We start from the raw sequence: 72,089 nt of genomic DNA on the forward strand, positions 1-72,089 counted from the left end.
AAGGGAACCTATGTTTACGGGAGCTGCCTGGCCTTCAAACTCCTTACAGAAAAGTTACCATTCAGAATATAATCACTATTGTGTATTTGCTCTGTATCAGTAATGGAAACACAATGGGTTTAGAACAAACATTGCACAGTGGTCCTGATCTGGTAACACTGGTAATGATACAGGTAGCAGTTAGCATAGCTATAGTGCTGCTGATTTGCCATTGATAACCATTTTTTTCTAAAGGAAACTAATCTTCCTGATTTCCACAACTAAAGTAAAGTTCTGTCTTCAAGGCAATGATTGTCACTTAGAGAAAGTTGTCACAGGTTTTACAAAAGTAAGTGGTCAAGTGGAATGGAATTAGTAATCCAGGACCAAAGGTTATGCTTCATCCCCCTGTTCATATTGTTTGTTTATTTTTTACTTAAACGATTTCCTATCTGGACATTCATCTCATAATTGACAAAAGCCGTTTGAGAAAGTAATATAAAAAAAGAACAGGTTTACTGGTGAAAAGGTGTAATGGTGTGCAAACATCTATATAGATTGGAGTATAGATAAAACATCAAATCCTAATTTACAAAACAAGACCTAAAGCTGTTTTGTTGGGTAAGTTCTTAGTTGTCTCAGCAACATGGTGTACAGGAAAACATGGTCATTTGGTGGTCTTAGATTAAATTGTGCAGTGAAATTGTGAAGGTAGACTAGTGTTTTTTTTTTTTTTTTAACCTCACTGGATTTTTAAAAGCCTATATCTAAATATAGCTTTAGGAGTTCCAATGACTTTTATAACAACTTAAATTGAATGAACTTCCAGACATTTTCCCAGCCTGGTGTTTCTTTTAAAATGATTTATTTGCCTTTTTGAGTTAGGAGGGGGTGGGGGAGGAAAGGGATTCCGTTTTGTTATTAAATATCAGAACAGTCCTACTGTATAAGCTCTCCAACATATTTATCCAGTAATCATATACATGAGAAGAATACAGTAACAGTATGATAGGTCATTTATACATAATAACCCTCATATAACTTGGTTACCATGGTTTGCCATGTTTTTAATGCTATTTACCATACTTCTCTAGGTTTTACAATATTACCTATGCTTTGCGATGCTTTCTCTATGCATTAGACTGCTTTTACTATGGTTTTATGAGGGGAAGCATTGCTTGGGATAAAACCCATCAAAAGCTTATATATGCAATAAATAGTTTTAATAAATATAATGTTTGGGTCTTGCATAAGAGGGGAATTGAATTCACATACAAAATAATTTATGTGCACTTACTGCATGTAGGTAATCAGAAAACTGCATTTGGCTAGAAGCATTTCAACTGTGCTTAGTAAATACCTGACGGTTGACTTGTGCTAAAAACACTTTGCGCTTCCTATGAGTTCAGGTAACAGGACCCTAAAGCAGGCAAGCATTTCATTAGCTGTTTATTCACAATTCTCAATTAGGCTCATGTCAGTCAGAGCAGAGCCTGCAGCACCTCTGGCTGGAGGCTCGAGGTAAGATTAATTTTCAAACCATTCCAGCCTCTCTCTATTGGGCTTTGTTACTCTTCTTCAGAGTCATGTTTAACTAATTAGCCATAAGGAGCCATGCTATATAAACAGTATTAGTTATCTGATAATGCATACTGTTTGATTAGGTGAAATAAAATGGTTAGGAATTAGTCTGTAAGTAATTAAGTTGTGTGATTGAAATTTATTGGACAAATTGTTCCTCTGGGTAACACTATCAACTTGCTATATGCCTTTTAACACCTTTATCTCATTGTATATCCAAATATAGAAGCACATTTTCAAAGCTTTTACTCCAGTCTTAGAAATGAGAAAAACTAGAACAAGATATCTGAACTGTCTTATTAAAATGAGTAGCCTCAGAACATTTAGGTAGAATGTCTAAATTAGAGATTTCGAAATGTTTAAAATAACAAAAAAAGCCACTCTTTGCCAGTTTGATTGTAATAAACCCCTGATTAATAGGCATTACCTTACAGTGCAGTTGCCTCTCTGACATGGTCAACAGTAAGTCTCTGTAAGTAGGTTTGTAACATTAATATGGTCTTTTTAATAAAGACTAGATTAAAAGTTCTGGAAATGTTCTCCATAATCCTCTCTTTCAGTTTCTACAATACAATTACCTCTATCCGGCTCTCGGATCTGGCACTTTTAGTCTTGGGAGCAACATAAGTCAGCCATTATTTGTCATTGCCTGTAAAGCTGTGGTCAGCAAACGGTGCCAGGGTTTCTTAAAGGTATTAGAATGGTATCTCAATGGTATTTTTTCCCTGTAAGGCAAAGCCTGTCTGGCTTTGGGAAAAGGGTTGTCCATTAGTAAGCAGTAGACCAGTTTGTGTTTATAAACACTAGGTACATGTGTTTTGAGGCTCCAGCATAAGCACTGAACACACATACACAAATCAATGTAGCAACCAGTCATGCTTAGAATCACGGAATTTAAAATGTTGCTGAGACAAGTCAAAACTTACCCAAATGTTGTTTATTGACTGAGGAGATAGAGGGTTATGCCATGAATGAAGAGCCGCCTTGACATCAATATACACGTTTTTGGTGGTGGAGTTTGCACTGGCCTTGGATTAAATCTAGTTTAGATCACTGGGACTGTGTTAAAAGTGATTTTAAATCAGACTCGTTCATTTCCATCAGCAGCAGATCGAGATCAAATTAGGATGGCAATACAATAAAATCCACAGGCTGAACATGAACACCGACTATATTGTAGTCAGGGAAATATTGGAAGGTGAATTCATTTGTAAATGTTTATTATTATTATTATTATTTATTTCTTAGCAGACGCCCTTATCCAGGGCAACTTACAATTGTTACAAGATTTCACATTATACAGATATCACATTATTTTTACATACAATTACCCATTTATACAGTTGGGTTTTTACTGGAGCAATCTAGGTAAAGTACCTTGCTCAAGGGTACAACAGCAGTGTCCCCCACTGGGGATTGAACCCACAACCCTCCGGTCAAGAGTCCAGAGCCCTAACCACTACTCCACACTACTTATAGAAAAACATGATATGTCTGGTTGAAGATTGGATTGTAGACTGCAGATGGAGATGTTTGCAGTCCAAGTTTGATATTAGGACAAGATGGAAGTGAGTTTCATAGACTGGTTTCATGGTGCAGATGGAAATGTGGCATTAGTGGATATAGTACTGTAACAGCACAAAAAATCCATGTAAAGCACAGTAGGTGACTGATATTCCAGTGTGATACCTGTCTTGGCAGTCACCATGAAAAATGAATATCCCATCATTCTGCATTGGTAGTAAATGGATAACAGCATATTAAAAAAAAAAAAAAGAATCTGCCTATTATTGAAGAGGGAGAAATTATGAATTACCAAGAAGATTGATAAAGATAAGCATGTACATCTGAATGTGATAAAACTGCAAATAAGGAGTGGTTAGAAACAGTAATGTTATCCATGTAGAAATACAAGAATTCGATTATTTTTGTGTCTGAAGCTCACGCCTTAAAACCGATTTGAAAGCACATCCGCTTTGTGCTGTCCACCTTTCTTGTGATTGTGTTGTTGTCATCTGGCTTTTTGTTGAAACTATTTTGATTGAAAGAAATATGACACCTTTGATCTGAATTTGTAACCCTTCAGATTTCCCCAAGGGTTACCTATTTTTTGCTAAAATTACAGTGTTTGGGTTGTTATTACAAAGTGACCATGTCTATGTTCATCCCCTAGGAACAAGAGATTAGTTAAACCTATCTTTAGTTGGTTGGATAGATCTAACCAATGTACTAGGATACAATAATTCTCTTCAGACCACTAACTAGTAAACTTCCCTCCATAGTTCATACAAAGCCATTGCCTAATTGTAGATTACATTCAGTACTTTCACATCCTTATTAGTTACTGCCCTGCTAATGTATATTGAAACATCACAAGACCCTTATATTTTCTTTAGTTATTCATCTCTTTGCTAGGTCGTGCTTTAAGGTGACAGTGTCCCACAATCCTAAAGAGCTGTTGTCAAAGGCTTGCCTAAATGTATTACTACCACAAAGAGATTTCTATAAAAGGCTTTATAACATCTACATTTACTTACTACAGTATATCATTTCTTCTGTGTGTTCTCCAATATCCTCTATTGCAGACTCTGTTGAGTTCCGTATTGAACAGGCTTACTATTTGGATTGAATAATGACCACTAGACATGCACCTGCAATTTCCCCCTCTTTGTCCCCTCTGAAATCAATAGCGTTGTATATTAATATCCCAAATTAAAGTTTAAAAAACAAGCAAAACGGTAAAGATGTTAAGAAAATGCATTATCTTTGGTTCTCCTTTGATGTGCTAATTGAACCATTACAGGGTATTGCAGTTTAGAAAACCACAAAGTGATTTAGTTAGTTTAGGAATTTGAAAAGGTAAAATTGCACAGTAGTTTGCAGTTAACTCTGCCTTTTTGTTTCTTGTGTTATATTCATGAGATGTTCTCGTAGCTTTCAGCACACATTCAGCAGCAGTAAAACTCTAAAAGAAACTATTTGCCAGCCTTAATTTTAGTGTTCCTTTGCTGTAAAACCACATTAAGGCTACTTTGTCCCATTGTGGGGTATTTGTTTGTTGCCCACTCCTTGCTCAAAGCAATACCATTCAAGTTTGCTGAAATTGGTTTTCAGCTTGTTGGAAAGGTGTTGATTTAAATGACGTCTAAAAGGTTCATTAACATGCCTCAACAGAGTAACACTACAAATATGTGCCACCATATGCTTTTACTTACAACAAACAGGCATTCTCTGGAAAAAAGTTCATATTTATTACTGTCATTTGCAAACTTTCAGACATGAAGCCATTTGAAACTTGTATAAAGATGAATAAAAACATGCTGGGTGTACAAATTGCATAAGTGCTCACCCTGGGTTTAGACTTTAGACATTTTTTGCTACATTGCTTTTAATTACCTTTATATGGAAATCATTCATTTGCATTCACTTAACAATCTAACAGATATTTCCTTTCAAAACCTGGGAAGCTCTAACTGTTTAAAAGTTTAATTTGATAACGGTTATTAACTTAATTTATAAATTAATTTAGGGAGAAAAGTATATAAAGACCATTATCTTACAGTGCTTTGATTCCTACCTTACCATGGAATAGGAAAGGAAATACAATACAATAAAATAAACGAGCAATACAGCTGGAACATTAATATGTCATGCAATTCATTCTGAATTGAAAAGAAAGTCAGTAACCACATTTGAGTACCCCCCCCCCCCAAAGCTTGACCTGAGATATCTCATCTTATTAGCAATGTAAAACTTAATATTGAAAATAACTTTTTTGGACTTAAAGGGATAATGGTATGGTCATTTTCTATTAGGCCTACTTCACTCAGATTTGTCATTTGCCACGCTTACAAAAATTCCAGAAAGAACTATATGTTAGTGTGACCCAGCCTTGTGCGTATTGTTTGTTTATATGTTGCATGTAGTGTGTTAAATATTGGTGTATAGTCATTGGTACACGGGATATAAATGGGTCTGAGTAGCACGAGTGATAAAATGTATATTTGTATTTAGCCACGAGGGTTGGACATCACTTCACGTGCTGATTATAATGTAATACTATGTAAGCACGGGGAAGGACACGTTAATTAATCCATGTGCAGTTGTACCGAGATTCTAATTGAATGATTGATTAGCAATCGACTCTCGGTACAACTGCATAAAAGACGCACATTGTCACTCAGTCGGGGTTGGGTGTACAGAGGAGGTACGGGGAGATAGATAGGAGAAGCGAAACATAACAATTGCTATTGGTTCAGCACGATACTTGTTTGTCCGTTTCGTCCCGTTTGTGTTTGTTTACTGTTTTGTTTGGCCCTTGTGCCCGTTTGTTTTGTTTAACTCTTTTATTTTCATTATTATTTAATAAAGAAACCGAGCGCTTTCGCATCTCGGTTTTAACCCGCAGCTGCTGTGTGTCTGTGTTTCTGGTCTGTGACGTCACCACAACTCACCACTGCAAGCCATCCTGCCACAAACTGCTTCTGAAAAGACTCCCCCAGACTGATTAGCATTTCACTGTGGACTGAATGCCATCGGCAGAGCCTCTGCCACACTCCTCCCTCCCCCACTGTCAGCCTTGAGAAGTCTTTTCATAAGCAATTGCTGCTGGTTTAAGTTAGTAAGCATAGCAAACAATGACAAATGCAGAAACAACTCACAAGCACTCCTATATGAGAATAAAGAAAACAGATATCAAGTATTCTTTCAAAAGGAAGTGAAATAAAAAAAACAAGCTTTTATAACTGTGACTGATCAGTTATACCAGAGCAGATGTCAGCTTTACCAACTGGAAACAATTTTTAAGAGATTACAGATCAAACCTTTTTTACAGACACTAGTACTTATATTCTTGTAGTCTGTCATTTCCTGAGAAGGACTTTTCTTGGCTATTATGAAGTGCAACTCATTCATTAAAAGAGATTTACAGCTGTAGCCATTTTTAAGCCAGTAGCAAGAAAAAAGTACAGATGACAAGAAGCCATGAATACACTTTATATTGCATGTCTGCCTTTTTGTGTATTGAATTAATTGCAAAGAAACAAAAGGAAAAATAATAATAATTAAATAAACATTTATATACCTGCAACTTGTATATTATGCTGTGAATTTACTGCTACTTAAATTACATATAATAATTTTGTAACACTTTATATTGTGTGGCATACATTAATATTAAATAGATATGTAATTGCATATTAAATTAATATTTAATAGATATGCAATTGATATTATATTTACGTTCAATTATTTCTTGTTACTTTCCACTAACATTTAAGTCAGATTAACTGTATTTTCAATTAAAAACATGTAAACAATGGGAAATGATTACATATTTTCAAGAGTAACAAAACGTAATATAAAATTTGGACGTGATATGGTGACATTTGGTTAACATTTAGCAAGAAACCAGCTATTGTATATTTATTAAATATTAATTTAACATTAATTTAATAGGCAATTGCATATCTATTTAATATTAATTTATGCCATGCAATATGAAGCGCTACCTTTAATGTATATATATATATATATATATATATATATATATATATATATATATATATATATATTAGATGTTACAGTTTTTTTTTTTATTCCTGTATGTTAGAAGCTATTTCCTGGTTTGGTGTCATTCTTAAATGGACTCAGTTACTCCCCTATTTTTATTCTGATGGTTTTTATTTGTATTGTAAGGGTCTCGATCAGGCTAAAATGTTTGAAGTTAATGATACAGCACTTGATACACAACTACAGAACCTCTTAAACTGAATACAGTACAATTAGAGCCAGCTAAGGAGCAAAACGTACTTCTATTGTGACAAACCCACCGATGGGCAAAACACATGTTATTTTGTGCTATGACGTGCATAACAGGTTATTTTTTGCTAAGCACAAATAACATGGTTTATCTATATATAGCTATATATAATCAGTTTCCACCAAACTACAATACGTTATTTGTTTTTGTATTCCTATTATTTTATATTTCAATCACTATTTTGCCACTTCCATTACCTACATGCACATTTGCCCTAGTTTAGAGTTGTACACTCCATGAATTGCATGATTTTACTACTCTGACTTTGATTTAATATTTGCTGAATATTACCAACTTGAGGTTTTCTGTTGCTTGTCCACTAACATGTATGCGCGTTTGGGATGATGGAAACAGGGTATCGTTGCACCCTGAGGGTCACCCGAAGGTGATTACAGCTTTTCACTTGAATCAGTCAGTGGAACTAGAGGCTTTCCATCCCCCTCCCTTCGCGGAAGAGTCGGATAGGAGATTAAATTCCCTCTGCCCGGTTCGGGCATTAAGATGCTATGTGAATAGAATGAGAGCGCTGCGTCAGTCTGACCAGCTCTTCATTTGTCATGGTGAACGGACCCGAGGACAAGCCCTCTCTAAGCAGTAACTGTCCCATTATATTGTGGACACGGTTTCGACAGCGTATACAAATGCCAGCCTACCCCCACCTGGGAGGGTGGCTGCGCACTCAACCAGAGGTGTGGTTACATCATGGGCGCTCTTCAGAGGTGCCTCGTTGACCGATATATGTACTGTGGCTAGCTGGGCTACCCCGCATACCAGGTTCTACCGACTTAATGTTGTATTTCCCTCTATGCCTTTAATAGGCACTAGGGTCCTTGAGGTTGCACGCTCACACCACCAACACTAGATGGCGGTAGCGAGATGTCCCTCAGATGCTCAGTCCTCAGTCCTCAGTTCACCGCACACCAGCAACTCCTGTGGCCGATAGAGTGCCTGCGGGTCTGCTGTAGAAGCCACTCAGATCTGTGTTGTCCTCCGGCACTATGGGTCAGGTGGCTTCGCTGTAGACCTGAAGTGCGAAAAAAGACGGCTTGGCAGGACACATTTCGGAGGACACGTGTGTCTGCCGCCATTTCCTGAGTCGGCGCAGGAGTTGCAGCAGTGAACCGGGATAAAAAAAAAATTGGGCATTCCAAATTGGGGAGAAAACCAAGGTAATAAAATAAAAAAAATACATAACTGTGGGCCGTGCTCTAAACAGTGGGTATAATACTCCTATTATTACAATTTGAGCCTCTGGCCTTTGACTAATCAAGCTTAGGTACAGCTTGAAATGGTTTTATTATGTAATGCCAGTATTACCTGTTACAGTGCTAAAACTGTAGTTATATGTTTTAGAGATAATTAGATCACTGCAAAAACCCATCCCATTTCAATATAATTTCTCTCTCTCTCTCTCTCTCTCTCTCTCTCTCTCTTTATATATATATATATATATATATATATATATATATATATATATATATATATATATACAGTACCTTGCATAAGTATTCACCCCCTTGGACCTTTCCACATTTTGTAGTGTTACAACCTGGAATTAAAATGGATTTAATTGGGATTTTTACCATTTGATTTACACAACATACTTAACACTTTGAAGGTGCAAAATATTTGTTATTGTGACACAAAAGTTGCATAAGTATTAACACCCCTGAGTCAATACTTGGTAGAAGCACCTTTGGCAGCAATTACAGCTATGAGTCTTTTTGGGTAAGTCTCTACCAGCTTTGCACATCTGGATCCTGCAATTTTTGCCCGTTGGATGGGAACCGTTGGTGAACAGCAATTTTCAACTCTTGCCACAGATTCTCAATCGGATTGAGGTCTGGGCTTTGACTGGGCCATTCTAAGACATTCAGGTTCTTGTATTTAAGCCACTCCAATGTAGCTTTGACTGTGTGTTTAGGGTCATTGTCCTGCCGGAAGTTGAACCTCCGCCCCAGTCCCTGTATTTGGCTCCATCCATCTTGCCCTCAATCCTGACCAGTTTCCCAGTCCCTGCCGATGAAAAGCATCCCCATAACATGATGCTGCCACCACCATGCTTCACCGTGGGGATGGTGTTCTCAGGGTGATGAGCAGTGTTGGCTTTGTGCCACACATAGCGTTTTGCGCTAAGGCCAAAAAGTTCAATTTTGGTCTCATCAGACGGTTGTGCAATATTCTTTCCATTTTTTAATAATGGATTTAACAGTGCTCTGGGGGATGTTCAAAGTTTGGGATATTTCTTTATAACCCAACCCTGATTGGTGCTTCTCCAGAACTTTATCCCGGACTTGTTTTGATAGCTCCTTGGTCTTCATGATGCTGTTTGTTTAAATATGCTCTCTAACAAACTCTGGGGCCTTCCAGAAACAGGTGTATTTAATCTGAGATCATGTGACACTTTAATTGCACACAGGTGGACTCCATTCAACTAATTATGTGACTTCTGAAGGCAATTAGTTGGACCAGAGCTTATTTAGGGGTGTCACAGCAAAGGGGGTGAATACTTATGCAATCAAGACTTTTCAGTTCTTTATTTGTAAATAATTTTGAAAAATATGTAGATTTTTTCCCCCACTTCGACATTATGGACTATTTTGTGTAGATCAGTGACAAAAAATCCTAATTAAATCCATTTTAATTCCAGGTTGTAACACTACAAAATGTGGAAAAGTCCAAGGGGGGTGAATACTTATGCAAGGCACTGTATATATATATATATATATATATATATATATATATATATATATATATATATATACATGTGTGTGTGTGTGTGAGTGTGTAGATCTTAAAATAAGAGTGTTTACAGTTGTGCTTGATTTCTCCACAATTGCTGGTTAAATAATGAAATGTTCTTCCTTGTTTGAAGTTGTTCTACATTACTGGGGCTTTTCACAGTCATTTGATTGACTGAGCAATTGAATTATTATCTTCTGTACTGTTGTAGTAATCTGTAAATATCTAACGCTGGTTAAACCATCAGGAAATACGATCAGCTTAAATTTTTGAAGTGGGTCTTGACTTAACAAGCCATAGCCTGCTAAACCCTACAAGTGCCAAACGTGTGGTGATTAAAGAACATAAGAACATAAGAAAGTTTACAAACGAGAGGAGGCCATTCAGCCTATCTTGCTCGTTTGGTTGTTAGTAGCTTATTGATCCCAGAATCTCATCAAGCAGCTTCTTGAAGGATCCCAGGGTGTCAGCTTCAACAATATTACTGGGGAGTTGGTTCCAGACCCTCACAATTCTCTGTGTAAAAGTGCCTCCTATTTTCTCTTCTGAATGCCCCTTTATCTAATCTCCATTTGTGACCCCTGGTCCTTGTTTCTTTTTTCAGGTCAAAAAAGTCCCCTGGGTCGACACTGTCTATACCTTTTAGGATTTTGAATGTTTGAATCAGATCGCCGCTTAGTCTTCTTTGTTCAAGACTGAATAGATTCAATTCTCTTAGCCTGTCTGCATACGACATGCCTTTTAAACCCGGGATAATTCTGGTTGCTCTTCTTTGCACTCTTTCTAGAGCAGCAATATCCTTTTTGTAACAAGGTGACCAGAACTGAACACAATATTCTAGGTGAGGTCTTACTAATGCATTGTAAAGTTTTAACATTACTTCCCTTGATTTAAATTCAACACTTCTCACAATATATCCGAGCATCTTGTTGGCCTTTTTTATAGCTTCCCCATATTGTCTAGATGAAGACATTTCTGAATCAACATAAACTCCTAGGTCTTTTTCATAGTTCCCTTCTTCAATTTCAGTATCTCCCATATGATATTTATAATGCACATTTTTATTGCTTGCATGCAATACTTTACACTTTTCTCGATTAAATGTCATTTGCCATGTGTCTGCCCAGTTCTGAATGCTGTCTAGATCATTTTGAATGACCTTTGCTGCTGCAACAGTGTTTGCCACTCCTCCTATTTTTGTGTCGTCTACAAATTGAACAAGTTTGCTTACTATACCAGAATCTAAATCATTAATATAGATTAGGAATAGCAGAGGACCTAATACTGATCCCTGTGGTACACCACTGGTTACCTCGCTCCATTTTGAGGTTTCTCCTCTAACAAGTACTTTCTGTTTTCTACATGTTAACCACACCCTAATCCATGTGCATGCATTTCCTTGAATCCTCAAAAAAGTCAAGCAGGTTAGTTAGACACGATCTCCCTTTCCTAAAACCATGCTGACTGTCTCCCAGGATATTGTTACCATATAGGTAATTTTCCATTTTAGATCTTATTATAGTTTCCATAAGTTTACATATAATAGAAGTCAGGCTTATTGGTCTGTAGTTACCTGGTTCGGTTTTGTCTCCCTTTTTGTGGATCGTATTACGTTTGCTATTTTCCAGTCTGTCGGTACAACCCCTGTGTCAAGAGACTGTTGCATGATCTTGGTTAGGGGTTTGTAAATAACTTTTTTCATTTCTTTGAGTACTATTGGGAGGATCTCATCCGGCCCAGGGGATTTGTTTATTTTAAGAGCTCCTAGTCCCTTTAACACTTTTGCCTAAAAGGTTATTGGATTGTATCTCACCACAAGAGTTTACACACATTAACCACTGGAAATACATATTTACTTTGCCTTAACATGACAGAATTTCCTAAACCCATTACGACTGGCGCGCAGGCTTAATTCAAAACATAATGCACCCTTCACGTCCTCTGAATCACTGCTTAAGGACACAAATAGTAAACTACAATTTAAAATAACATTTACGACGATATACAAGTCTCACAAATTCGTCCAAGTCCCAGACACAAAATCGCGATCATGCAGATAACAGCATGTGTCATTTAAATGCAATAGTAAAATCCGTGGGATCTGGCACTGACAAAGATTACATAATGTGCAGTGCAGATTCTTCAGTGAACGCTTCGGAACAAACTGATCCCCCTCAGAATCCAATGGAATTATGTTGTTACGTATTGCTTCTCTACTGCTGCTACAGTAACTAAACTGTGTATCCTAAAAATAACACAGCACCCACTTAGCGATATGTAAATTCTCAGCACGGACATACACCAGTCACACCGGAAAAGAAGTATTTGGAAAGCAAAGCAGAGCCTGCGCAATACTGCTGTTCCCTTTGACCCCCACTGAAAATATTCCAAGTATTTGATGAGCTGCAAAGCGAGAGAGAGAGAGAGTGCAAATGAGCACGCTGAAAGAAAGCTGCAGAGACGCAGAGACACAGAGTTGGAGAATGGAGAGGTGCGTGGAGCGTCAGGGAGCTTTGGTCTGGATACAAGTCATCCAAACTGTTTTTAACTCGCCAGAGAGCACCCACTAAAACTGGAGAATCACAGGGTCGAAACGGAATGGCTGATCCTCTGCGGAGGACATTACTAGCAAAACTTCGGGGGAAGAAATCCAAGAAAGGGACGCCAGCCGGGGGTTTCAGCGTTGCTGCTGCTTCTGCTGCAAATGGTGGTAATCGTGAAGGTAAAGAAAAATTTTTGCAGCTGCAGCAGGGAGACGAGCAACACGAACAGGCTATGGTGGTCAGCAGTGCTGGAGGTGTGAGTGTTCTGCAAAACACGATGTGGGTTCAAGATAGCTGCATAAATGGTGATTTTGATGTTAAGAGGGAGGTCAGTTTGCTACGTGAAAGCGTGGTTGTTGGGACTGCATCTTCTCATAGCGAGACCCTGATGCACCCGATAAACAGACGGGGGATTGTACAGAGCAGCGAGGAGTTTCACTTTAGAACTCGAGTTAATGAACAGCTCTTTGCGGTCTCCTTAAGAGATGCCAATGCAAAAGGTAGCAAAGCAGGCAGATTGAGAAGTTGTAATGAGCAAGATTCCAGTTTCATGAGACTAGCGGTACCAGTGTCATTGGGTGAACCAGAGGGACAGAAGCAAATTACCCGAGACTCGTATTCCAGAGACTCGATCGGATTTGGGATTTGTGAAAATCACGGTTTACCAGAAAGGGCTTCTTCAGATGCGGTGACAACTGCTAGTACGAATTTGACAGGTGGCCAATATTTTGTTTCTGAGAGTAAAAATATGGGTAAAGAAAAATATCCTGTGACCCTCGGGGACGAGACGGATTTTTTCCAGCAATCTGATTACGATTTTGGATTTATAGGGAATTTTGTTAAGAGAACAGAGCCAAACTTCACTGCTGATTTTAATAGAAACCACGAAACAGATGTGCAAGTGAATGAGACAGAAATGTACACCTTTGCTGCGCCAGCAGAGTGCTTGCGACATGCCACCGGTACGTTGGAAGAGAGCTCGTTGATCAAACACACAGAACGTTATGTCAGTGGCTTGACATATTCCAGAGAATACAGTGCAGTTAATTTGCAAAATCCAGCATTTTTCCCAATTGATTTGGAGAATTTAGTCCCCAGCCTTGCTTGCCAGAATTACGCAAGTTTAGAACCAAGGGAGGGAATCCAACGACACAATTCAATAGACAGTGAAGATGATGATTATTATGATAACGAAACACTATTGTGCTATGAGCCTGAAATTAAAAACTATCAAATACATAATAATACTAATAATAATACCTCGAAGGATACCCCCATTTCCAGTTTAGTCACTTGTGAAACTGGAGACGGTTTCGGTAAAGGTGCAAATTACAATGCAGAGGAGACTGACAGGCTCAGGACTCAGCTAAACGAAGCATATTTTTTGCTTATAAACGCAATGCACGACATCAGCATCAACAGTCAGCCAGGTAGCAATGGGTTTTGTGATGACTTGAACACGTCGAGTTGTCATTCACAAGATAGTGTTTGCACACACTCTTCTGCCAGGGCTTTAGATAGTGATGCATGGTCTTTTGGAGACAGTCCTCCACATGTATCCGATACCGATTCTTTGTTTGTGAATCACACAGAAATCTGCAATGCCTCTGCTAAATGGAAAGTAGTCAGCAAAAGCGTTGAAAACTTATCGGTTGTTGCAACAAGACCACCGTTACTGCAGAGGTCAGTTAGTGCTGGAGATATCAAATACGCCACAGAGCATGCTTTAGGCAGTACGCATGATTTAAAAAACAATACTTGCCCTGTTTCCAATGATACACGAGATGGTGAAACTGAAATACACTACCTGGTTGCAGAAAACAGCTACGCTAAGCGCCTGTCCTCTTATGATGGCGTAAGTAGCGACGATTTATTGCAAGAATACGGGGACAACGCGCTGCTGATTGTGAGCAGTGGTTCTGTGACAAGTTCCACAGGCTCAAGGGATACCGTTGAAGTCATGGACAGTAAAATAGACGATTGCAACGAGGGTCAGGTGAATTCTGCAAAGCCACTCGGGGTGACGGTCAACAAGATGCAGCAGTGGATACACAAAGGACGCTTGTTGTCCTCAGAAATGAAACAGCGCATCACCGGCTCTTCTCTCAGGGGTAGAGGGTCTTCGAGGTCGCCCCGAGGTCAGGCTGTCAAGAAAGAAAAAGGTGCAACGAAGACGTCACCGGGAGGGCAAGGAAGCAACTCTGGTTCTAACAGCCAGACAATCCTGCAGACAGGTAGGCACGTTGCCGTGGCAACTGGATCCATTCTTCCTTGGGCCTTCTTCTCACTGAACTATTTTCAGCAAAGCATCCTGCTGGCGACTGACTCCTTCTGGACCCGAAACAAAGAGATGGAATAACTCGCCTCTTTGCCTTTCTCGTGGGTCACTGGTGGAGGGTCTTGCTGTTATTAACTGGTCGAGAGGGTTATTTAAATGAACTTGGTGTAGCAGTAAAAAGGTGGCGGGAGTCTTATTTAACAGTATTAGCATGTGTTAGGTACTAATGTCCTTTTCTGTGCATGTTTGCAATTATATGAGTTCAACGTAAATGCATATACTATATACCAATGAATTATTTGCATGTCTATTTTCCCACATGTAGTGGTAAGTATATGACTGCAGTATGAATCCAGTGGGTTGTTTTGCTTAGACGAGTTTCAAAGATGTTGACTTATTTAATGGTATTTGGGCATAGGTGTGCAGCCACGCTGTTTACCTGGTACACAAAAACGGGCAAATGTAAAACTGGACTGCATTGTTTCTAACACCTTAATTAAGATTTGGTTTATAAATCTTAAACCAGTATTCGAATTCTATGAGCTGGCCCGTCTTTCTGCACCTATGCATGCATTTGATCAGTTTCTGAAGGCTCGGTAACAAGTGTAAATAGTTACAAAGTAGCAGCCTTTATAACCGCACAAACACATTCCAAGGATGCCTAACTGATCATTTGAGCAATCTCAAGCTTTTCGTGCAGGTAAACCTTTTGTTCAGAAGTTGTTATGATATATATATATATATATATATATATATATATATATACACATAACATATATATACACATAACATATATATAACATTTTACATACTAATGTTTTTTTTTCATTTTTAAAAATATATTAAGAAATCGACCTTGCAATGAGATTATACAGGTTAAGAAGTTTATGAGCAACACGTGTTATTTACAGTTTCAGCAGATTCCAAAATAATACCCAGCCAACTTTGGAATGGTTATGTAATAGTTTGCTGTAAGGGTTTTTGTTTAAAGGTTGTTTATCTTTCTTGAATACAACCTGAATACCCCAGTTTTAAAATCAGATTTTTCCCCTTTAGGCCTAATTTTAGCTTCTTTAAACATTACACATTATAGCTTTACCTTCTGCACACACACACATATATATATATATATATATATATATATATATATATATATAATATATATATATATATATATATATATATACACATTTTCAGTAATTTAAAATATATCTTTTTTTACTTTGTTATACAGTGCAAACTTAAAAGTATACGACTCAAATAAATGAAAAATAACACTACATTTATATTTTAATAAATATTCTAAAATGTATTTGACCAAACAGAACGCTTACTGTAGATCTGATAGTGTCAATGTTAAATGTGTGTGTTGATTTTGTGGTGGTGTTGATGGTGATAAATGTATAGTGTTCTGGAACTTAAAACCTTCAAAACAACCTGTCAGGAAGTGTGCTGTCTGTGTTTCCCTGGGTCGCTAGTGCACGGTACTTTTTGTTTTTGCTTTTGCTCCAGTGCAAAGTTTATATGTAAAATAATAATAAATATGAAGGTGTATGTATGTACGTTCTGTGTTGTAAAATGGCTAGGTTTGCTTAATAATTCTGTTAAGATTTCTCTTAAGCTGTGCAATTCATTCATGGGAACACATTTGAATCATTTTGCTTGTGTTTCCCTAGAACCTCTGGGTTAGGAGTGGTGTGGAAATATTTCAGATCTATCGTAACAATATTGCAACAACTGCAATTGCTCATATTTGGGTCGGCTGACTCGCAGGTTGTCAGTTGTAACAATTCAAATGACAATTTTGGTTCCAGACAACAATTGTTTGAATTTTTTTTCTAACTGGGTCACTCTAGGTTCATTCAAGGCTGTTTATTAGTCCAGAGTGAACAACTGCTGACAACCCTGGCAGATTTGCGGCTGGGTTTTATTTTGTTTGCACGTCGATCAGTGCAGCTATGGTTTCCCATAACTCTTCTATGCTAAGCTACTCTGCGAGGAAGCACCCTACCGGTTCATTCTGCCGACCTCCACTCTCATAATAATGATTTGCTCCAGGGGCATTTGAAATCCACAGACATCAGTAGGGGCTAAGGGGGGATGAAACTTAAGCAAAACAAGAACTAATAACTAGTGTGTAATGAAACGCCTTATTTTCCAGGGGAATGTTTTTAAATAGCACCTATTGCTTAACTTGTGTGTGCCATGGTACTACACTCTTTATAATGAATGCAGGATTTTGCTAATTTATATACTGAGCCAACTGCCAGATTCTCACATCACAGCTTTTGCTAGTTATAATGTATAATTAAATCATTTGCCATATGCTTGATGTTGGTTTTCCGAGCACTGTGCACACCTATTTTATAATCTAGTGTAGAGCCGCTGTTTAGATTGCACAGTAAAGTATTATCTTTCATCTGCTAATGGCAGACTACGTCATGTTGCAGTTCTGTGTATGTTTTATTGAGTTGGATTTTCCTGAGCAAATATCTGGAGGTTGTTCTGCGGTAAACTGTTTCAATTGGAAAACAAAAAATATAATTTTTAGCTAAAGTTAAGTTCTTGTGTACTGCACAGTTGCCTGTAGGCTTTCTATGCAGTGTTGACACAAAAATGGTCCTATACTGTACAAACCAAATGGTGGAAAGACTTGCTAGATTAAAGCTAGAGAAAATATTTCCATATTATTTGAGTAGCTTCCATTTGCCTATAAAATGCAGCATTATTTCTTTTAAAACACATACAAAATTGTTCTAGTTAAGTTTAGCCCTGTCTTTTCTTTTTCTACCATGTATTATGAAGAATAACAATTCAGGCTCCTGTGACAGTGAGAAATGCTTTTGTGGTTTATCATGCTCAATTGAATTACAGTCTCTGTGAATTATTTATTACTGTATATAATTGTGAACACTAATAATTATAAATAATGGGTGTGACACTATTTTTATTTATAACTGCATGAAGTTGTTTGCACTTTTTTGTGTTGTTTTAGAAAACTATTACTATAAAGTAAAATATGATGCTTTATTATTTGGTTTTTTTTATAGAAACTTAAATACTTTCAAAGTTTACAAGATACATTTCTCTTGAATGAATGAAGCAGGATTTTGAGTATTTTATTTAACATATTTTGTGATTTACATATCTGATTTGCTTTTATGTTTGCAAGTTGTTTTGCTCAGTTTAGTTACCTATTTCAGGAAAGATGCACATAGATCAGACTATAGCTGAAGTCTGACTGTTGCATTGCTTTTTTCATATACTTTGAGGCTTGAAGAGCCAGAAACCTGACATGAAGAGTGCATGACAGATATCATACGTGGTGTTTTCTTGTAATTTTTGGGTTTGCTGGTAAATGGAATGAAAATGCTGCAGTGACAAGCTGTCAAGTCAACTTCGTCGTCAGGGTTGCATTGAGAGGAATTGATAGCTTTAGGCTCGGATTCCAGACATAAAAAATGTCTCTTCAGTTTTTGGAAGAGGGTTATTTGAGAGCCAAGCTTTTTGTGTGTTGTACCTGGGGGTCAATAAAACTCGCAGGAGATTTTGGTTTAAATTAAATTTATGGAAGTCAGCAGTGGGCCAGCATCCTGGAAGGTTTTAAACACTTTCATTTAAAGACTTTTTTGTAATATAAAATTTGTTGATAGCAGGGAAGGTGATCGAATACAAAAAAAAGATTAATGCATGACAGACAATTTCAATTGGTTTTCTTTTAATTCTAAAGAACAATGGGGTAGGGCTTAAAAAAGCATATTTGCTTTGCATGTTCTTTGTAATGGTTGCAATAGTTGGCTTGGGAGGCAAAATATTTTTTTGTTTTAATTGAGTTTGGCATTCTACAGTTTTGTAGAGAAATCGTATTATTCAGTGTAAACACAAGCGGTTTGCTCAAGGTTAAATATAATAATGCAAACACTGTTACCCTGTTGGAATGAACTTGGCTTTGAGTGGGAATACAGAATTAAATACCAAATAACTGTACTCCCCTTGAACATTAACTTTGTTTCAAAGCTGACACAATTTATTTTAACAGCATAGGTGCCATGGGCGATCTGTTGATTTGTAGGGTACAGGAAATTCACAATTGATTCCCTGTCTTGTGTAGTGAATTTGACTGGGTGATGAGTCAAGTCAAGACACATGTCTGCCTGTGTTTACTGAATGCAGCCTCTTGCTATGCAACACTGTTTTTTTTTAGTAAACCTACAAGACCTAAGGAAGTCATGAAGCAGCCACTTCTTGGGTGTTTATGTGATAGATTAATGAATGCTGCTGTTTAACAAAAAAAAAAAAGAGTAACTCAGTATTTACCAGTGTAGCTCATGATATACTGCAGTATATAATCGACTCCATTGGTCTGGGGCAGGTAAATTTCACATACTTGGCACACCAATTTCAATGTATTTATTTTATTTTGCTGCCTAAGGATGCGGGAAGTGGAAGTGCTGTCGGTGCATCCAAACACAACTGTACTCTTGTTAACTTATGAGCAGTAGGGTGCTGTCCTTACAAAGGTAACACGAAATTCTCCTGTCAGGACACTGCACTCTGATTGGCTATCATATTATTGTTAATAAAACAATGAATAATCCTCTCCCTACACCGAAAACTTAAGGTCAGTATCCTATACTGCAGTCATTACACATCTAAAGTAGTTCATGTTTGGCAGTGAATAAGCGTTTTTGTTACTTTAATAAAAAGTGACCGGAAAGGCTGACTTCCTCACTTGTCCTCACAGGAACATTTCATGATACCTTTGAAAGAACTGTGTCTATGGTTGACCTGTACTGCCTGTAATATTGCCATGAATCGGCTGTGTGAGGGCTGGCATTTAGTGTTTCAACCTATCAGCACCAAGCATTGCAATGTGAGGACAGGTACTTCTTGTTTCAACCTATCAGCACCAAGCATTGCTGTGCTATAGAGAGAGTTTACTTTCCGAAAGTCTCATAGCAGCTGCTTTTGCTGTGATAACTAAGCTCAGCAATGTCTGATGACAAAACGTGAAAAACATCCTCTAGCATCCAGCACTACATTTAAAACAAAGCAGAGCAGGGAATATTTGAACTGTTAACATACATATGTAAATATATCTATCAATAAACAAGCCATATTATAACATGTTGTACATGCTTGTTTAGCACTTTTAAGCTGCATGTTGGAATTATAGGTACTGTCACTGTACAGATATGCCACTGGAACTGGTTCTGCCATTTGGTGCTACTTGTGTTTGTACTTAATAAATGCTGAGTTAGTAAGTATTCTATATTTTATGTTGAAACAGCTGTACAATTTTGTGGATTTACTATTTCAAAAACGGTAACTTGAAAAAGATTGAACAGCTTCTTAGCAAAAAAAAAAAAAAAAAAGCCGTTTCGCTATGCTCGTCAGTTCTTCTTTACCATTGCCCCACCCCATTATTGAACAAAGTTAGGTGCCCCTGCCCCTGCATTTTATTCTAATGAGCCTGGACAAACATTTCCAAAGACTGCTATGGCTTTGGGTGTTAAGAAGAGGTTCTGTGGGGCCAACTTGGATGCCTTTTAAATAAATCCTTGTGGTTTCAGATTTCAGATTTGAATTTGTTACTTGCCCCCGACAGCACAACCCAACTTCCTAGCCCCGCTTCAGACAGATATATCACTGCACACCCTTGAGCTCAAGACGCTGCTGCTGCTGCTGTATATCTTAGGGCTGAATATAATTTATTGTGGTGTCACACTGATAAGATTACATGCAGGATAGATTGCAGTTTTCTCCTGTTCAGATGGCTGTTTACCAGGTTCAGACATGTGCTGGTGAATTTGTGACACTGAACATTGGCTGCTTTGACAAAGATATATATATATATATATATAATATATATATATATATATATATATATATATATATATATATAATATATATATAAAACAATTAGATCTGGATTACTGTGTTTAGACATCATATATGAATAGTAGACTAAGCTGGTGTTTGTATCTCAATGTATGTATCCCAATGTGTGGTCTAAAATCACTTTTCAAAAGACACCTTGTGACATTTCCTTTTATTAGTTATTAGTTGCAGCCTGTGTCTACTTATTGGATCATTAAAGTTTGTATTTAAACTATCCGGGTATAATAATAACATTGTTTGCAGTGTGCTTAATTAATGGGGTAGATACTGTGAGTAAATCCAAAAATCCTCTTGTTTTTGGAAAGGAAACATGGCACGTCATATCGTAAAATGTCATCAAAAACAATTGCTCATGCTGTCCTGTACATTTTTGTTTACAGGAGTGCTGGTACTGAACATTCAGTGATGCATCTTATCGGCGCCATCACATTGTGAAAATGGAGAACTAGCCAGTTAATATGTGGTGCAGTCCTGGAATGTAGAGCGTGTGTGAGCATGCAGCCATGTGTATTATGAAAGACCCTTTTAAAGGCATGTGCTTCTCAGAGGAAGATACCGTGCTGTTAATGTGCTGTGTAAGGCTCCATAAGTCAATACAGAGATGTATTTATTTTAATGCTGCTAGAATGGAGTCACACTGGTTAAGCAAGAGGTTCATAAATGATCTTTGTCTTCAATATTTGTTTTTTTCTGAAAGTCCCATAATGATAAAATAAACTGGGCATAGAAAATATATTGAGCATAATTAGTGGGCACAATATCAGCAGATCAATCTTATATTTTTGTATAACTTGTCATTCTGTAATTTACAGTAGTTTGTTATTTTGGTGCAGACAGAATTGTATAATTGCATTAGTAATTAATTTATATGTAATGTATAAATTGGTGACCGAAATGAAAATGTTCCAAAAAAAAACAACAAATTCTGTGATGGTCCTGAATTTGAATGAATAAAGGAACCAATGCCTTTTTTTTTTTTTTTTTTAATTTAGTCGTTACCAATGTTTTTTTTACCCAGGTTATTTCCTCAATTTGGAATGCCCAATTATTACTTTTATTCCGGTTCACCACTGTAACCCCCCGGCGACTCAGGAAACACGTGTCCTCCGAAACGTGTTCCTGCCAATCCGTAATTTTCCATGCTGCGGATCCACAGTGAAGCGACCACACCTATAGTGCCGGAGGACAACACAGATCTGAATGGCTCCACTGCAGACACGCAGGTGTCATATCAGCCACAGGGGTCGCTGATGCACGGTGAACCATGGATTGCCCTGCCGACCTAATCCCTCCCTACCCTGGCGGCGCTCAGCCAATTGTGCGCCGCCCCCTAGGAACCCTCGGTCACGCCGGCAATGACATAGCCTGGATTCGAACCTGCGATCTCCAGGCTACAGGGTGCATCCTGCACTCCATGCGGAACACCTTTACTGGATGCGCCACTCAGGAGCCAGTGCAGGCATCAAATGATTTTTGCTTTGAAGCAACGCTGTAGTAAAGGGAAAAGGGTTCAGTTGTAATGAGAAATAGCTGGGTATGCTATTCTGAAACACACGTGAGCATACTAACACAGCATATACGCCTTGGTTGTTCCAGCTTCTGTTTGTTTAGATCCCTTCATTTTTTATGCTTTGTGCACTTGAGCAGAGTTCTACTGCACGCAAATGTTCTCATAGTTTTCAAGCATTTACAACATCTACAGGTAATACTATGACTAGTTGTGCCAAGTTATTACAGCTAGTAATTAACGTTTGTGTTGGGATGAGAAATTGCTTGTAGAGTAAGTTGCATTTTTGTGTATGTTCTAGTTGTAAGTTACCTGGTGGTGTCTTATCTTGTCCTTTTAATTGTCTGCTAGTAGTACCGGACTAAAGTGTGGCTAGTGGTGTGGAAATTCCCTAAGTAATACAGAAAATATTGCTTTAGACTGTGTTTTCATTTCAGACATTGTGGTGGAAAAACCTCCCCAGTATGTTTTCAGACATCTGTCTTGGTGTGGCGGAGTGTCCCGCCCCTATTTATTATTATTTGTATTATTGTTTGTGGCGCAGATAACAGCGCCGCGTATTTCTTATTTTTTATAATTTAAAACCCGTGAGGATGCATGACTGATCAGCTACTGATTAATTAACTAGCTGACAGTCACGCATCCTTACCAAACGCGAGCAGACTGTGGCCAAGGGGTAATAAGATAATTAACAGCTAGTTAACCCCTCGGCCAGAGTATAAGTACCTGCAGCTGTCCGTGCTGCAGGGTGGTGTGTAGAGAGGAGAGTACGGGGAGATAGAGAGGAGACAGAATTTAAAGTAACAATTGCTAAGACGTGCTGGATTAGCCAGCACGACACTTACTTGTTTGTCTGTCTGGTTTGTTTGGCCCTTGTGCCTTTTTGTTTAGTGTTTTGTCATTGTTTAAATCTTTTGTTTATTTGATTTATTAAACACGCTGAGTGCCGTAGCATTCAGCTTCACCCACCCACTGTTTTGGTTCAGTTACTTCCTGGTCCGTGATGTCACCACTGCAAGCCATCCTGCCACACTTGGACATTAGTATTTTTGGTTCAGAATGCCTTCTGACTGAATGGAATGAATCCTAAGCAAATTCAACATTAAAATCCAAGTCAGATTAGCTTAAACTAAAGCTTTCATGTTTTGTGTAGTTTATCAGTATACAAGTTGAGTCCTATCTGCTCAACTTATTTTCGAATGTTGTACCTGAAGTAACAATATATTTGGGTTGTGCATTAGCAGAGTGCAGTTATTGTATGTGTGCAGCCTGTAGATGTGTCTGTAGCTGATTGTTCAGGCTTTTCATAGTGTTGGGTACCTTTTAGTGTTCAAAGTGGCATGACTAAAATCCAGTCAGAAGATACTGCAGCTGTGTGATCACATTCTTGGGATAACCTGTCATTGCTTTTATATAAAAAGTGTCATTCTTGACTTTAAGAATACATGTCTTGCTTCAATTTGTCAGTTTTGTTGTTTTAATTTAAATTGGTTTTATAGTGTTTTTGTATAGTATAACAGTCTTTAATGCGTGGTCTATAAAATGTTTTATTATTTATTTTTAATAGAATTTAGATATCTGTATTTATTTATTTGCCATTTATTGCATTTGGAGAATCTTTTCTGCATCCTTAGGGATTTATAAAGGTTTTATGCTTTATTTAAATAATTATGAAAAAAATATTTACTGGGTATTACATGCTACAAGTACGGCATGTAAGGATTTACTTTTTTTAAATAAGTAAAAGATAATTAGACAGTGCACACTGTCTTGTAGCTTTTGACACTGGTACCATTTGAAGTGAAACTCTTTTGTTGAGACTCACCCCTCCGTTTCTCCTTTCCAGACCTAATTGAGAATGTGCGCAACTCGAGCATGGGTCGCAGGGATCGAAGAGTGATCATGTGTAAAGAGGTCAACGAGCCCAAGCCCCCTGTCAACAGTATCACCGTGTCGAAGAAGCGCAACTGGCTGGAGCAGAGCTCCTATAAACCCCAGTCTCACGAGGAGTGTGCCGCTGCCACGGAGGACGATTGTGGTCACGTGGCCAATCCATCTAGCTCTGAAAACCCACGGCAGAGTGGGACCTGTGCCACACTGCCAGCAGGACAGGGGGATAGGACTGTGCACATCACTGTGAGCCCCACTCTCACCTGTCCACGCACTGTAGACCCTGCTGAGGAAAATGACGCAGACGATGAAGGAGACATTTGGTACAACCCCATCCCAGAGGATGAGGAGCCTGAGCTGCTCCAGGGGCTTTGCCCTGCTGCAAAGCGTAAGAACTCGCAAGCTCTCCATTCCCTGGTCCCAGTCTGTAGCCAGAGGAAACTGAGCAATGGGGACTCGGTTAAGGGGCTGGAGTCCACCACGGCTGGGAGCTCCCCATACTCCTCTCAGATTCCGGGGGACTGTCAGGCTGTTCCAACCAGCGAGATAAATCTTGCAAATTCCGTACATTCCACTGAGCGTTTGCAGCTGCACAGGCAGTTGTTTGCATGCAAACTAGGGAGTGGGGCGGCTATAGAAGAGAATCCAGCTCCCAAGCCCAGCACTGCAAGTAAGTAATTTGTTACTTTAAAAGAGAAATTGAAAAAATAAATAAATATATGCTAATATTTAATCATTATAACCTTGTTGGATAATAAATGAAGCCTCAAAAAAAGACATTCACACTTAAAAAAAATAAATAAATAAATAAATACTTTTGATGTGGCCAGGTACTAAACAATCATTTTGACAGATCTACAGATCAGCCTTTAATTAGGACTTTTGATTGCCCAACACAGTGGTAAGCAGAAGTCTGCGGGATGTTATGCAACTTTACTAGGAAATGATTGAGTTTTCAGGGATGGGTGGGTGGCTGGCAGGTTCTTGTTTATTGCGGACAGTGGAACAGCAATGCAGGGAGGATATACAGCTGGAGCAGCAGAGAGGATCATCTGCATGCATTTACATATCTTGTTCTAGGAACCAGGCAGCCACATCTGTACGTATTCTCTCTTCATGCAGTGGCACTCTAGGGATGTAATATCACAGAAGCAGAAACCTTTAATCCTTGAAAAAACTTAGTGGGACTAGTCTTTATTGGTTGTATTTCTTTCCTTAATTTCAGAATAATTTACACTGGCAGTAGTACTTTTCTTATATAGTAACAAGGACATGGCATAGCCCATAGTTTTTTTTTGTATCACAGTTGAAATAGTAAACTATGTGAGAGACAAATGCTGCTTTAACTATGTTTAAAAAGGTGTAAAACACAGCATTAAAGATAGTGTATTATGGTGCAATGACTTGGTGTTTCCAGTGTTGCCATAGTTACCAGTTGGTTTGGTGTGTAGTTTAGTGATAAGGGCACCAGACAGCTTGGGCAGATGCAAGTAGACTGAATGCCCATCTCCGACACTCTCTGGTTGTCCATTCTTTGTCTCTTGCCTGTGAATGGGAGATCTGATGACTGTCTTGTGTGAACTAACAAATGCTGTCAGCTTTGCTAAGCAGCCAGCAGTTCATGGGTGCTTGAAGATTAAAGATGGATCATTAATTGTGTTGATGTTCTCCATGCTGCACACGATGCTCTGTTTTTATTTAATCAGGATTGCTGGGCATGCAAAACTGGATTGTGTGCATTGAGCATTTAAACGCTAAAGTAAGTTCAGACATTACATTAACTAAGGACATCAAGATTTATCAGAAGTATATAGCTTCGGTCTGTGTTACTGATTGTAACCCTATCCCTTTTTTTAAAAGGCTAATCTATTAGAACCCAAGATACAAATCAACTATTTTAAATAACCCTTCTGCTGTTTGTTTTGATAACAACTCTTTAAGCATGATACAATATAAAATATTTTTATTAGTTTAAATGTTAATTTGAGGGAAATCATCCTTAAGAATTACTGAGCCTTGCTCAGGTGGATTCAGTTGCCCTATTGGAGAAATATCCCAACAACTTCACACACAAAGACAATCATAAACCCAGTATAGAGAGGTGTGGCCCGGAAACTATTTTCACACTCTAGACCAGGGTTGGGGTCAGTTTCTGTTTTTCAACTCCAATTCCTTTTAAAAATTGATTCCCAATTCCCAATCCCTTTTAATCAGATGGAAGCAGTGATCACAACAATTATTATATCTCTAATATATTTGGAATTGGAATTGGGAATTGTTTTTTGAAAAGGAACTGGAAATCCCACTGCATGCTTTAAAAAAAGATTTCAAACAGTAATGCATAGTATTAACTTATTGTTTACATTTTCCCTTTGTCTTTGTTCTATGAGTTGAGTTGAGCGTGTGCAATTTGAAACCACTTGTGGTTGCTAGTGTTGCTTGAATACATGTAAGGTATTTGTTGTGTATTCTGTGTTTTACAATCTAATTTGTCAAAACCTGTCTCTTCTGCTTAATCAGAGTGTGGCCTGCTTGGGAGATACAGCAGGGCCTGCTTGGGAGATACAGCAGACCCTGCTGTTTAGTAATTAGTCTTCTGTCACAGTGATGAAACTAGATTGACTCACTCCAGCTTATATAAACAAGTTAAAATATTGACAATTACTCTGGATCTAATTTGAACTGACATCCCATTGAAATGAGACTGCAGCACTTACAGAAGAGTTGCTGGTTTCCCTTTCATCTGATTGGAGGATAAGTGGTGGCCCCCTCTTTCTGTTCCTATTGAGCTAAGCTAAAGAACCTCTGATAGGTCCTTTAGTAGGCCCTGTGCTCTTAACTCCATCACCTTTACTGCTCCCTACTGCATTGATGCCCAGTAAAGTCACCTTTTGTTTAATAACACGGCTGTCATGTTTTAGATATTTTTGTAAATATGTACACTAAAGAGTAAAATGCATGTGCACTGACTGGCCAAACAATTACAGAATGGCTTTAATGGTGGATAGGACTATGTAGCTCCAAACAAGTGTTGCCCACTTGGTCTCCAGAAAAATTCTGGAATTTGCGCTTTTGTTTAACACCACAAAATATTTAAGATATCTGTCTTTAACTGTTGTGGTGAAAGGCAGACTCTGTAATACCCATAGACAATATACAGCTATGGCCAATAGTTTTATATGACCAAGAATTTTAAGATTGAGACATAATTAAAGATGTTTTATTAACAATTTAGCGATTTGTCTTGTTTGTGGTTAGACATTACCTTGTTTTTTAGTTGAGAGGGGGGCCCTAATCAAAGGAAGTTTGTGACCCTTTGTACTAGGCAAAGTTTCTCTAGTTTTACACAGATTTTAAGAAAGTACAGTAGAGAGTAGAGTTTCATGAGAGAAAACCTTTCACTGAAAGCGAACATAAATTGGCCAACTACCCAAGTAGAAAGCAGATAATAGAAAAAAAAACAACAAAGATTAAATATATATATATATATATATATATATATATATATATATATATATATATATATATATATATAATATATATATATTTTATTACCAACAATATATATTATTACCAACATCCCTTAAAGAATGGGAAATATACAATAAGAACAACAGAATCAGAAAATCCTTTTAAAATAAAAACAATTTTGGGGATGCAGTGTAAGCATACGATTTTACGTTTAATATACAGCAGTGTCATGTGATAGATAGTTTTGGAATTGACAACAAATGAATCAGCCTGGCTACAGGAATCTGGTACAAATGGCTGGGTTCACAAAATGAGTCATTGTGTTTTTAAATGTTTGCAAAGAAAGAGGTGGTGAACTTGTAATCTTCTTGGATAAATGCCTACTGCAGTGCTGGAGATTTTTAAGATTGAGATATGTATATGGGATTTTGCTGAACAAAACAGACTGAGAAACATACGTTGCACCGCTGTGTTAGTTGAGAAAAGAATGTGGCCAGTGCAATGCATGATTTTTAATCTCTACATTGTTAACAACAAAACAGCAGCTCTACCATGCAAGTGAGGGGCACACATGTGGAAACAAATGATGTATTATGTATGCTGGTCAGGTAACCTACACTTTAAAAGTGTACACCTAGTACAGCTGGCAATTGGAGGAGACACTGAATTATGAATGATGACACAGCTGATCCAGTTTCATGGCTTTTAGGCTAAACCAATAAGTCACAGTTGTAGACGATAACCTGATTTAGACTGACTGCTGGAATGAAGCGACATGCAAAGGTACTTTGGCAGTTATACAAAGTTCTGGCACTGGCCTGCTACTGGAAAACCAACATCTTTTTCATACATTAGTCTGTCACATTTTGGGCCCGATAGAGCACAAATTCTGCTGGATATGTATGGCTTGGATTCGGAGATTCCTTACGGTTTGCAGTGACTTGGGTTGGCTTACCATCAAAAATGAGGAACTTCTTCAAATGTATACACAACAGTGTCCCTCCCTACAATATACACTATACATCAACAGTAGCTATTTTATTTGAGTTCTCCAGGTCTAAAAGACATGGCAAGACATGTCTGTGCTGTTTTTGTTATTTGAACAAAGACATGCTGCTTTTTGCTGGATTGACTTGCTTCTCTTGAACATTTCTTAGACGTACTCTCTAAAGCCCCTTTCACACTGGCACTTCTGGCTAACCGGGTCACAATCCCGCATAGTGTGAAGCCACGTACCTGAGTCGGACCCGCTTTGACCCGGGTTGAGCGAGACAAAATGCTTGATGGCTGTTCATGAGCCGATGCAATAACAAACAGCCATGCCTGTGAAAATTTCACTTCCGCAAGGAACGTTTCTGTTTAGCCATATTTTTGTTGATTGAGACACAGTATGAGTCAGATTGCAGCAGGGATGTAGAAACATTTGCTGTAATTAAAAATGTGGTCGACGGTTCAATCCAGAGAAGCTTGGATGGAAACGTCTGTAACAAGCTGTTTTCATGGCATTGATACGCGCATTGCGTACTTGTGTCTGTCATCTAGATCAACCCTGCTTTATCAAAAGCAGTGTGAAATTGTGTACCTGACCCGTATGACACCAGGTCCTGCCCGGGTAGGTTCTGACCTTGGTAGATCATGCCAGTGTGAAAAGGCGCTTAAGAAGGGAGTATTTTCATAATTCTGTGTTATGGGTTAAGGCTATGTAACCTTTTCAAGGGAATTGCTGCCTCGTCCACATGAAGCCACTGAAAACATGATTCTAATCCTTTTGAATCTGAAGAAAAATCAGTGCACTTAAATACAGATTTATTTATTTTTATTTAGGTTTGCAGGCCCAACTCTTAAAAGCAAATGGGATGATTCTCTGCAGAAATTCCAGGGGGTTACAGCAGCGTGACAGCAAATGAAGTGGCATCAGCAGCTGTCTGTGGGCTGCCTTAATAGGAGCAATCAGCTGTAAATGCCAGTTGGTGAATTATTAGAAGTGTCATGGTCAGGTTGCTGCCTGGGGGAAGTCAGAGGCTTCACAGTGGGTGAGGGGGAGGGGGTTCAGGATTGATGCTGCTTAACTTGAAGGCGTTCACTAGCTGTTTTAGACAAGGGAATGTTTCACCCTTGGATTCCTGTGAAATAATTCTGAAGTGCTTGTTTTAAATGTATTCTAAGTAAGGAGGATATTATTAATAACATAACGTTTGGTCACAGCGGAGCTATACCTTCTAAAGATAAAGATCCTACACAAATTAAAAAATGGTCTCAAATAAACTGTAGAACACACAGCATATAAAAGTGTATTACACAGACTTACAGCATAAATTTACAAGTTAAAAATAATATGCACAGAACAAAACATATAGATTAACAGAACTAACTTGCACTTATTATTTGGAGTTTGAGATTCCCCGTCACCTGCTTCAACACAGCTGGACTGAGTCACTGGAAGGTAAGGCAGAGACTTCAGCCGTCGGTCAGGGTATTGTGCACGATATTCATTGTGTTTTCCTCTTACGCCCCATTTTCAAATCAAACTAGTAACTGTCACCATATACCTGTACAACAGCTTACCTGCACCGTAACCCTCTAATTGCAAAGTAGGCACTTTGAATGACAGGAAAATGAAAGTGCATAGTCGGTGCAGGTCTTGATGATTGACAGTCATTTAAACGAATGAGAGCATTCTAGTGCTGCTTCAGTCAACGAGATCTGTCAGAACAGGGTGAAATGACAGTGACAGTGAAACTAAAGTACTAACACACCACTGAGATGACTGACAGTGACCCCTAGCCATTCAAAGCAGAATGGAGACGGGACAGACAGTAAGTATAAAAACTACACAAACTTGAAATTATTATTTTTGGTAAGAAAATAAAAAATAGCAAGTGGTTTTACCGATGTTTATCCCATATCATTTTATTTCAGTCGAATTTTCGACTGATTAAAATCCGACATTTAACAAACTTTACTGATTAATATCGAAAAGTAGCAAGCCTAAATATATACCATGTAAATTCCTTTCCTGTGAAAAGGGATTTTGTTTGTGGAGGTTCTTGATGGATCCATCCTCATAATTTCCTCCAAGCCTATATTTTTTATGGCATTTTATGGCATTGTCACAGGGATGGCTGTAGTGGTGAAGTCAGACCCGGAACAGAAACACACAGAGTGAATATGGGGTGAAGCTGAGTCACAATGGCTGCACTCGGTATTTATTAAAGACTAAACAGACAGTGAAACAAATAAACAGACTTTTAACAAACACAAACAAAAGGGCACAAGACAAAGACAAATAGGCAGACAAACAAACACGGGACGAACCAAAACAAGTATCGTGCTGAACTGTTTCAGCACGAATAGCAATTGTTTTCAATTTTTTTCTTTCTCTCCTCTCTTTCTCTCTCATGTCCTTTTTGCCCTGAACACCCAACCCCGTGTACGTGAAAACTGACTCTGTATATGCAGCTGTGCTGGGATTCAATTACTAATTAATTATTCACTTGAACCCCAGCACGTGAACTAATTTGTGCACTCCTCGTGCTCACATACTATTACATACTTTATCTGCACGTGAAGTGATTGTGCAATCCCTGTGCCGAAATACAACTATATATTTTAAATCACCCAAGCTACATAGCCCCATTATATCACATGCACCAATACATATACACCAACATTAACACACCACACGCAACGTAAAACACAAAATATGCACAGGGGCGGGGCACCACTGAAAAGGGTGTAAACATGGCTCTGATTATTATGGAATGATGCAGGACAGCCCACTAACAGGACTGTGTAGTGATTTGCAGTACAAGGGGTCTTTGTCCGCTTTTATCAGATGCCGCATTTCTAACAAGTTTCATGCCAGAAAAGCACAGCAGGCATTCTGAAAATAGTGCTTCCCCTGTTATGAAACTGTGCCACTGCTTTTCTGCAAATAGTAAATAGAAGTGCTCTTTGTTTTAGTAGGGCTGCGCAAGAGTGACACAAACTAAAACTGTATGCTTGCAATATAGAATCACTTGTTTTTGTTTCCTTTTCATTTGCTGTGGTAACAATATAATCGGCAGTATACTTTCCTCAAACCCGACTTTGATTCTGCATTGGAAACTATACTACATTTTTGGTTATACAAGAGAAACGGCAACAAGAAACTGTTGTTTAATTTGTCACACCTGAACTTATATTAGGCAAACTACAAAGAGAAAAAGCTCGTAGGGGGCTGCCGAGTGGCGCATCCGGTAAAGGCTCTCCATGTGGAGTGCAGGATGCGCTCTATAGCCTGGACGTCGCCGGTTCGAGTCCACAGCCGACCGTGGACGGGAGCTCCCTGGGTGCGGCACACAATTGGCCGAGCGTCGCCTGGGGGGAGGGAGGGTTAGGTCGGCCAGAGTGTCCTTGGCTCACCACGCACCAGCGACCCCTGTAGTCTGTCCGGGCGCCTGCGGGCTTGCCTGTAAGCTGCCCGAGAGCTGTGTTGTCCTCCGACGCTGTAGCTCTTGGGTGGCTGCATGGTGAGTCTGCAGTGTGAAAAAAAGCAGTCGGCTGACAGCACACGCTTCGGAGGACAGCGTGTGTTCGTCTTCGCCCTCCCGAGTCAGCGCAGGGGTGGTAGCGGTGAGCTGAGCTTAAAAAGTAATTGGCCATTCTAAATTGGGAGAAAATAATAAAAATAATTGGCAACGACTAAATTTATAAAGAAAAAAAAAAGAAAAAGCTTGCTGCAAAACCTGCTTCACTGTAAGCATTAGTTTTTTATTCTCAATAAACTTAGTTTGAATTTTGTCTCTGTAGAAAGTAACATATGGGTATTATTTGTGTTATAGCACCCCTACAGGATGGCAGCTGCTGTTTTTGTTTTCTTAACCGTAACACAAGTGCTTGCCACTTGAATCCTAACCCCCAGCCCCTCCAAATATCAACACAGGTATTGGATTTGTACTAAGAGGGATCCTTTGACTAAACACAAAGCCCCAACAGAAGCCACATCAGACACTGAACATTTCCTGTACCTGTGCATGTAACCACACTCTTGTTACCATTGGTGCCTTTAATTAAAAGGAACGGTGTTTCCCTTTCAGTTCCAGCGCAGGAAAGACAAGTGTAACTGTAGTGGTTTAAGAATGTGGTATAAAGGTTACTTTCCCGAATTACATAGAAATTTACATTCATGTTGATCAAATTTATGCTAACTTGGTTGAATTAGGAAGTATGTCATGAGAGAGCAGTATCCTGCTACAGTGGCTGGGTGATTTTCAGTACCCTGCATTCTTATTTACCCTCATGCCTCAGAAAATGCACATTCTTTTTTTTCTGTCATTCATTGGCTGTTAAGCTTTTTCTTTGAACCTAGCCCTTCTTTAAGGGTAAGTGTGTGAACCCAAATCTGGTAAGTAGCAGCAAGGGCCAAATGTACAGTAATAGTTGGTGTCAGTTTACCAGTAGAGTAGGTGCTTTCTGCTTGATTGCACAGTGGGTGAGGTCTGTGCAAATGTTGTTCCTAGCCACATGTCCCTTTTCTTTTAGCCTTTTAAGTCTTTGGTTTTTACAGTTGAATAAATATCCCTCCCTCTCCTAGTGGAAGTTTTCTATTTTATGCTTGTACCTAAAAACAATTCTTTGTGTTTCTCCAGTTACTGGCCCTACAGACTGTACCTACACGTCAGACCCGGGGTTTTCACCCCCTTCCAGCCCAAACCCCTTGAAGAAGGGAGGCTCCATCAACTGGTCCTTTCCAGAGAAGATTAAATCCCCCAGAACTGTTAGGAAACTATCAATAAAAATGAAGAAACTGCCGGAGCTCAGTAGGAAGCTGAGTGTGAAAGGGACCTCCAATAGCAGCCACCCTGAGCCCCAACCAGCCTCTCCCAAAAGCAGTGGGAGCAGCAGCGGGACAGAGTACACTCAGGATCCGCCACTGTCTCCAGGGAGCAGCACGGCAGCCAGCAGGAATGTCATCTCTCGCTACCACCTGGACAGTAGTGTATCCACCCAGCACAGCTACAAGAAGAAGAATGACACAGGAAGCTCCAAGTCGGCCAGTAAGGGGGGCTACCTGAGCGATGGTGACTCCCCGGAACTGGTGACAAAATCGGGCAAGCACAAATCCGAAAGCAAATCTGGTAAAAGCAAAGAGCCCCCTACCAACAATCACAAAGTCCATGTCACAGAAATTGACATTGATGCCTTCCGGCATTATAGCTTTGCCGACAAGCCTAAATGCTCACAGTATATATCTGGACTTGTGAGCGTGCACTTCTACGGAGCCGAGGACCTGAAGTCCCCAAGAATCGACTCCAAAGAAGTCTACTGTGCCATTCAGGTGGACTCAGTCAACAAAGCCCGGACTGCTTTGCTGACTTGCAAGACTACTTTTTTGGACATGGACCACACATTTAACATTGAACTAGAGAACGCCCAGCACTTGAAGCTGGTAGTCTTTAGCTGGGAGCCCATGCCCAAGAGGAACAGGGTCTGCTGCCATGGGACAGTAGTACTACCCACGCTCTTCAGGGTCACCAGGACCCATCAGCTGGCTGTGAAACTGGAGCCGAGGGGGAAGATCTACGTGAAGCTGAACCTGATGGAGCAGTGGCAGAACTCCCTGGACTGCCTTGGCAGGGAGCGGGAGCCAACAGTGTTTGGTGTGGAGGCCTGGAAGCTGGTGGAGAAGGAGAATGCTGGGATCATGGTGCCCCTGCTGATTGAGAAGTGCATCACGGAGATCGAGAATAGAGGCTGTCAGGTAAGCCTTTTCCAGAAGCTGTGCTTGAGGAGAAAACTGGGTTTTATCTTAGCTATCCCAAAGAAATGCAAGATCTTGGGTGTCTCCTGTTTTTTTGTGAAGCCTTCTCACCATATCTTTTTAATGTAATGCTCAAGATTAATTCTGATGTGAAGTTGCGTCATTGCTTCTCATAATACAGGACCTTGTTTGTTTTTTATATATAGATGCTCAACAGCATACTTTTTGATTTAACTTCCAGCCTGGAGAGTGATGTACTGATTTAGAGTCTGAATATCTGTCATTGCTAAGATGCCAAAACGCTAAGCTGTATATTTAAAATAATAACATCCACAGTGTTATTGGAATATTGTTTCAACTAACAAATGTAGTCTATCAACTACCACTCCAAACCGAATGCAAACATTTGAACTTATTCCAGCTGTATTTCTTAGCTTGCTGACCTGGCCAGGTCATACTGTATGCCGGGACCCCTCATGCCTCACAGGGTACATTGTTGCCTTTATGAAGTGCCCCTCTTACTGTACTCCACCCTTCTGAGTGCTGTTTGCTCAGACTTAGTTCGCCAGTCACCTCAATGATTGACAGGACAGCTTTCCTGACAATTTTCTTGGTCATACTGATTTAGTAGCCTGTAAAATGCTTGCTTCCCTATAGTATTGTTAAACAAGTTGTACCTTTTTAATATGATTTACACACAGCAGTATCCAGTTTCCATAATTTGATTTATGATGATTTTTAAAAAATGTGTTTTTAGACTGGCACATACATTCATGTACAGTAAGACACCGAATGGCACAGCATGTCATCTGTCAAAAAACTGGATATCAAGCAGAAGAGGTATCACTTGAATTGAACTGTGTCCCATTGTTCCAGTCCCAGTTGGTTTCTTCACCTCACTGTCTACAGCAGCTGTTTACCCTGCCAGCCTTCTCCTTATTAATGCCTTTTAGCAACGTGACCTTGGGTAGAACTTGGACACTCCAGTCTGTACCTGTGACACCGAGATGTAGTGTGAGCTACAGTACAGTACCTAATTATCTAGGTGTTCTCTGACACTTTTCTGTGTACATTTCTCTTTCAGTACTTACACTCTCTATGAAATAACTCCCTATTAATGATGATGTCTGTGTTGCTGGAGTCACTTTGCCACCAGCATGAGACTCCAGCCCTCACTTATCCTAATTAGAATCAGGATGCTGGTAATTAAACTGTCTGGCCAGTTTGCATGTGCTCTGTTGCCATGGGCTCCATTTAGTCTATAAAGTACATTTATCAACCACAAGCTGAGGGCCAAACTTTTAATCCTGCCTGCTGTCTGTGCTAATTAGAAATACATGGAACCTGAAATTGAAGACAAATTTGAGTGGTGCAGACACAGGATATTATTAAACCAGTATGAGGTCTGTCTTGCAGTGCAAAGCTTGCAGGTCCCAGATTCCATACTCTTGTGTCAAACATTAATCCCCACGTCTGCCTTAGGCAATTATGTTGGTTCATGTCTGAAAACCTGGATATGACAGATGTATAATATAGCATGTCCTGCATATCCATCAGTCTTTTATTTCAAAGTTGTAACTATAATGTCCCTCCATTAAGTGCATGTTCCTGGAGTTTATCCAAATATCTCTTGGCTTTCTGATTTCCAGTTTGCTCAGCACATACAATTTTTAAGTACGTCTCTTGCATTGTTATCGCTTCACAATTTTGTATTGCCATCTATAAAGCATATTGTTTAATAATGATAATTAATTTTTTTAAATGCATTGGAATAGACAGTAGTAAAATACAGGTGTTTACTTGTTAAACCTTCAACATGTGTGACTGCTTTTTGGTGGCAGTTTGTCAGCAGTCCATCATTTCCATGTTAATATTGAAAAACCCTCCGGTCAGTGATTTAGATCATCAAGGTAGTGTGCGGGCAGGATTTCCTGTTTTTCACTGGAGCATTGCACATTGATATCTGGGTTTTTCAATACTAAATGCACGGCTGAAGCAACACATCCTCCAGCCCATAGATCTTCTGCCAGCTACGCAGCTTCAGGAACTAGGATTTCTGTCAGCACAGGAAATCCTCCTTTCTTTTAAATAAACACTGGAATCGCCAATTGCTTCCTGTGGATGGTACATATTTCCATAAAACAGATGGATTGTGCAGCACTGCGGATCATGTAACGGAAGAGAGATAGCTTTTAGCAAGACTGACTGTGCCTTGGCTGGCTGCTTTACAGCTCTGGGTTGTGCATAGTTCAGCAGATTTTTGACAGGTCCCGTTGCATCACTTGCAGTGGGGTGTTAGGTGGGTGTTATCAGTGTGAATTCAGTGATAACGTCTAGCTGAAAATAAACAATGCATTAAAAGTGCAGTTAGCTCAATCATGCTGTGTTTTTATCCAGTTGAAGTGAATAGACCCCAGGACTCGGCTGCAGTTGAACTGGCCCATTTGGAAATATTTATTGGAACTCAAGGTCTGGTTAAGGTCTGCTGAAATACACACACATGGACCCATGAATCATAGTCCCGGATTTTCAAGATGTAGATCTGTTTTAAGATCCTGTGAAAATATGTGTTATATGTATTGTTCATTGCTATAACTTATAATGACTGTTTTAAAGAGATTGTAGAAATATATGTGGAGCTCCCATCTCAAGTAGGATTTGTGTAAAAATCCAGGATTCTCTTCCCTGAACATAAATCTAAATCATATACTGTTTAGTAAAAGAGTATGAATCACAGAAAATGAAAGACCGATAAAACATGAAATATACAGTATGTTTGCAAAGACAAAGCCCCCGGGGAATAAAACAATGTAATCATGCAAAGTTGCAGGAGCAGCTACATTATTTATAGGTCAGTGTATTTAATGTTTTTTCAAAGTTATGCTTCAAAATAGGGTCCATAGTTTCACAAAGAATGTGTGCTGGTTCAATGTCTCCCTAACAGTGGGGACCCTATACTCCCTATACTGTAGTAGTTCTTTTTATCCAGGAAGCATTCACTCTTTCATAATAGGTGAATTCATTTTCAATATGGTTTACTTAATAGAGAAAAGCATGTCTTGCATGTAGTACATTTGCACTTCCTTTGCCCTTTGTTTTCCTTAAATGACCAAGCTATTTCAAGCCTACTGTGATCCTATCACAGTCCAGAAAACATTGCTTTCATGCGTTCTGCCATTTGATGGATTCTATAAACCCTTGCTCTATAAAGATGTTACTGGCCACAGCCGTGTGGTGTACAGTGTAGAAGGCCTCTTGTCCTCAAGGGTACCTTCAAAAACAAGACATCGAACAGATAACACCCCAAGATAAACAAAGGCCTTTCTTGATTGCAGAGTTTCCTGTTGATGTAGTAAGTGCTGTGCGCTTTAAGAACTTGGCGTGACTAGTGTAGGGCGATACAGTAAACAAATCAGCATTGTTTTATTTTAATGTTCTGGTAAATTGTATGCCCCCTTCAAGTCAGGGTTGTGTTCAAGGAGAACAGGCATGTAGAAAGGTATTTCTGAAAGATAAACTGGCCTTGCTTTCGCAATCTTTTCTAGGATTTGCTCAAAATATTCTGCCAAATGTATTTTTTATTGTGAGTAAAAAAATGTCCTAGGTTATTTAACAAAGAGACTACTTTCTGCATTATTAATTATTTGAAGCACTACAGTATAGCTGGACATTTGCATTGATAATCGGAGGACCGCAGAGGTTTTGTGAATGACCAGAACACATATTTATATATCATATCATATAATTTATAGGTGTCAAACTCCATTTTTAACAAGAACCCATATTCCATTTGACTGGTAATACTGTATCTGATTCATTTTTACTGTTTTTAGTTGTATGGTTTTTGAGGATGATCTTTCACAGCTAGCCAGTAGAAGAAAAACCTTTCCTAAGAGTCAGTAGCAATATTGAATGTGTTTAATTCCCTAATTGTAATGTATGTGATGTGATATAGTGGTGGGGGAGGGTGCAAGCAGCCCAGGAATTAGAAAACAGAAACTCATCAACCCTCTAGGATGCCCCGGAGCCCAAGTGGTCTCCTCAGTCTTGGGCCAGATAAAACTACACTGGGCCTTTTTGCTACACCTAATTTTGCTTAAATGTTTAACTGTTGCCAAAATATGCATGCCAACTATTTCAGTATAGTTCTATGTGACCAGTGTAAGGCTAATATTATTTTTCTTTGTAGATTAGTCATTCACAAGAGTTTCATGGCATTGGGCCAGGGGAGTAATACAAATTAGAAGCAATATGTACAGTATATCAGCATCACAGTAGGCCTAGTGTTGTTTTCTGTGTAGAGTAACTGTACAAAATGTTGTTTGTATTGTGACCATATTTTTACATGCAACACTGTACCTGAAAAATGATTGTCTTTACAGCTAATGGTTTACATTATTTAATTACAGTATATGCCTTTGTATTAGAAAACATGTTCAGTGTGCACAATAGAGCAGAGCCTGCCAGAAATGCTAGAAATCCCCCGGGCTGGGATGCTATATCACTGATAAGCCAGGTAGAAAGCTGAGAATAAGTAGGTCAATCACTGAAGCTTTTTCATGAAGGTAAAAGGGGCCGATTGCTTTCACTAGCTGTGATGCACAGATGTGAATTGACTTGCATCTCTGTGTCTCTTTTGGGCTTTGTTGGCAGGTTGTTGGATTGTATCGCCTCTGTGGTTCAGCGGCAGTGAAGAAGGAGCTCCGTGAGGCCTTCGAGAGGGACAGCAAGTCTGTGGAGCTCTCTGAAAACCAGTATCCCGACATCAACGTCATCACAGGTATGGCAAGGCTTCCTTTGGACACCTGGGCTTTTTGTGAAACCTTTCCACAAAGACAATTGGGTGTAAACCGGATCCAAAATCAGTTACAATTCTTGGTAGCATTGAAAGTTGACACACTAAGTATTATTGCTTGTTGATGATAGTCTACTAAGTCATTTAGACCAAAGCCTTCATCAGTGTGCTTATCAGATGACGATTAAGGCTCTAACCCAAAATATTTATGTGCTTTTTTTACCTTATGTCTTATGAGTGTTTATAATAATAATAATAATAATAATAATAATAATAATAATAATAATAATAATAATGTAATTTAGAATTTTTTTAGACAAAAATGCCTTTTTCATTGTTCCAACTAATCAAGAAATTGAAAAAGCTTTAATAATTTAACAAGGAACCAAGCAAAGTTATGTTGCAGCAAAATCACCTGTCGCCTAGCAATATCTGATATTCCTACATTTCCATAACTGTGTTGAGTAGTATCCTTTTGTACATGCGGTTGTACTGTAAGGTCATCTCTGTGTGAGTTGAATCACTCTGCTATTTGTATTTAAGCCTTTTCCCAAGTACTGAGAGATAGTGGAACTCAGTGTTTGTATCAGCTATAAATAAGTGTACATGTGTATCGTGATATCCTAACCCAGCCTTTGTAATTTATAAATGATTGCAACAGACTGGCAAACCAAAACGTAGTTAAAGCTATTCTCAAATATAAAAGAACTACAGTAGTTCAAAATAACAACAGGGACTGTCCTTATAGCACAACTATTCTGACTTTTTACAAGTGCCAGTGATAGCGCGGGTCAGGTGTTCAGCTGTTTATTTTCTACCCCTGCATTGCTGTTTGACTGCAAATGGATCACACTTTTAAATCATGTAAGGCATTCCAGTTGGGTCCTAAAATTAGAAGCCAAGAGGATCGAAAGGATCACAACACTGTTGGATAGTTGTGATTTCCCAGACAGATAGGAAGACCTGTATTTAACATGGTTAATCCTGACCTGAAAAAAACGAAAGACTGGCAACGATGGGCCATGTTGCCGGCCTGCTTGTTGGTTTTGGAAAGAGGCCCACTGTGATGATCTTGCATCACGTCTGCTTTAATCCGCATGAATTTGCACGTCAGAGAAAAGCACACATTTAACAGTTGAGTGGGCTGGAAAAATGAGCGAGCTTGCTGTCTAAAATTTGTTCTGTAAGGCAAGTTGCTTGTAGCAAGGGAGGGAGGGGGCTGTGACAGGGACACAGCAGTACTCTGGCAGGCAGAATAGAGAAGATAAAAGCAGGGAAAATAACTACAGCATGTTACATGGCTAATTTAATAGTTGAAGGAGCCAAAGGGATTAGCATGGGTCAAAGTTCAGTCCACAGCTTCCAAAGCATGTGCAGGAGTTTTATTTATGTTCCATAGAAAATGTGAAGTAAAGCAATGCCATTTCTTCTGTAAACATAGCTGTTCCAATGGTGTTCTAATAAAAGTCAAAACAAAACACAGTTTTACTCTCGAAGACCTGTTGTATCTGTTGAAGAGCTTCAGTTTTAATTGGAGCAGGGAGATGTACAACTAAGGAGGTTAACCATAACCTGAGCTGGCCTGTGTTAATCAGCTCATGACCTGTTTGTGATGGGCCTGGGTTCATTTAATTGACTTTTTTCCCCTTGCATGCATTCCATCAGAAGTCAGTGTAAAGGTCACAGTTTGGATTGGCTGTTTTGTAGGCATTATATTTTGGAAGTCCGTGCTCAACTGTTGAGCTTAAAGGTGAACATTTTAGAACACAACAATGTGCTAATGGTAACAGGAGTAAGGATAATTTCATTGATTTTAAAGTGGAATTTATAATCACGCATGCAGTTTTTGTAATTTCTTCAGCTTGCACTTATTTAAACTATTTGTATTTAGAATCAGGATGACATTTATATTTGAATATTTAAGGCCCATGTGACTACTGTAAGTCTAAATTGGAATATTTCATATTTGGTTGACAATTTCTGTATGGTAGGCTAATTAAATGTATAGTATCTTGATATAGCACTGGACTTTGTGTGTGGTAATGTAACTAAAATGAATGCATGCATGCATTGTAAAATATGTATACCAGGCAACAGGGTACTTTTTTAGTGAACATGAGTTTAAATACCAAATGACTGTTAGGCAAAAGGTTAATTTAAACATGCATTGACAGCCGTAACCAGGGTGTAAATGACAGCTTTGAAGCAGGGGTAAGACTTGCTTTAACCCCGCCATACTTACCTGCCTCTATAGATCTGCATAATGACTGTAACCTATATCAACAGTTTACAGCTTTACAACGGGACAGTGCAAAGAGGACCAGCTGTTATAACTTGCTTCTTACCTTTTTTTAGACCTCTGGGGGTTTATTTTGGAGGGTTTGAGAGTTAAGATCATATCAAAGTGTAGATGTATCTCTGTATACAGCAAACATTTAGAAAACCTGTTGGATAAAAATAACTATATTGTGTGCTGAGAACATGCTGCTTTGTTAAAGCTGTGAAGCCATTTTAAAATCTGGAAATATTTCGACTGGTTCAGTGTTTCAAAAACTGAAGTGTGCAAAATAGGCTCTCAGCTAGCCACTGGCCCCGGGATACAGCAGCCTTGCACGGTAGACTTTTAAAGTTCGTAATAAGTCCCACTTTGTTGCCGAACAAACACAGATGGTATTTCACTCATGTTTTGGGGGAATAGCAGAATATTTAGTAGGCCAGGAGGCACTTGGGGGTTTTAGGAGATGTGTGTATGTTTTTGACAGTGTCACAGCTTTGTACTTGTGCGTTTGCTGTCTTAGGGTCCTGCCTCCCCAGAATCCTGCCTCAGTTGCTTAACTAAGGTGTTCCATTTTTACAAGCAGCATGGGGAAGACAGGGGTCTGACTTAATGCGAGTGGTGCTAAAGACAAGGTTAGATGAAAATAGTGTAATAGAAAAATATTATACAGTCAGTGTAGCATGATTTTTAGGAATGCAGACAGATAAAGCACAGGAAAAGGAAAAAAAAGGTCACGATTTGCTTTTTTTTTCAGCAGAGGTCTTATTCAGGAAATACCTGTGGAAAGAAAAAAAAAGTTGGAGAAAGTCTCAAGAAGATAGTTTTGTTTGCTCTGGGTTGCCTTGAGTTAAGCCTGTCTGCCATAAACAGTTTTTGAACTATTTTTTCCAGTCGTCAAATGGATTTAAGAGGAAAATACTAGTGCTAATGAGTTAACTGATATTAGAAAAGAATGTGGAAAGTACAGTATATTCCACAGTTTTGTTTTTTGTCCATTTAAAATTCTTACAATATAAAAATTAAGTATAAAAAGGAAGTAGTGAACAAATTAAGCACATGATTACTTGGTTTTAGTTAGGGTTACCATATTTGAACTTACAAAAAAGAGGACACTCTGGAGAGGGGGTTGGTGTATCTACCAACTAAAGTTGTATTAATATGTGTTATATATATATACTGTGTACTACATGTCTACACATCTACAAGTGTTATAGCCTCAGAAATCAATGTCATTCAAATTTAAATGTACCTTTTTACATGTGGTGAGTCAATTTCTTCTGATGTGCGCATCAAGTAGCCATAAAAGAAAGTCTTTGCCTGAAATGTGATCCCTTTCAGTGTCTATTTATTTTTAAAAAAGTGTAATGGCCTAAAAAAAAAAAAAAAAAAAAAAAAAGAATTTAAATGTCTTTTTACATCTACCAGTCCTTTTTCAGTCCTCCTCCTCCTGATGTGCCCATGCATACTTCTCTGTAGATCGCACCTTTCTCAGCAGTGGTTGATTGCTCATCAAGTAGGCATGAAAGTCTTTGCAAGACGTTTGTCTGAAACTATACTGTACGAGTAGAATCCCTTTCAGCGACTCAACATCAAGTGGTTCCTTTCCTTTGTCCACTGGCTTTGCATCAGTGAGAAAACTCGCTCTACATTTGATGTTCGAAAAATGTCTTAATCACCGTGGGTAGTTTGTCCTGTGACAGAAAGAACGACTTCAAGGCCGGAAACATCTGTAGCAGCCTTGTAATGCCTGGGAATAAGGACAGCCATCGTGTCTTGCTGTGAGAAAGCAGCTTTCTGTATTCGATATCAACAAACTCATAGTACTCTTTCAGATGCTCAGTTTGGACAGTATAGATATGAAAGTATTGGTAAATTTTAAAAATAATGTTCTCAATGTCAACATCCAGTGTGTCTGCCCCATGATGGACACAATTGTTCAAAATTTGTGCTGGGCAACCCACACAGATTTAAGTCCTCTTCTGCAACAAATTCTTTAAGTTTGCAAACACGTTCTTTCCTTCTTCATCACGCCGGAGTCCTCCGAAATTTGTATTGCAGTTGTCTCCCGTAAACGCGATACACTTCTCAAACAAACCGTTCTTTTCCAGAGTTTCCTTGACGTATTGCGCAATCGTATCGGCTCATTAGGTGTGTTCTGGACCTCGATTAATTTTGACTGCAAACCGCCGTTCTTCCAGTCAAAATACTGAATTATTACTGGGAATATTTTCACTGAACCATGATTGCTTCCATCTGTAGCAATTCCACAGTAAGCTATGTCATTTTCTTCAAGCGCTTTTAGAGCAGTGTCAACAGAATGTGGTGCAAGCACAGAGTTAACAATCGCTTCTGTCTTGGTTCGAGCACTGGAACATTTTCGGGCTATCTCAGAATCAGGGAATGTCTTCTTCAACAAGACAGAAAGAAGTGCAATCCATTGACTTGAAACTATTGTGATGCTTAACGGTGTGAAATGCTAGAGCACCCTCAGCTGCAGTAACAGCATCCTCTGATTTGCTGCCTGGTTTTACAAAATAATCTGTTAATTTTGCTGATGAGCTGTCTCCTCGAACTGCCTTCTTATGCTTCTCAGAATCCACATGAGATTGTAAATCAATAGCACCTTTATTAGCTCTACATACCAAGCACTCGGCTTCCCATTCTACTCGACCACTTCGAAAACACGGAAATTTTGTTTTTAATAGTAATACTGCAGTCAATTTACACTTTCGTTTTGGCATTGTGTTCGGTGGTAGATGTCTTCATTTAAATAAAAGTGTTCAACAATTTCAAATCAAATTCTAGACTATTTCGCACCTTCTGCCACTTACCCCGCTTCTAGCTCTGTCAGTTGGCTACGCTAGTGCCTGCACTATGGAAGCGTATTGCTGCCACACATAAAAAAAAAATTATGACTTAATTACTTGATGACGATCACGTAATTACGTGATAGGGAACTAACACTTTGTGGAAGGTCACAGGAGCTGCTGACAATCCTTAACAGCAAGTTCCAAAGAGTAGATATTATTAAAGTAAATAATACGATCAAGGCTGTATGCAAGTTCAGTTTGTTTTTATTACGTGATAACTCTATTTCACGTAATCACGTGATGTATATATATTTTTTTTATGTGTGGCAGCAATACGCTTCCGTACTGCACAGACGTTAAAGGCCTGTTCTAAACACGCACGGCACACACCGTTCGTTATAGGGTATACGCACACTGGGAATTGTAGTTCAATGGAAAGAGCAGGGCAAAATCCCGGACATTTTTAGAAATTTAAAAAACCCGGCCGGACGGAGATTTAAGGACCAAAAAAGAGGACATGTCCGGGAAAAAACGGTTTAAAAAATTGTTTTACCTCAATGTTTTTAAAATGGTGTTCTCTCAGAGGATTACACTACATTGGAGTTCTGCTTTATGACCGGGATTGTAGTGCACTTGAATTCAGTTGTAGAAGAAGAGTTTATCAGGTTTAAAGCAGGGCAAACACAAGGCTAAATCATTCCTGGTTAATGATGAACTTTTTTATAAAGCCAGTTTTATATGTGGGTGTTCTGGTGTGATCAATCTGGCAGAGGGTGATTGTTTATATTAGAAATGGCTGGAGAGTGTGGGTTTATGAACACTGGAATACTAAAAAAAAAATTACAAACATGTGAAACAAAAAAGTGTTTCATGTTATTGTTGAAAGTAAATCATGTTTTTTTTTATATATGTAAATCATTAGCTTTGCAAGCCAGTCGATGATATCAGCCACTGAATTTACTGCAGTCTGTGTCCCCCAGCTCAGTAAATTATACATTTCAGAACTTGGCATGTGTAAAATTTATAGTCCAGAAGGCTATTTGCCAAAACAAAGCTAACTACCTAGATGCAACTACCTGGATTACCCACCCCCTTTTTAAAGAAAAAATATGTAATAAGGTAAAACATTATTGCAAATATAGACTGCATCACATTCACTGGAGAGCTAGAAATAAATCCTTCTAGCTTCTAGCATGTAACACTAACCGGATTGATTGATTCTTCCTAACCTGATTGCGTTTGGCATGTAAACTCTGCACATTCAGCTTTAGGATTCAAAACAATCAATTACAAAAGTATTGATTGAGTGTGCATGTAAAGATAGTAGTGACCGTAGAGTCTCGGTAGTTAGACGATGTATCAGTAACAGGAATAAGAGATATCTTGCTTCACACAGGGAGTCCTGAATGCTAGGTGGCTCGCTGCAGGCTCCCAGTCTGCGCTCTGTTTGGTTCATATTCTTTATTAAACCGTGGAATATCTTTTGTACTTTGTGACATGTTTGAACAGCTGCTTGCTCTTGAGCAGTCACGCATGTTATTGTTCCTTCACTGGAAACAAAACTGTTTGGGAGACTTTAATAAACAAAGCAATATGAGAACTACTAAACCAAAACATATTCTTGCACCTGTAACATAACATTTCTGTTTTCTCAAGAACAAGCCAACAGTGCTGTAGTGTGTCTGCTTAAAGATAGATATTCATACACCAAACCGTATAGAATCGTACAGATGTGGTGAATGAGACATTTTGGAAAACATTCGACCCAGACCTGTCCCAAAATGAGTTACTGGAAAAGCAAAATAAATTTTGTGTGTGCCGTTGTTCAAATCCCAGACGAGTCTCTCCGGTGGAGAACAGTGTGTATGGAGAAGTGTTTGTTTATAGATTCACTAGCCAGTTTAATTGTGACTATTTTTAAATGTTGTTTGTTCTGCTTTTAATTAACACGAGACATGTGACACATATGCTAATGTTGTGTTATCTGACAACCTAAATTCAAGGTTAAGGAAAGATACTTACAAAAATAAATATTAATGGAGATCACGTTACCTTACCGCTGAGGTGGCTGCTTGCTGATAGAGCTCCTGTCGCCACTTCGCTATTTAATTTCTAATTTAACAATTTATGCTCTTTATATTATTTTTTGATAATTTTTATATCAAAATTGTTTACTTGCCATTTGTGGATAGCTACTTCACACAGGGGACCCGTTGCTTCCCCTCAATCCACGCCGGAGGGAAGGCGTATGAAGAGGTCACTGGTTAATCCACGCCGGAGGGAAAGCGTATGAAGAGGTCATTGGTTAATCCACGCCGGAGGGAAAGCGTATGAAGAGGTCACTGGTTAATCCACGCCGGAGGGAAAGCGTATGAAGAGGTCACTAGTTAATCCACGCCAGAGGGAAAGCGTATGAAGAGGTCACTGGTTAATCCACGCCGGAGGGAAAGCGTATGAAGAGGTCATTGGTTAATCCATGCCGGAGGGAAAGCGTATGAAGAGGTCACTGGTTAATCCACGCCAGAGGGAAAGTGTATGAAGAGGTCACTGGGCTCCGATGATTGGGACGTCCGCTTGGCAGAGGTTGCACGCACTTTCCGTGGATCAGTTCAAAAAGCAATTGACACTGCTTTGCGGCCTGTGATTCGAAACGTAACCAAAGCAGATACTATCCTCAGCGCTCTTAAACAGGAGGTTGTTGATATTGCTTCCTCTTTGAAACAGCTGACTGCCAGGCAGGATATCACCAGAGCTGATCTTCGACAACAGAAAGACAAAATCAATCAGTGCAGTGCTCGTATTGATGCTATGTAAGTTAAAATGGCAGACCTTGAGGACAGAAATCGTTGCTGTAACATCAGACTGGTGGGGCTTCCTAAAGGGGCTGAAGGCGATGAACCCATTCACTTTCTTCAGCAGAAAGTTGCGCAATGGTATCCGACCCTGAACCCCTCCAATGACCACCCTTTCCTGCAGTTAAATAGAGCACATCGCCCCTCTGATGACCACCCTTTCCTGCAGTTAAATAGAGCACATCACCCCTCTGATGACCACCCTTTCCTGCAGTTAAATAGAGCACTTTGCATATATGAAGGTGGACCCGGGATTCCAGTAAACCTGCACCGTGATATTTCAATGCCTTCATTATACTGATCGACAACCACTCCTCCAGGCTGCTCGAAAATATGCTCCGATCATCGTACAGGGGCAAACACTCTCGTTTTATGTGGATTACTCTGCTGTGACCACCGCAAAGAGGAGGGCCTTCGGTGAAGTGAGAGCTAAGCTTTGCTCCCAGGGAATGGACAATTTCTTGGTGTATCCAACTGTATCCAGTGAGGCGGAAGTAGGAAAGGGGAGGCTGAGATTTGGGGAATAGGGGGGTAGGTGGGGAGCGGAATCTGCAAGCAAGAGGGACTACAGATGTTAATTGTGGCTTGAGCTTTCTGGTATGTAGTGTGCTCCCTCTGGCTCTCTCTTCTTTGTTACCTTAAATTTTTGTAACCATGCTTCCATCTCTGTTTATTTTGCTGTGTTTTTGTCATTACTATGCTGCTGTCATATTGGATATTACTATATGATGAGTGCCGAGTCATGTAATATTTTCTTGCTCTTTGAGTGCTACGTCTTTTACTCGTTCATTCTCCCTGTCTATCTCTATTTTTGACCATGGGTAGTGTTATCATTAATTCCCGAAATTTTCAAGGGGACAGTCATCCTGTAAAAAGAGCACAGTGCTTAGATGATCATTTAAGAAAAAAAGTTGATATTGCATGATTTCAGGAAGCTCATTTCGGTTCAAGTGATGTTGGTTGTTTTTAAAATAAACATTACAAGGTAATTGCATAAGTACCCTGTAATATTTTGCGGTTTGTGAAGTCCATAGAGATCCAAAATATATTGAGTTGAGTAAGATCAACTGCATATTATGGCATTTCCCCCTAGAATAACCTTAATTCAATTAATTAAGGTATATTCTTTCTTTGATATTTTAGTTTTAATAGTTTATTGTATGTTGTTGTAATATTCTTGTTTTTGTCTTGATATTTTTGTCTTGATAATTGTTAACAAAAAAAAAAATTATATAATGGTCAATGTTCTTTAATTAGTGTAGGATGGATTATGAAGAGATACCTGTATTTACAGCTCTCTCTTAGTTAGTTAGACAGCTGGAAGCAATAGGTCATGAATGTATTTAGACAACAGAAACATGTCAGTCACAAGATTCAGAAGAAGTTTTCAAAGTGATCCTCTCTTTTTTGATGCTTGTTAATTGAGAAGCCACAGGCTGCCTAAATCCATACCGCAGATCTGTTAGGTGGAGAATTCATTGGGCATTTTGAAAACTGAGAACTGTTTGTACACAAAAGGATTTTCTTTTTTTGACTAAAATACCATGGCAGCTTTTTAGAAAAGCGAGAGAGGAAGAAATCATGTGCATTTTTGCTAAGATCAGGGGAGGTGGTGTTGGTGTCAGGTGTTTCTCTCATTGTCTGTGCTGGGGAGTCAGAGCTGCAGGTGTAAACGACAGTGTTTCCAGACAGAGCCTTTAGTTTCAGCTGCTGGCACTTCACCTCCCATTCTAATCACATATCACACAAGACACTCTAACTTTGGAATAAAAGAGGGGGTAATTTTTTATTTTTATTTTCCTAGGTCATGAAATATGAGCATGTTCAAGATTTATATAGTTTTAAAAAAGTAGCTCACCAAATGTAAGCCTTTTGACAGCTGTGAAAATGAAAACCAAAATGCAGACCTTTGAGTACTGAGTGTTGTAAGTTTCAACTGTCTGGTTAAATGATACAGTAACCCCCTCCCAGCATTTAATGTATGTCGTATTGCCACTTTGCAGGTCCACTCCTCTGGACTGTTTAAATTAAGCTGTACATGTGTGACTTGTCCTAGAATGAATAAAGAAACTAAACTACTCCTTTCATGTTGTTGGGTATAGTGTTGTCTTCAAGTAAGAAAGAGGTTGTTTTTCAAGGTAGAAGAAATCTAAATATTAACCCCAGATTCCAGAAATAAATCAGTTGGACGATCAACAAACTGAAAAAATGTAGTTATGGAAGTGTTTTTAGTTTTTTAACTTTGTACAATAGGAGGAAACATGCACTTACAGTGCTTTTCAGATTTTCTGATGGAGTGTTTATAGGGTGTATTATAAACCACCTAGAATCTAAAGAGGCCTAGTCACAATTCTGTTAATAAGGTTTTGTTTGTGTTACATCTGAAAAAAGCATTCATTCCCTGAAATGCCATTGTCTGTTTTTTTTTAATTTTTTTTAAGGTGTTCTCAAGGACTATTTGAGAGAGCTGCCATTTCCTCTGATAACAAAACAGTTGTACGAAGCTGTGCTGGATGCCATGGTTAAGAGACCTCTCAGGATTGGCCCCAGTGGGTGTGAAAATGAACAGTGTGACTCGGAATACACAGTCAGTCTCTTGGAGCACTTGCCCGAAGTGGAGAAGGTAAACACTTGCATGACATTTTGGATTGGGAGGGAGAGAGTTCTTTGTGACAGCTGAACAAAAGTCAAGCATAAAAAGGTTTGCCCTCTCTTGAGAGAGAAATGACCTTCTTCTCTGCTCAGAATCCAGGCCTGGCAAACACCAGGCTCTTGGCTGGGAAACGCTCAATAACTAGAAGCACCTGTTCTCTATTTTCTTGTGTTTTGAAAGGTCTACATTTGAAAAGCCTCTTTCTTCTGGAATGGTAATGAGCAAACCTGGTCGCTATCCTGAGACTGTAGATACATTTTAAAAACAATTGTTGTTGACTTTTCCATGGCATTTAGCATACTTTTAAAACTAAATCTGTAACTTAAACTAAATGTAATTTTGTATATATTTTGGTATTTTAAAAACCCATTGAAATTGTTATTTATTTATTTATTTTTATTTTGTGTTCATATCAAGTGTCAGCGTTTTACTCACTGTAGTGTACAGTAATATTACCAGGCAGAGAGCTGAAAGGCCCAACAGTTAGGTTTCCGTGGTTATAAATTCACATGAATTGGCATGTGGCTTCTGCAAATCCTGAAAAAGTTAATGCTGTACCTTGAGTGACCAGTTATTATCCTTCCACCACTTTCTTTCTACTTCAGGGCATTTGTGCTTGGTTTACTGCTTCCAATTTAGTGTTTTAGAGTCCAGTGCAGGCGTTATTTAAAGTAATCTGAATAAATATATTTAAAGAATCATATTTCAAGCTACGTTGTGTTGCAGCTCTCAAGCATGCTCTGTATTAGGTCATTAAAGCATTTTATTTGGTGGGTTTATGCAGAGGGAAGTGAATTTCTTTTTTTCTTTTAATGTTGTAGCTGTAGGGAAGATAACATTATCATGCAAATAAGTAGGGGTAATCCCTTCAAACTGACTGGCGGCGTCCCAAGTTTGAGCAGCTAATCGCTTCACTAATCCAGGTATTCCTCTTCTATTAAAAGCTGAGACTTATGGGTTATCCTTACTAACAGGAAAGTTCTGGACTGTCAGATATGGTTCAGGAACTGGAATGAATGATGGCAGCACTTGCTGGTGTGATATTGTGCGGTGTCCACACTCGCACACAGAAAAGTCCATTTAATTTCCATCATAATGGATTGAAGAGCTTATGAGCTGTCTGCTGTAGACCCGGTCCGCCTGGTTAGCAGTGCAATTTTCTTACTGCAAGCACTTGACCTTATCATTGTTTTTTTGGTTCTCTGACATTCCTTGGATGCTTGTGATTATCACAGTTGACTTTGATTGAGGAGATGCAGCTGCTGACAGATATAAACATGCATTCATTACAGCTTTCAGAAGTGCCAAAAGCAACATTCACTAGCTAATGGGTAGTATGTTGATGAGAAATACCAGGTATGCATTTATAGCTGAATGTGATTTGCTGCCTGATGAACTTCTCCAGAGATACTCTACAACGCATCTCCTCTATTCTCTTCTTTCTCTGATCCCAACCAGATATGCATGTCACCTCAAACAGTGACTATAAAAACAGTGAACTAACTTATTACAGTAAAACCTTGTTAAAACACAAGGCTCCACTATAAGGCTACATTTTGAGTGTTCCACTTTGATTAGTGTTTGCCTTTACAATACTGTAGTAACTGATAGCTGCCTTTTAAAAAATAGCAAAAACACACTTTGTGGATTCAAATGAACACGTGGTCTGCAGGGCTATACAGGGCCTTATTTATAAATATTAAAAACAAAAGCACAAGAGTGCTTTGAAATGGGAGAATAAACTCTTTTGAAAACATTTGTGGAAGGTTTCATAAGTTGAAGTTCATGAATAGGGCCCACAGTACTGTAAACCAGTAAACCTTTGACTCAAGGTTTTTTTTTTTTTTTTAAATAAATCTCAGGTTACTTTGAGGATGCTGCTGGATCACCTGAAGCGAGTGGCGTCCTACCATGAAGTAAACAAGATGACCTGCCAGAACCTGGCTGTGTGTTTTGGGCCAGTTTTGCTCAGCCAGCGACAGGAGACTTCTCACTATAGCAACCGAGTGTTCATTGACTCCGAGGAGCTGGCCAGCGCTCTTGACTTCAAGAAACACATTGAGGTGCTGCATTACCTTCTCCAACTCTGGCCAGGTAAAGACAACATCAAATATCGGCAAACGAAAAGAAGCCTAGTTATAAAAATTAGACAAACATTTTAACTTTTAACCTGAAGGCTTTATTAGTGATGAAAAAAATACATGTTCTAGGTCAATACCGTCTGGGATTTTTATTTTGCGATGACAGATCGTTTAATTTCACCACGGGCCTGGCACTGAAACCAGATACAAGGATAATTGCTTTTTTCAGCTTGATTAGTTAATTAAACTTAACATTTTCTTTGGCAAAGGAACCAAATCGTTGTATTTTTCACTGGAATTTAGCATTTATGTGTGGGATATATGCAAGCAGTTCCCCTTGGGTCCCAGTAATTCCTGTAAATCCCAATGGGCTTGTAGAAAGGAGCCTTTTGAAAAAAGGTTCTGTTATTTTGCCTCGTAACTCCAAATAAAAATACTGCCATTGTGGAAGACGATCATTTATTTTTAATTTCTGCCTTCATTGAAATGGGTGCTGTTTGTAGGCATGCTTCATGGGCAAGGGATTTTGTGTACTAGTGTGCATTTCGGTTATTATAACTGTCAATTCTTATTTATTTAGCCTTCTGGAAGGTTGCTGTGGGTTAGAAAGACTGTGAATTGCACATTTCAAAACACGAACTTGACAAGGGCATGTGCTTGAGATAGAAGCTTCCTGATGATAACTATTTAGAAAGCGTTCTGACATGAACCTGGCACTTTTACCTCCAGACACTCCTAAATTAGTATTCCTGCAGTTGTCCATGTGTTAATTGCTCCCAGAAATATACATTGATCTCAAACATCAAAGACAGACTACAGTCCCAAAACATTTAAACTATTATCTGCAGGTTCTCTTTGTAAAAACACCATTTGTCCCTGTCTGTTATGAATTCTCCAACTGCTCCCTAGTAGCCGAGTTCGAAAGGGATTTAGAGGGATCTTTAAGCTTCCCCTGTGACGGGAGCTTCAATGAGTTTGTAGATCTGCCGCTCTACAACGGCTCTGTTTTTTGGGGGAGGGGAAATGTCATCATGCAAGGGGTGGTCAATATGACATCATTGGACACGCACTACAGTTCAGGGGCTATGCACGTGCATACAGGGCCAAAGCCAGCTTAGGTCTGTGTTCAAGTGTAAACAGGGTGCCACAAATGATAAGAATATTCTGATCAACCTTAAGAAAGCTCAGGTCCAAGTTGTAAGTGTAAACGCACATTGTTTTAATGGCCATCTCACTGATACAGACCACACACTTTGGCATTGTGTCTTTATATCTGGTAGAGAGCTATGTGATTGGCTATATATTTTTTTCTTGCATGTGGAATTTAGAGACTATTATTTATTTAAATATTATACATTTACATTTCCCATTTGGATCTGTTTTTAATCTTCCCCACAGACCCACAAAATATCTGTTGAAGGTTAGACTGTAAAAAAAAAGAACCTTTTCATCATGAAAACACATATTTTGTAAGCTAAGGAAGAAACACGTTAGCAGCTACCCTCCTATAACCTGTAAAAAAAAAAAAAAAAAAAGAGTAATGATTAACATTGTATATTAAATGAACAGTTGTCCATTACAGTAATGATTAACATTGTATATTAAGTGAACAATTGTCCATTACAGTAAATGATTAACTTTTGGTCTTTATTACAGTGTTTTTATGTTAGACAAAAAATCTCTCTTGTTGAGAGCAGAACCTTGGAAGGAGTAAAGACAACAACAGCTTCAGATCTGAAAAACACGAACTATGTAGTAAAACAGCCATGGCTTTTAGTGCACTGGCCTTGACACTTATGGAAGTGATATATTTAGCTGGGTTGCTGGCAGTCTTTGAGACAAATGCACATATTATTTTAATGGAAGAGTGTAAAGATTGTAGTTTGTTATCATTAACCCTCTGGTCCAGGCATAGCAGCAACTGGAAGGGATTTGTTTGTCAATAGGAGATGCCATGAATATCCTGTTCTTAATCAAACATGGCAAGTGTGTGTATCTATCTTGTCTTTTAATGGGGTTATCTCATTCAGTTGAGGTGAACCCATTGTCATTTCGGTAGTTAGATATTACAGTTAGATATTAATAATAACCTTTCACATCCATTGTCATTGATCCAGCAGAATATCATTATACACCTGGCAAAACGTTTATAATCTTTTTCTCTAATGTATTTGTACACACCCAAAAGGCAAATTACAAACATATACAGTCCCTGGAAAGTAATTTACAACAGATAATTCAGTGGTGAATTTTAATATTACAGGTATTGCTGGTATGTGGACAGAAATTTCTGAAACCAATGTGTGCAATTTAATGTCATTCAGTAAACCCTTTGTACCATTCACTATAGGATGCAGGTAACAATGGAGGAAAGCATTAGTGGATGAAACACATAGTGTAAGGAGAAGTGCAGGTAACTGGGTACCTGTGTGAGTGTTCAAACTGAAGTGAGCTTGTCGAGACAACCCAATAATGCATTAGATTGCTTTAAATAATGGCAATGAAATCAAACTGCACTGAACTGAATTTAAGTGGGGTGGCTGTGCTTGTTCGTTTGTTTTTTACAGGAATGGAGTCATTGACCTAAAAACGCTGCAGTGCTGAGCATGTTTTTCTTTAGGCATTTAACCAAGGTTTTAACTGTACCCGCTTGCAGATGCAGAAAGCAGATTGAAAGTCATGGCAGCCCGCATACACTGTAGTGCATGTAAAACGTGGTTAAATGTACCTTACAGTACAACCATAATAATAATAAGAAGCACCCAATCATAAATTCTATGTGAACATTCACGAATCTAAAGTAGACAAAACATTTCACTAATGATTAAACACATTAACTCATTAGACAAAATGTTTGTTTACATTTGAGCTACATTTACTACTTGTTTAAACCTATGGTTGTAGTGATTTGTACAGTTTTGTTTGAACATTAAAATCTTTATATGGAGGGTATTTGCTGAATGTGTTTGAAATTGCTGGCATGCTTTTTGATGCACGGACGGGTTTGTTCACTGAACCTCAGATTAACACTTAGCAACACCTTGTTGTTCAGTTTTCTAAACTGAGAACTTTGTATGTAAACATGTGCCATTATCCTTCTCTTTCAGTGGTAGATTCACACACCAAAGACTGGCCTGCGAGCCACACGTCTGCTGAGCAACCCGCTAACGCGCTTTGTCAGCGGAGGAGACAGCAGCTACGGCCTCGTATGCTGGAGTTGAGCAGCATTGAGATGGCCAAGGTATTGAGGCCCAGGCAGGGGAGGCTGGACAGTTCTAGTAACCGCTACGCCAGGGACTGGAGCACAATGGGAGAAAGTTACTTCCAGCCCCCGAAGGAAAATGTTGCCGTCGACGAGGCGGATTACGATGACGTCCCTTCGGAAGATCCTGAAAGTGAGGAGGAAATTGAGGAGGAAGGGGGATCCAAGATGGAAGGACTTGCTGACCACATTCTGACACCTCTGAAACCAGTATCCAAAGAACACACTTACCAGGCCTACATGGAAATCCAGGAGATCAACCCCGCTCTTAACCACCCTGTGAACCTCAAAGACCTGCAGGAAAGCATTGACACTTTGATCGGTAACTTAGAGAGGGAACTCAACAAAAACAAACTGAATGTTGGGTATTGAAAAAAAAAAATAGCAGCCAGGCAGGCCTTTGTGAACAGTTTGTGTGCTTTAAAAAAAAAAAAAAATATATATATATATATATATATATATATATATATATATATATATATATATATATATATATATATATATATATATATATATAAATTAATTAATTATTGTGTTTCCTAGTGACATTGCACTTCTGGGTACCAGAAGTTTGTTTTTGTCCATCTGGGGTTGTCTGACCAATTTGTAGGCATTCCGTGACATTTTTTCTTTTTCTTCTTATTAGAAGAATTCATTGACCCTTAGGGGTGTAAAGGTGCCTTAATTGTGTCAAGGTGGTACTGTGGACAGTGTGCAGAGCTTTGTATTAAGGTACATTTTAAAATGTAAACTAATGCACTTATGAAGCAGATGTTTGTAGGGTGAATCTATTAAAAGGGGTATTAGCCATCTTCTCTCTTCAAATGTTCTGCGGGGACAGGACTCCCATATCTTATGGCCTAATGTTGTTATTCTCAAATCCTCATTGAGAATGTTTGAAATGCTGCTTGCCCGGTGTGGTAACTTTTTTTTTTTTGGTGTAGAGGTGCAGCAAAAGAATGATGTAGAATTGTTTCTACCAGGTTCACACTTTTGGGGGGGGGGGGTGGGTGGGAGATATATTCATTTAAAATCCCATACCTTTAAAATGCATTAGCATGGCTACTATAAAATATTCTACTATAGCTTACAATTGGTACAAAAAAGAAATTCTACCAGTATCACTTCTCTGTAACTGTATTTATATTCAAAGATCCTAATGTTATATTTTTCTAACCCAGTATATTTTTGATAAAAGGCCAAAACTGCCTGGGAAATTCTATAAAGTTTATTCAGCATTTTTATTTTTATTTTTTAAATAAAGGCTGTGAGGAAAATGCATCATCCTACCATGACTGAACGAACCCATATGCATTTCAGAAAGTACAGTTTAACTATCCAGGGTCCAGTATTATCAGTATTTAACAAGAAAAAAATGTGTGTGTGTGTGTGTGTGTGTGTGTGTTTTTCTCCTATGTTTGATCAATACTTTGTAGCAACCTTTTTAACTTTTTATTATATTGTACGTTTAATTTAATATTCCTTTTAATGTTTATCGTTTCTATACAACTAGTATTTAATGGATTGCATTTGGTAATCTCTGTTATTGTTGTTTTTTATTTGTCAGTTACCTTTATATTTCTTCATGTAAACTGTGTCTTGCTTTGTGATTATTAAACAGAAGTGTTTAATTTGGTTGTAAAACAAACGTTTATTTAAATGGTTTTATTCACAGAAAGGCTTTTATTTTTCTATATGAATATCAGGCATGCCTCTGTTTGTTTAGTAAAGCTACATGTGTAATATATATATGTAGACACACACAGTATGGTCAAGCCTGTGATTTTATATAATGTTGTTTCTGTTTGTGTTTACCATGTTTAATGTGAGCAGGTTCAGTTGTGTTAGTATTGATATATATATACATTCCTCACAGCAGCTTATTATAAAACACCTTTGTAATGGAAGTAAATAGGCTGTAATTTATATCTTGATATATATATACCAAGATTAGTTTTATTTCTTGTGTTTTGTAATATTGTTTTTGCAGTATCTTATGTAAAACGCAGAATGTGACTAAATTGTCACTAAACATTAAAATGTTACTTTATATTGATCTGAATAAAGTTGTATTGTCTCATTAAAGTATGTATTTTACAAGTGTGTCATGTTGATTTAAATAGATTTTTTGTGGTGTGGTAGATTTAAAAACATTCACACTCATCAAAGAAAAAAGAAAAGGTCCTTTCAGCGTACGTTCGGTGGTACGTTTTATATCCTTGTACTTACTGTATGTACTGTCCAAAAATCTGTTTGAACATATAAGGTATTCAGTTGTTTCTCCTTTGAAATTTTACTGGAATCGTATGGATCTGAAGCCATCATATGAATTGACAATGTTGCTGTTTGGTATTTTTGAAACTCATTTTTAATTGTGATTGTTCTGAACTCTGCACTACCTTATCTTTGTGTCTGGGATCCTGTAATTCTGTTTGAAACTATAAGCCTGTCACTTTTACTGATGGAGGGTGTGTGTGTTCCCCTCCCCCCAGGCGTAAAGGTTTCTCTTTCATGCACTGCTGAGGATTAATCGGCTCCTCGAGTCATTATTTCTCCCCTTTCCAAAAGTGGATCGTATTTTTTTTTTTTCTGTTTGGAGAGCCAAATATTCTCACTTGTGCACTTGGAGTGTGTGCCAACCTTATGAAATAATTATCTGGTAACTTCTCTTTTTTGTTCTTTTTATGTATTTTGATATCTAAAGCCCTGAAACAGGTGGCTGGTTCTTTCACGTGGTCAAATTGCCCCTTAAAAACCCGGCAAGATGTGGATGGATACAGCTATTGGTGCAGCTGAATGCTACTCCCCATGGGGTGGGTGGGGGTGGGGGATGGGGTGTTAAGCCATCCCACTTTTTTTTTTTTAAGCCGATCGCGAGGATTGTGTAGGTAGCTGGCGCAATCCAAGTGATTCTCGTATAATCAATTTGTTTTTGACTAATCTGCACTGTCACTGCACACAGCTTTGTTGTTAGTTATAATTACAGGCTAGCAAGAGAGAGACGAGTATTTTTCTCTCTCTCTCTGGTAATTTGTAACAATTGTAAATGTTCTAACGTCATCACTAGTAACCAACGAGAGAGCACTCCGAATTACGCGACAGGTGTTACAGCCTAATGCTCACCCCCGGCTAACCTAGGCTAATTCTCATGCCTGCAAATGTAAATTGATCTCATATACTACAGTGCCATGAAAAAGTATTTGTCCCCTGTCTGATTTTCTGCATTGTTGCACATTTTTCACATTGTATTTGGTCAGATTTTTTTGTGGGTTGTAGTAGTATATAGAGGGAGTCTGATAGAAAAAATGACACCAAAGTTTGGTGCTGCTTTCATTTTGTTTGGTGTGCAAGGTAATCAAACATGCAATCTTCAGGTGTGAAAAACTTATTGCCCCCCTTCGTTAACTCAACCCAATTAAAGGATAATTAGAGTCAGCTGTTTGAGTACTTTGGTTAACAACCAGGCCTGATTTGGGCCAGCCCTGCCCAATATAAATCTAACTAACTTTGGCCCTTACCATCAGAGTGAAGTTGTCAGCACACATGTTCTAGAGGCACATCATGCCACGAACAAAAGAAATTCCTGAAGACCTCCGGAAAAAAGTTGTTGATGCCTATCAGTCCGGAAAGGGTTACAAAGCCATTTCTAAGGCTCTGTGGCTCCACCGAACCACAGTCAGAGCCATATTGTCCAAATGGAGAAAGTTTGGGACAGTAGTGAATCTTCCCAGGAGTGGCCGTCCTGCCAAAATCTCTCCAAGAGCAAGGCGTAAAATCGTCCAGGAAGTCACAAAGAACCCTAGAACAATATCCAGGGATCTAGGCCTCTTTCGCCTCGGCTAAGGTCAGTGTTCATGACTCCACCATCAGAAAGACACTGGGCAAAAATGGGATTCATGGCAGAGTAGCAAGGCGGAAACCATTGCTCACTAAGAAGAACATGAATGCTCATCTCAAGTTTGCCAAAAAGCACCTGGATGATCCTCAAGAGTTCTGGAACAATGTTCTATGGACAGATGTCAAAAGTGGAACTTTTTGGCCGACATGGGCCCCGTTATGTCTGGCAAAAACCAAACACTGCATTCCACAGTAAGAACTTCATACCAATGGTCAAGCATGGTGGTGGTAGTGTCATGGTTTGGGGATGCTTTGCTGCATCAGGACCTGGACGCCTTGCCATCATTGAAGGAACCATTGAAGGAATTCTCTGTATCAGAGAATTCTACAGGAGAATGTCAGGCCATCCGTCCGTGAGCTGAAGCTGAAGCGCAGCTGGGTCATGCAGCAAGACAATGATCCGAAACACACAAGCAAGTCTACATCAGAATGGTTGAAGAACAAGAAATTTAAAGTTTTGGAATGGCCTAGTCAAAGTCTAGACCTAAACCCCATTGAGATGTTGTGGCAGGACCTGAAATGAGCAGTTCATGCTCGAAACCCCACAAATGTCACTGAGTTGAAGCAATTCTGCATGGAGGAGTGGGCCAAAATTCCTCCACGGCGCTGTGAGAGACTAATCAATAACTACAGGAAGCGTTTGGTTGTAGTTATTGCTGCTAAAGGTGGCGTAACCAGTTATTGAGTCTAAGGGGGCGATTACTTTTTCACAGGGGGGCATTGGGTGTTGCGTAACTTTCTTTAATAAATAAATTAAATATGTATCAATTTTTGGTGTTATTTGTTCACTCTGGGTCCCTTTTATCTAATATTAGGTTTTGGTTGAAGATCTGATAACATTCAGTGTCAAAAATATGCAAAAATACAGAAAATCAGACTGGGCAAATACTTTTTCACAGCAGTGTATGTGTATATCTATGGCTGTTTTCATTTTTTTACAGTATGGATACTGTTTAATTAATTATCCTGGGGTATTGTAACTCCTTAGTGCTGAAAGACGTAACTGAAATTGTATCTTAAGTTTTTGACAGTATTAGTGGACATTTACTGCATTTTAACTGATTATAAGAATGGATGCGATTATATAACAGTTTTACCCAAAGCTTATTAGTGTTTTATTGTTGTACATAGCCTACACCCAATTGTTTTTTTTTTTTTTAATTAAGCTTTATCACTCAACACTTTTTTTGTTAACTGGAAAGTTGAACAAAAGTTCATATGCAATTTTGCACAGTGAAAAATCTTCTACAAATTTTAAACACAACAAATGTGTTCTGTTCATTTAATTTTAGTTTAATAAGGTAATATAATGCATTTACTTGTAAAACAAATGCTGTCTTTTTCGTTTGTACCTTGTGTAGCATAACTTAGCATGTGTTGATTAAAGTTATTTCTCATATAAAACACTTACCATAACACAACACAATATACAGGGTCAGCTACATCAGCAATGTATGTATTTATATTATTGCTTAGTCATGATAATGACTTCAGAGATAACAACTGCTAGGAATTATTTCTGGAGCCGCCCCTGCTAACAGATCCCTTCTCTTTATGTTGAGCAATTTTAAATCCTATATACCAGACTGCATTTCCCCTGCCTAGCCTTCAGTGAGGGAAACCATTCTCCAGGAGCACTGTGCTGTGATCGTCCTCCCTCTTCTCACAGGCTTGTTCAGATCTCTGGATGAATGGTTTGTAAAGCCGCCTTTGGGCAGATAGAGGTGGTTTCTTATTAAATACACAGTTGTTTTCACGGATCCTGATTTGTTAGCACTGATCTTTGAATACCTGACCGAAGATAATATTAGGTAGAAGTAAAGGGGTCTGTAAAAGCAGCAGACAGCCCAGCAGCCAGGCTGCTGGTGGTACAGTAACTGTGACACTTAAGCACACTTTCAACAACACCACTTAGCTCAAGATATTTTTGTGAAAGATAACTTGGTACAATTAACAGACCAATACTTGTTCTCTGTGACCACTACTCAACATTGCCTTTCTCCTGGTGTGTGCTACACACTATGTGAGTCAATTGCCATTGTGATGCTGCTGTTGTTTTTTAAGGTGGTTGTGTAGGTAAGAGCCTTTTAAATGGCTTAATGAATTACTGTACAGTGAGAGCAGTGGGAAGAATCAAACTCACAGCTTTCTGAAAACTGAGAGCAACTCCCTCAATGTCTGTAACAGAAGTATGCTGCTGCCTTGTCTCGCTGATCTAACACAAGGGGAAATGAATGTACCTACGTTGACAAGTTAACTTAAACAGAAAGTTGGTTTGCATTTTACTTCAAGAACTAAGAAACTCTTTCAGCCCCCTGCAAATCTGTTGGTATCCCTTTGAAGTGGCTTGGGTCTACCCCTAAGGTCATTACTATAATATTACTTAACAAAACAAAGATGAGAATTTTTATGAAGAATAATATCTGGTACAATATTATTGAAATACATGGAAAATGTGCCATACAGGACATTTCCAAACACAAAGTTTACTCTTTACAAGAGACACCATAGCCTTTACCTAATTGAGAAAACATTACTTGACAGCACAAGCAAGCATTCTATTTCTGTTTGGCTGAGAATGTATAAGTTGGTATGCTTGTGATGTGATCGAGACTCCCCGTAAACTTTTTTGTTTTAGTGTTTCAGAAATATTTACTTCAAAAGAAGATAATTGTGTTGTAGCACTGAATCTCTTTGTATAAAAGAACACCACCTGTACAAGCTTAAATTATTTGAACAAAGAAGCTTCTCTGGCATGTTCTGTCTCTCAGCTGTATTTGAATAGGTTTCCGTTACTGTGCTGTTGGTTGGTTAGAAACATCAAGCTGACATTTGAGTATTCAAAAGTTTGGCAGCTTTGGAAGGTAATATTCCTTTTTTTTATTTAGGCTCCTTTTGGCAACACATGTGAGAGCTGAGATTTGAATTGTAGCCAATCCCTGACACAATAATGACAGGCATCCTCTGTGCGACATTATCCAGGAGAACTGGTGGGAATGCAGGGCTCAGATAATTTATCTTAACCCTCAACCACTGCCAGAAACTAAATATAGTAAATTCTCGTTAATATGAATTTCAAGGGACCAGCAAAAAAAAAAAAAAGTCTTATTGGTGATTCGTATTATCAGGAATCTAGAGCCAGGCCCACCGAGAGGACGGGGAGGACGGTGAAATTTCCCCGGGGCCCAACGCCTCGTGTGTATCCAGGCGCTGTCAAACACTTCCTTTCACACAATGATTTGAACTTTTGCATTTCATATTTTACTACACCAAAAAGCTGAAAAAAAGGCATAGCAATTTTATAATATAATTTTTTTTAAAAGAACCCTAAAGTTGCACAATATATAGCACAGTATGAATTATTCTATTATTAAGGTCTATAATTTGCTCAAAACATCGTGTTGCAGCAGTTTGTTAGAAAAATGGTATTGTGTAAAATAAATAAAGTACTTTCTTCAGCTGGTGGTAAACACAATTAGAGAATGATCAGTTATATTGCTTAAAATACAAATATATTTACCAATACAGGCTATTAGTTAAGAGCAGAGATGAGTGGTTTATTTTTGGCACGGGATAAATAAAATAGTGTATAGCAACACCATTAAGATGTAGTTTATGCTAAAAACTTTTGTTATTTGATGTTAAGTTGGCTTCCAATTACACGTGGAGTTTGTACAAAAAAAAAAATTTATTAACTTACCTAAAAAAAAAATGTTTGAATACTGTAAATAACTTAAACATAACTACTTTGAGAAAAAGCAAACTATCCTGCTGCAGATTTTAATTGAGATATTGAAACTTCTAGGCGTCGTTGACAGTTTCCTTCAAACCCATTATTAAAATACTGTATCTGTTGAATGATCTTCCTCAGACACTGCTAAGATTGCAAGTATCATTGCTTAGTTTAGACTGCAGTATACTACAAAGTCAGGTGAATGTAGTACCATGGGGGGTGGGGGCTGCAGCAGGACATACCAATCCTTCCCCAGGGCCCATGACGGCTCTCGGCGGCCCTGTCTAGAGCCAAATGCATACTGACAGTTTTTATTGAAATAACAGGGACTCTGAAACAAAATTTCAATAACAGATCAATGAAATGTAGCCAATTATACATTTAAAAGTACTGTGCATTTCATTGAAAATAGGATTGTAAGTTAACTTTTTAAAAGTATACATTACAAATTAACTACACTTGAAACTGTTAGGTTACTTACCGTAACCCTGGTTCCTTGAAAGAGAAGACGACCACCAAACATTATGTATGGGATATTCCTGTCCTTGAGGTAGGTAATAATGAGCTCTCTAGACTAGACCTGCCGAAGACCCCTTCCTGTGATGACGCACTCGGTCCCGCCCACCGAGGGATCTTCCTCTTTTTCCATCGAACCCGTGAGGGCGACCGAAGCGACCTCGTGGTTGGTGGTTGTCTTCTCTTTCAGGGACCCAGGGTTACAGTAAGTAACCTAACGTTCCCTTTCAAGTCGAAGACGACCACCAAACATTATGTATGGGATAATGTATACCAGAGCCGTCACAAGGGAGAAGGAATGGCAGCCTATGAGGGACGCACAAGCACTGCCTAACCCAGAGGTTAGCAGTGTGAACTTACACCCTCAAGGACCCTTGTGCCTACAGAAGGCTAGGCAGGGTCTACCACATTAATACGGTAGAACCTGGAGAAAGTATGCGGCGTAGCCCAGCTACCCGCAGTACAAATGTCAGACATTGAGGCACCTTAGAAAAGGGCCCAAGATGTAGTCAACCCTCTAGTTGAGTGTGTGGCTACCCTACCAGGTGGGGCAAGCCAGCACCATTATACGCAGTCGAGACTGTCCACAATCCAGTGTGACAGATGGTGCTTAGAGAGGGGCTGTCCCGTGTTCCGTGACAGACAAAGAGCTGGTCAGATTGACGTAGCGCTCTTGTCCTAAGCACGTAACATCTCAATGCCCGCACTGGGCAGAGAAAAATGAATCTCTCATCCTCCGTTGAAGCAAACGGAGGTGGATGAAAAGACTCCAGTTCCACAGACTGGTTAATGTGGAAAGCTGTAATCACCTTGGGGAGGAAAGCGGGGCCTCCCACACGTGCATACAGGAGCTGTGCACAGACAGCACCTGCAGCTCACTGATCCGCTTAATGGAGGTGATATCTAAGAGGAAGGCTGTCTTCATAGACAGGTACTTCAGCTCTATGGAGTTTAGGGCTCAAATGGGGCCTTCGTGAGAGCCTCTAGTACAAAATTAAGGCTCCATTCTGGGAGAATAGTCCTCCTAGGAGGGTGTAATCACCGTGCCTTTTAAGGAAATGGGTAGCCAAAAATGCGCACCCATAGACATAGAATCTATGGGGGCATGGCAAGCAGAGATAGCCACTAAATACACCTCCAAGGTGGAAGGTGATCTTCCAGCATCAAGCAGTTCTTGCAGTTCTGGCATAGGCAAGTGATGGCGTCATGGTTCCTAGCCAGACAAGACCTAGTGGAGTCCGCTCCCTAGCGCTCTGCATCGTACCCACAACTGTGTCCGATAGCCCTAGGGCTAGCCAGCGGTCCCTTACAGGGGCCAGACCCATAACTGGAACCTGCCTGGTTCTGGGTGCCAAAGAGAGCCTTTCGCCTGACTGACTGAAACGAAGTAGAATCCCCCAGGGCTGGCTATGCAACAGCTGGCACAGGGTCGAAAACCACATTCTCCTGGTTTTTCTAGAAAAGTCAGGAGCATCGGTATAGGCGGGAAAGCATACAAAAACGCTTTGGGCCACTCGTGGGCTGCTCTCAGCTCCCACGCATTTATGTGCAGGGATGTCCAGCGATCCGACCAGGGTCCGCGAACTCCTCTACCTGCCCAGACCGCCCCCCCAACCAGAGTTGGGTGCATCTGTCATCACCAATTGACAGCTGTGTATCACTCCTATGCTTGCGCCTTTGCTCAGATGAGAGGCTTGCCTCCACCAGCATAGCGCTTCCCAGCATAGGCGAGACATGGTCATCTGAAGGTGTCTGTCGCGCTTGGAGTGCAGCCGAAGGCACTGAGCCACACTTGGATCGGGCGCTTGTGGAGTAACCCTAGTTGGGTGGGTGATGAAACTGAGGCCATCAGACCCAATAGTTTTTAACACAACACCAATTGTACTGTGAACCCTTGTTGAACAGGGCCAAACAGTTGCAAAAGGCAGCTACTCTGTCGTCCGACAGGTAGGCTTGCACTGTGTGGGCCACTGCTCCTTCCTGCGACTTGGCAGATCAACTAGTCATTCAGCTAATTCATCACCCTGATCCCATGCAGCCACAAGGGAGCTAGGATGGCATCCATGCACTTTGAAACATGCGGGGGCTAAGGAGAGGTTGAATCACAGCACAGAAAACTCAGGACGCTCCCCTGCAAGGCGAAGTGGAGATACTTCCTGTGCACTGGATGAATAGGAACATGGAATCCGCGTTCTTTCAGTCCAGTGTGATAAACCATTCGCCTGGCCAGACAGCCTGGCGAGTATGGCAGACGCCCGCGTCTCATTCTCTACCTGCCGAGACGCCTTGTGTTCTCTATGGAAGCGCTGCAGCAATTCCTCAACTGCTGGTCCAAGTAATGGTCAGGGGAAGTAGGGGCTGCTTTTGAAGGAAGGATCCACCTTCCCATGAGGCCGCGACATAATCACATCATGGTCCTCCTCAGCAAAGCTGAAATCCTGTTCCGTAACATCCGGGACAACCACCGGAGCAGACGGGGTCAGCTCCATGGCCAGCGTTATCTGCTGAGCTAGGGCCACAGAAAGGGCTTGAGCCTGCTGCTTGGCCAGGGGCTCCCAGCACCGCGTACAGCTCAGCCGTGTATTGAAGCACTCAGGCACCAAGGGTGCAGACGCACCGAGGACACTGAGTGAGGTAGAATACAGTACTGGTGCACTGAAGCATCGGGGGCACCGAGTGCAGGTGTTATTGACATGCTGTGGTGCTAAGCACAGAGGCATGGAGCATCTAAACACTGAGGGCGCCGACTGAGAGGCTCCCAGCCTTAACCGCGCGAAGTCAACACAACCTGGGGTAGCGCATAGCATACACCGGGGTGGATACACATACTCGAGTGGTTGCGGTAGGCAATCAGGAGAGCAGTACAGGGGAGCGCAAGGTACTGCACCATGGTGCAGAGCAGCGATAACCTGGTTCTGGACCGCGTGCAGTCACACAACGTGGCAGCGCATAGCGTATGCCAGGGTGGAGCACAGGCTCAAGGAGTTGCAACCTGTTATTTCTTTTTAACTGCAAAGGCAGTAATAGGAAAACATACAGGCTTATACCCAGCCATTCGGCTATGGGAGAAACACATTCACCATGCCAGGCGGGTGACCAAGCGCGCCGAGTAGACGGGCTGAAACAAGCCGGTGGATTCAACTCAACAGCGGGACACAGCAGAGCTGGGTTCCCGTGGAAGAAGCACGCTTATTATTTATTTCTAACTGCAGGGCAGTAAAGAAACACATGCGCACACATACCACAGCCAGCTGTGTGGGTAAAAATATCAGTCACCACAGCAACGCGGGTAACTGATTTTGTTATGTTTTTCCAGCCCACCGAGTATGAGGGCTGAAACAAGCCTGCGTATGCACCTCAACAGCAGGGCACAGCAGAGCTGGGTCCCGGTGGATATCATACTACATTTTATATTTAAAACTGCAAGGCAGTAAAGAAAAACACATATTCACACACATACAACAGCAAGGTTGTGAGGGTAAGATAGCAGTCATCACGGCAGTGGGTGTAACTGCTTTTAAACAGCGCACCAAGTAGGCAGGCTGAAACAAGCCAGCAGAAGCCACTCAACCGCGGGGCCAGCTGAACTGGGTCCCGGTGGAAGGCACGCTTGCATTATTTTTTACTTCTAAACTGCAAGTAAAGAAACGGAAATATACACACACTGTGCGGGTAAAAATAATAGTTACCACGGCAACGCGGGTAACTGAGTTTGTTTTGTTTTTACCAGCCCACCGAGTAGGCAGGCTGAAACAAGCCAGCGTAAGCATCTCAACAGCAGTGTGCAGCATAGCTGGGTCCCGATGGAGGAATCGCGCTTGTATCATTTTTTATTCCTAAAACTGCAAGGCAGTGAAATAAAAACCACACATACACGCACACAACAGCAAGCTGTGAGGGTAATAAAGCAGACACCACGGCAACGTGGGTGAATTGAATTTTTTAAGCACACCAAGAGGGTGGGCTGAGGCAGTCCAGCAGAGTCAACTCCAAATCGGGGCAAGGCAGAGCCCAATGGAATATTACACGTCTCTTTCTTTTAAACTGCAATAGCAGAGGAAAACACCAAACAGCGATAGCTGTAAGGCTTTCAGCAGACTGCAATCGCAAAGCGATGTAGGCTGTTAAAACAGAAAAAGAGTAAACACAGCGTAGTAACTGGACAGGGGTGTCTAGCCTGGACTACGTGCAGTCACACGACCGGGGCAGCACGTAGCCTACAGCAGAGTGGAGTACCGTCTACAGGCAGAGGGCAACGAGGCACCTCGTACACCTGAGGGCGCTATGCGCCCTGATATACTAAGCACCTGCCTACCGAGCACCGTGCGTCCTGTGGGATGATGGCGTTGCAGGCCGTACAGGGATGGGACCCCAATATGGGCCTGACTTTGTGCATTAGCACTGAGGCACTGCTTGCACTACGTTGAAAACTGGTAAGTGTTAACGTAGTGTGTCCACTCACTAGCGTTACAGCAAGGTATTAACATTGCGCACTGTGCGCCGAGTACCATGGGCACGTAGTGCACCGCGTACTGTGCAGAGTAAGAGCACTAATGTAGAACCAGTTTACGTATGCACTGTGCACTATGTACACCATGTGCAGCGTGTATGCTGTGCCCTGTGCGCACCGAGTATCCTGTTTTCACAGATACCGTGCAACACTGTGAGCTATGCGCTAGGTTGAGCAGTGCTTACGAAATAACCTGTGTGTACAAAGCGCACTGTGTACTGCATTCGAGGTGCTAGGCAGGGAGTCCTGAGACAGGACGTCTGGCTTGTGCATATCACTAAGCACTGCTTTTACTGCGTTTGATCCACAGGTACTAATACTACGCAGCGTATGGGCACTAGTGCACAACCAACTACGCCTGCACTGTGTACTATGTACACCGCGTGCAGCGCCTGAGCTGAGCTCAGTGCGCACTGGTATTACCATGCAGCACCACGAGCTATGCGCTAGTAGAGCAGTACTTACGCAACGAGCGCAACATGCACCGCACTGCTTGCCTCGAGCGTTCCAAATGCCTTGCGCAGTGGGTACCGTACATTGCGTGAACTGCGTACAGTTCGCACTGTGCGTAACTGCACTAGAAAGGTAGGGGTACTAGCACCTGAGCACTACGTGCGCTGTGAATACCGAGCACTGCATGTACTGCGTACTGGGGCACTACGTACACCACGTACCGTGTTACGCTATCGTGCCCTACGGTGGGGCGTTGGAAAATACATAGCCTGCGTTGCGCACTTGCGCAACGAGATAGAATCACGGGCTATGCGTGCGCCGTGGTACCGCAGCACCGGAGAGGACGCTACAAAATGCGTACCCTAACCGCGTGGTCAACACACACACCTGGTCAGCGCGGAGCGTGTACCGGGGGGGACAGCGGCCGAAGCCGCGGTGGGTGAAGTTTTATTCAGACAAAAATATCACAATTTCTAATGAGAAAGAAGTGAAGGAGAGAGACAGTACACCGAATGCACACGAAACAACTCACCGCAGCGGTCAGGCTTGGCCATTCTAAATTGGGAGAAAATAATATAAATAATTGGCAACGACTAAATTTATTATAAAAAATAAATAAATAAATAATAATAAAATAAAAAAAGCAACTCGTCCTCAACATCAGGTATTAAGCAAATCGGAAACGCTGACGACTTGCACCAGCAGTTTGCTGTTCAAAAGCCTAAGGTGACCAGACGTCCCATTTTGGATGGGACAGTCCCGCTTTTGGAACACTTGTCCCAGTGTCCCCAGAACCTTTCTTGGGACGCTCATTTAGTCCTATTTTTTTTTCCCAGAGCATTGTCACGCTGGTAACAGAATATTGTATTTTCACGCAGGCTGCTGTTTTTCTACATTATCTAACTTATTACAGTACAAATTGTACTGTAACACATGATGTGACTGAAGAAGGCTGAACGAGTAGCATTAAAAAGCGTCTGCACAGCGCTGTACAAATCTGGAGAATTACTGAACAGTCATTCATATTTGCAACCAATCACAGAGAATTGTGGGCGGGTTTATACACTGACTTGCTAAAACGAGAAATCAACGCTGTCGTGTCACATTACCGTGCCATGTTTACAAGGCAGTGCACTGAAGCTTGTCGTGGTTTGAATACTTGCATCAAAAAAAAAAATTAAAAAAACATAACAATAGTAAGGCTGTAACATGACATATTGTAGCGTGTACGAGGAAAGGCAACAGCAGGGCTGGTAGGTGACGTAATCACACACGAAGACATAAGCCCGATATACGCTGCTTGCAAGGGAGCTGGCTCTTTTGTACAGCGGTATCGGCGCTATGCTTTAGTGCAAAAGAACGATAGGTTGCGGATGCAACCCCGGTTCCCTGAAAGAGAAAATAACCATCAAGGTATGGGACATTGCCGTCAGGCAGTAGGGATTGGCTGAGCTTTATGTCAGAGCTGCCGATAGGCCTCCGCGCAAGCTGCCGTGTAAGCCCGCCCCCCTGGGAGCTTACTATACGCAACGCGCGGAGAGTCACTTCCTCTTTTGCCCTTCAGGCCGTGAAGGCTTCCGGAACGACCACGCGGCTTGATGGTTATTTTCTCTTTCAGGGAACCGGGGTTGCATCCGCAACCTATTGTTCCCTTTCAAGTCGAAAATAACCATCAAGGTATGGGAACAGTGTACCCAAGCCGTCGCGAGGGAGGATTCTCAGCAGTAGGACAGACTTACGTCATAACGCAACTGCGTAGGCAGTACATCTACACATATGTGGAGCTGCGCCTCAGCGTCTATGCTCGCAATGACACCTGTCCTAAGGTGGAATAGTCACACCATATTGTCAACCACTCTACACGTCCGCAACCTGAGGCGTCATAGAGTGTAACACAGATGCTCCAAATGACGGAGCAGAAGATTCCAGTACATTTAACCGGTAGAACCTCGTAAATGTATGCGGTGTAACCCAACTGGCTGCAGCGCAAATGTCAGACATCGGCACCCCTCTAAAGAGGGCATAGGATGTTGCCATACCCCTAGTGGAATGTGCCTTCAACTGCCCTGGTGGCGGAAGGCCCATAGAATCATATTTTAACTGAATAGCATCCACTATCCAATGAGAAAGGCGTTGCTTAGACAACGGCTGACCCAAAGTCTTAGAACCATGGCATATGAACAGCTGTTCTGTTTGCCTCACAGTCCTTGTGCGGTCAATATAACACCTCAATGCCCGCACAGGGCAGAGCATGTGTAACCGCTCTTCCTCTGGGGAAGAAAAAGGAGGAGGATGGAACACCATCAACTCGACTGGTTGGTTCATGTGAAACGGGGATATGACCTTGGGTAAAAAGGCCGGATTTGGACGCATGGAGACCTTAGAACCGTCTCCTGCGAAACGAGTACATGATGAATGCACCGAAAGTGCATGTAACTCGCCCACGCGTTTTGCTGATACCACTGATAGCAAAAACGCAGTCTTTATAGACATGAACTTCATATCCACACTGTGGAGAGGCTCGAACGGTGCTTTGGTAAGGGCTTCTAGCACCACATCAAGGCTCCATGACGGTAAACTGGTCGACCTTGGAGACCGCAAGCGTCTTGCGCCCTTTAGGAACTGAGATGCCAGAAAATGGCAACCAGGTGATAACCCGTCAATGCGTACATGGCAAGCCGAAATAGTGGCTAAATACACTTTAAGTGTAGAGGGAGATTTCCCCTCATCTAGCAGCTTCTGCAGAAACTGTAATATCACTGCCATAGGGCAGGAGACCGGGTCATGGCCCTCAGCCAGACACCAACTGCCACTTATACGCATACTGCGACTGAGTAGAGGGCACTCTCGCACTCTGAATGGTGGATATAACCGCCGTCGAAAGCCCTAAGGCTGACAGGCGCTCCCGTTCAGGGGCCAAGCCCATAACTGCATGAGTTTGGGGTTTGGGTGCCATAGCCCTCCTTGGGCTTGGGACAACAGGTCCGCTCGCAGAGGGAGCTCCCTCGGGCGACCGTGCAACAACTGCACCAGACTCGGGAACCATATCCTCCGAGGCCACCGAGGAGCGATCAGAATCACTGTCGCTTGCTCTACCCTGACCTTCTCCAAGAAGGCGGGGAGCATCGGAATCGTTGGAAATGCGTACAGGAGCCCTGGCGGCCATTCGTGAGCCAGTGCATCGACTCCTAGGGGGCTGTCGAGGTCCTTCACCGAGAACCATAGGGGACAGTGCGTGGTCTCTCGCGAAGCGAAGAGATCGACTTGCGCTGTGCCGAACCAGTCCCAAATGCGCTCTACCACCCGAGGGTGAAGACGCCATTCGCCTGCAAGAGGACCTCCTCTGGACAGGAGATCCGCTGCGTAATTGACTCTGCCTGGTAGGTGAACCGCACGCAGAGAGGCTAAATGCGGTTGTGCCCAAAGCAACAGCCATGTTACCATCCGGTGAAGACCGGGGGACCGCAAGCTGCCCTGGCGGTTGATATACGCCACTACCGTGGTGTTGTCTGACCGCACTAACACGTGCTTGCCTAGAAGCACTGGCAAGAAGTGCCGAAGGGCGAGGTCCACCGCTCTGAGTTCCAGAGCATTGATGTGGGCCGACCTCCAGGGTCCTGACCACACTCCGCGAGTCCCCGACCCGTTCCAGACTGCTCCCCAACCCTGGTTGGAAGCGTCGGTCGTAATAACCTCCCTTCGGAAGATGGGACCCAAGCGTACGTCCTGGCGGATGTTCGACGGAACTTTCCACCAGCGCAGTGCTTCCCAGCAGGTTCGGGATACCCTCAACC

General features: G+C 40.3%; 1 protein-coding gene across 5 annotated transcripts; it reads left to right on the forward strand.

Annotated features, from left to right (window-relative positions):
* The first annotated feature begins 12,395 nt into the window (after window positions 1-12,395).
* LOC117417272 (rho GTPase-activating protein SYDE2-like) lies at window positions 12,396-55,632 on the forward strand. 5 transcript variants are annotated; one of them, XR_004546695.3, is made up of 8 exons: window positions 12,402-14,900; window positions 24,199-24,912; window positions 33,344-34,455; window positions 39,109-39,235; window positions 49,632-49,813; window positions 51,706-51,937; window positions 54,275-54,337; window positions 55,032-55,109. XR_004546695.3 is itself a non-coding variant. In XM_059034686.1 (7 exons), exons 1-7 carry the CDS (start codon window positions 12,722-12,724, stop codon window positions 54,283-54,285), a joined length of 4,557 nt encoding a protein of 1,518 aa, XP_058890669.1. In that variant the 5' UTR covers window positions 12,402-12,721; the 3' UTR covers window positions 54,286-55,025. The 5 variants fall into 5 exon arrangements, 4 of the variants coding, with proteins under 4 accessions (XP_033885175.3, XP_058890669.1, XP_033885173.3 ...); XM_059034686.1 differs by lacking the exon at window positions 55,032-55,109 and having other exon boundaries at window positions 54,275-55,025; XM_034029282.3 differs by lacking the exon at window positions 54,275-54,337 and having other exon boundaries at window positions 12,407-14,900; window positions 55,032-55,632.
* The last annotated feature ends 16,457 nt before the right edge of the window (window positions 55,633-72,089 follow it).

The sequence above is a fragment of the Acipenser ruthenus genome, chromosome 12 (assembly GCF_902713425.1).
Source record: "Acipenser ruthenus chromosome 12, fAciRut3.2 maternal haplotype, whole genome shotgun sequence".
NCBI lineage: Eukaryota > Metazoa > Chordata > Actinopteri > Acipenseriformes > Acipenseridae > Acipenser > Acipenser ruthenus.

Excerpts from the sequence above, each read along its gene's own strand:
- LOC117417272 (XM_034029282.3), top strand. The coding sequence starts at position 12,722 with ATGGCTGATCCTCTGCGGAGGACATTACTAGCAAAACTTCGGGGGAAG. Across the intron at positions 14,901-24,198 it reads CCAGACAATCCTGCAGACAG|ACCTAATTGAGAATGTGCGC; the intron begins GTAGGCACGTTG and ends TCTCCTTTCCAG. Across the intron at positions 49,814-51,705 it reads ACTTGCCCGAAGTGGAGAAG|GTTACTTTGAGGATGCTGCT; the intron begins GTAAACACTTGC and ends AATAAATCTCAG.